Here is a 65141-nt window from a genome sequence, read left to right as displayed (position 1 = left end):
TTTAAAGAAGAATCACAAATTCAGTTTATTGGATTCTTTTTTTTTTCCAGGTTTCAGAGATTTATTAATTGGTGTAATAAATCTAAGAAATCAACATCATTATGTCACCCATTTATAGGAGATATTTCCTGGTAAAGTAGAAAATTGTGCAGATGGCTTTTAAAAACCTTCATTTTAAGCAGCTTTATGGTGAGCTTTTAAAAAAGATTTACAGGTCTAGATCGTCTTTCTTCAGGTCGCCGTAGTGCACATTCACTGTATTGATCATTGGGACCCAGTTTGTTCCAGGGTTCTGGGTTAAGAATCACCCAACTGACCTGTCCCAACTGACATCCAGAGTGAACAGAGCCAGTGCAGCTGCAGAACTTCCTGCTCCAATGGATACAAAGAGGGCCGACAAGCTTGGATGTTTCTTGGCCTGACTGAAGATCTGATACTGCATGTTTGTAACAGAGGCCAAAAGAGCCTTCCAGACATCTTAAGTCACCCAGATCCACTGACCTGAAGCATCCATAGGATTCTTTAACATACTAAATTTTCTTCAATATCTCATTTAAAAGGTGTGTGTGTGTGTGTGTGTGTGTGTGTGTGTGTGTGCGCGCGCGTGCGCGCGCGGCCAGCAGTGGGAGTTGAGCAGCCTGGCCGTTGTCCCTTAGCTTTTACTCCAGATGGGTGCTCTACCACATTGAGCCACAGCTCAATGTCTGGATCTTGGTGGTTAATTGGAGAGAAGAGTCTCAATAGACGTTCCTGCTGCAGCTGGCTTTGAACCATGAACCTCAGATCACAGCTTCCTGAGTAGCTAAGATTATAGGCATGAGCCATGAGCACCTGGTATTTCAAATGTTGTAGTGATTACAATATGCAAAGATAATTCCTGCTACAGTTTGGAAATATCCCCCACGTGCCTAGGTGTGGAAGGCTTGGTCCCAAGGCTGTTGTTCTATTAGGAGGTGGTGGAATTAGGAGGTAGGGCTTAGTTAGAGGAAGTTACGTCTTTGGGTCATGGAATTGGTACAGCAGCCCCTTCCCGTCTCTCTGTTTCCTGGCTGCTAAAAGTGAACATGTTTCCACTATACGATCCCACTATGATTATACTATGTTATCACAGCCTGGAGTTATAGGATCCAGTAACCATGGGCTGAAACCATGAGCTAAAACCCTTCTCCTTTTATTAAGGTGATTATCTCAAGAGTTTTGTCACAGTGATGAAAAACTGACTAATACCCTCTATGCACCACACAAAAATAATAGGATGTCGGGCTGGGAATATGGCCTAGTGGCAAGAGTGCTTGCCTCCCTATACATGAAGCCCTAACACCACATATACAGAAAACGGCCAGAAGTGGCGCTGTGGCTCCAGTGACAGAGTGCTAGCCTTGAGCAAAAAGAAGCCAGGGACAGTGCTCAGGCCCTGAGTCCAAGCCCCTGGACTGGCAAAAAAAAAAAAAAAAAAAAAAAAAAAATAGAATATTGGGTCCAATTACTTCAGCAGCTCTATGCTCAGCTCTTTTCGTACATTAAAAAGCCAGTACCGGGGGCTGGGGATATAGCCTAGTGGCAAGAATGCCTGCCTCGGATACATGAGGCCCTAGGTTCGATTCCCCAGCACCACATATACAGAAAATGGCCAGAAGCGGCTCTGTGGCTCAAGTGGTGGAGTGCTAGCCTTGAGCGGGAAGAAGCCAGGGACAGTGCCCAGGCCCTGAGTCCAAGGCCCAGGACTGGCCAAAAAAAAAAAAAAAGCCAGTACCGGGGTTTGCACTCAAAGCTGTGCAATTGCTCAGCTTGCTGCTTTTGCTTCTAGCTAGACTGGTGCTCTACCACTCGAGCCACATGTGTAATCTTGCTTTTTGCTGGTTATTTTGGAGATGAAGTCTCTCACAGACTTTTTTTGTTTTGCCCAGCCTGGCTTTCAACCTTAGTCCTTCAGATCTCAGCCACCTGAGTAGCTAGGATTGCAAGTGTGACACACCAAGCACCCAGCCTCTATACATAAACAGTTTTCTTAGGACTAGAAAACCTCTACCACAAAAGAAACAAAGCTATCACAAGTAGTAGCACCCAAAAGATACAGAAAACAGTAATGAGATGGCTCAGCCCCAGTGTAGGTTTATTTGAGAGAAAAGCTTGCAGAGGGGCCTGTGACAAAGCCTACAGCCCTTCCAGACGGAAGGGTTTTATAGGGGCAGGTGAGTAGGTCATGAAGGGAGGAGAGACCTAGCTGCCCATGAGCACTGAGAGGCGAGGAGGGGCTGAACAGGTTCAGCGCTGCTATGGGGTATACTAAGGATGTAGTCTGTGGCCCCCTGAGGTGCAGACGTTGTCTGCGGTTGGTTGGGTTATAAGGTGTTACTTGCAGTTGGAGTAGGTGTTAAATTGACTAATACCTAGTGTGGGGTGAGTGAAGAAGGGGGATGCTTGTGTTTTGAATTAATGTTAAGAAAAACTCCTGGGAAAGGGCCTCAACAAGGAGGTGCCATGGCTAAGCAGACCTAGCATGCAGACATTTGCGGTGAACTTCTCAGTGGCCTACAGTTGTTTACTAACCAAACATTCAGACAGGGATGGAAGATTTGGAGCTGTGGGGCCTGAAGGAGAACTTTTCACCCAACCTCAGTGGCAAGGTTGCAGCCTCTTTGATAATTCCAGTGTTACCAGGACCCGCGTGTGAGCCTGCAAATGGTAAACATGCATGCCATTCCTTTTGGTTCATGTTACCAATGATCACGTTGCTTCACCTTTGGATCAGTTCTTTTTCTGCTTACTTTCCCAGTTATCCTCCTCATTGAGCCATGGAAAATGCTCTCAGGTATTTAAGGAAGAGGTGACTGGATTCTGCCCCTCTCACTATCCGACGCTGTAGCCCATTTCCAAAGTGAAGCTTCACGTGATCCCTTGCAATTATGCGCACGACTCATAACAGGGGTTCTTGGGCAGAGGCAGCATGTGCTCCAGCTCTTTGTGAACTGGCCCCCCTGGCCCCGGGCCTTCGCCTGATGTCCCTAGATCTCTGTGATCCAAGAGCTCTACTGGGCATGGTGCTTCTCAGAAGGCCCAGCTTCATTCTTTTTCCCAGCACACTTCTCATCCCCTCTGATCCTCAGTGAGAAGTCAGGAGACATCAGATGTTGGGATGAGTTCACACTAGCAGGTGTATAACGACATCCATGCCAACTCCTGGAGCCATTACTATCAAGATAGGCTTAATGGGAAAATCACTAACCCAATAGAACTGCCACAGAGTTTGAGTCACTGTGCTAAGGTTGAGGATAAAAAATAGTCTACAAGTCCAAGGGGGTGACTTTGGGGGGCACGTGGAAGGTACCTACTAACTCATCTCCACAGACTCTGTCTGGCTAGCTTTTCTCTAGTGCTTCCTGGGTTTTGTAACTTTTTCTGTCTCCTGAGTCTCTGGGACCACAAGCACATGCCATTATGCCTGCTCTCTGAAGTCTCGATGTAGGATATCAAATGTCCTGAATTAAAGAGGTGACACATACCTTTAGGCCTGACACTTGGAGATGATGTCCAAAACCCCTCTGTGTCTCATAGTGGTTATGTATGTTCCATTGTGTTATCTGACTACTAAAAATTTACAGCAAATCATGCTAACAGTGCGTATCCTTTATTTATGATTCAAGCTATGCCTTGTAATTCCAGAGTAGAAGAATATAATACTATTCAGTGATGTTCTTTGGAATTAAATTTCTAGGGAATGTACAAAATATTTCTGGCTCTCTGGGAAAATAAAAAAGGATAATACACATTAGGCTAGTTTCTGCCCTGTACAAAGAGCTGTTAGTAATACCATAGTTTAATACATAAGAGGCATGGAGGACTAGGTGTGTGGCTCAAGTGCTAGAGTACATGTATGAGGTCATGGATTCAAATCCCAGTACTGCCAAGGAAAAGAGGCTTCCATTCTTCACTTTTTCATCCAGCCAACATTTATTGATAGCTACTTCACACCTACTACCGTGGGGTACTGGGTGGAATGACATGATCCTTTATTTTCAGTATGTTTATACACCACTAGGGGGCGTCAAATATATAAATAAGTGGTCAGAATCCCCTTAATGGCTGCGTGGAAAGTGTGTGGGGTGGGGAGGGGAGATGGGCGTGGTTGGAACTATCAGGAAGAACTGGGTCGGTCTGACCCGGGATGGGTGGGAAGAAGTCTTCTCAGGGAAAGTGCCCCTGGGGAAGTGTGTCTGGGACCTCCCACCTCAGAATGGGGAAGACACAGAGGCCAGCACTGACCTGTCAGGTGCGAAGCTAGTTAGTGTGACCCCAGGTAAGACCTCTTACCTGGGTCTTCTGATTCACGTACATGCTCAAGTGCACAGACTACTCACTTGAGGAGACAGACGCACCCTGCAAATTCTCTGTCCATCCCTCAGAAAAACACCTATGCCATGGAAGCCTGAACCATACGGAAACAACTTCTGAGTGTCACAATTTGTTAGAAACGATCTCTTGTCCTTTATTTCCACATTTGTATGAAAAACGGTTGTTATATATTTGGGCAGGTGAAAGAAAGCCACAGCATATATAAGGAAAATTAAAGGATGCTAAAAATATATGGTTTTAGTGTTTAGGAAATCAGTTGTGAATTGCTTCCTTAGCTTAATTATCCAAGCGATCGAAATTCTGGGTTTGAAACTCCTGGAAGTCCTCTGGGATGGTGTCTGCAACAAGAAGGAGCACATGGGAGATGGTTAACAAAGATTCTGTCACCCAGGAATTCTGGCCACTGCACACTATTCCCTGTAGGGGGCACTGCCTGCCTGCCCAAGAGGCCCTGCAAGGCCCAAGGCCATTTTCTGTTTCAGGCGGCTTTGCAAATTGTTGGCTATAAGACCAGCAGTGCTCACGCAGAGACCTAAAGAAAATCAGCAAGCAGAGTGGCTTTTCTGTCTGTGACTACACTTGAGCCACATGAAAAGAAAGGTAAATTAAACTTTCGTTTCTTCCTGAACCCCACACCCTAAATCATGCAGTTAAAGTCAATGCATCTCAATTTCCACATCTGTAAAAGAGGAAAACTGAGGTCTACTACTTATCTGTTACAGAGATGATCAGGTTTTAATGAGCATATGAGTTTGGGCCATTGAGGCAGAAAGTATGTTATAGAAATAAGGTAGTGTTGTTTGATTAATTCTGATAATTATATTGGTTAATAGTAAAAGTAAGCGGTACCATTGCAGCGATACTTGAGGTTGGACCAGATGATGTTCTCTTGAGAGAAGCAGAAGACGCCAAGTCGGCCTCCACGCATGGTGGTGTCTATGGTGACCCCAGAATCAGCCACCAGCTCGGAGCCTTCATAAAATCGCACTCTGCAGACAACACAGGTAGAGGAGGTCTCCATGACATCTAAGCCAGGGGGGAAGACTCATGGCGAGACCAGGGCCAGGGTCCCACTTCCTACTTATACCCTTGCCTTTCTACTCTGATTCCCACTGCCCCGAACTGGGCTCCAGTTAATTCCTCTTCCCTTTGCAACGGAAAGATTCTGAGGGGAGGACGTGCGTGTTCATCATGACTGTGTAACTTGCCTTTCAAATGGCCTAACGTGATGCCAGGCGCCTAGAAAAATGTGATAGGTACTTGCTGCTGAATTGAAAAGAAATAGCTTGTTGTGTCACGAGTGAGGGACTTTGTGACTTGTTTTGGGTGTTATCTTGTGTGGACATCATGCTTAACACAGGAGTCAACACTCCAGAAGTAGCTTTAGACATCTGCAGGGGCTCTTTTGGTTGCCACATTGGTATTGAATGACATAGCCAGGGTCACTAGATGTCCTGCAGTGCTTTGGGGAGAACAGCCCGAGTTTGGCCCACACCCTGTATACTTGTGGAGTTTCCTCTAGGCACAAGGGAAGGCAAACATGTGTGGTAGCAAAGTTACAGCCAAACTCATTTTTATTTGAACACCAAGTATACTCTGCACTGATTTTAACGTAAATGGAATTTTCCAGGATAAATTGGGAATCTACAGAGTCCTCTGTTTGATTTGAAGACGAAGAGTTGTTCGCCATTTTAGAACTTTGTATCACCATTGGCAACACCATTGTGATTCTTAAGTCATTGACACAGCAATCTGCATTTAAGCCATGTGGCTGTGTCTATTTCATTTTGTCTTCTGGTGTGCTTGTGCCCCCAAGTTTACAAGATCATGTTGCATATGGATTTATTCTTTCTCATATATTGTTAGGGCTCAGCTTTTTCTAAAATTATAAGCACAGGTAGATTATTTTTTTGGCAATCTCATTTGGGGGCAGAGGAGGAAGCGGCATTTCAAAATATTTGTCCCTTAAAAAGGGCAATTGGCTGAATTGAGCTGACAGCATGATCAGAATATATTTCTTACTGTGTAGTAGACAGAGTACATTGGACATAATGCCACAAAGAAGCAGAGAATATGAATTATCCCTCAGCCCTTCTGGTTCCACTAAAGCTGCTTTTCTAGCTTGGGCAGGGGAGTACAATTTGCAGCCTCCCTAAATGTGCTCGTGCCAGAGCTGACATGAGGCTACATGTCCATGTGTGAGAAGCGAAAAAAGTTAAGTACACTGTCTAAAATTCAAAGATGGAGCCCTCTGCCATGGTAATTCCTGAGAGCAGTTAAAACTCAGTCCTCTAAAGGAATCAGGCAGATCACACTGGCCTGTGCAATGAACAATTCTTACTGTGTATCGTCTGTGCCAGGCATTGTGCTGGCCCTGAGCATAGCAAGATAAAAAAGACACAGGTGGAGCTGGCCGCTGGGGGCTCACACAGCCACTCAGGAGGCTGAGATCTGAGGATCAAGGTTTAAAGCCAGCCCAGGCAGCAAAGTCCATGAGACTCATATCTCTAATTAACCACTAAAAAAGCCAAAAGTGGAGGTTAGCTCAAGTGGTAGAGTACTAGCCTTGATTTAAAAAAAAAGAACAAACAAACAAAACCCCGAAAGGACTGTGTCTATGTCCTGAATTCAAGGCCCAGGATCAGAAACAAATATCCCACAGGTGCTATTCTCATGGTGTTCATGACTCAGAAAGGATTCGGTGCCCTCGGTGTGAATCATGAAACAGGAAGTGATGACAGGGTCCAGAAGAGCCTTAGGAAGGGGTGGGCGGCATCTCAGCAGAACATGCCCCCTCCAAGCCCAGCTCGTCCTCCTCAGCAGGTGCACTATCAGGCTTCCCCAAAGAGCATGGCCCAAGCTTACCACCGTTCACGCTCACCCATGCCTCACGCTCCTTCCCACTCAAGTACCCCCGCTCCCCAGCTTGGCCCTTCGGTTTAGGTGTCAGCTGAGGCTCATGTCATCTTCCCTGGGAGCCCTGGCTGGAGACTGGAGAAGTTCTGGCAAGTTCTTGAGGACTCTCCGGAGTCAGGACTGCTAGGAGAAATGGCGCTTTGGGCTGCAGAGGGAGCGTGGGCCTTGTTCCGGGAGAGGAGGGGCCTGGCCTACCTGATGTAGCCCACCTGGGGCCTGTGCTGCAGGAACCAGCGGTAGGACACCTTGTCCTTCCAGCCCACGTTCCTGGAGTCCTTCCACAGCAGCCGGACTTGGTCGCTGGTGTCCCCTGTGTGCCACAGGGAGTTCCGGAGGTGCTCCCCGGGGCCTGTCTTAGACTTCACAGCCTGGAGGAGGGCACAGGCCAGATGTTAGAATGGGACACACAGCTCACATCAGCATGAACGCATCGGGTTCCGAGCTTAATTACCATTTGGGAGAACTTAGAACTTAAAGGAAGGTTCAGGGCCCAGAAGAAAGGGAAACGAAGGCCTTCGAACCATCGATACCTTGAGCTGAATGCCAGGCTCTGCAACAGCTCGGAACGGTGTGGCTTGCCAGTATGTCTGTTCTGTCTGCTTCCACATGACCACGTAGAAGCTGGAGCTATCTTGGTAACCAAAGATAAAGCCTGCATAGTCATCATCTGTCTGGGTATTCACATGGAAGGTGCCTTCAAAGTCAACGCCATTAAAAGCAGTGTACCCTGCAGAGGCAGGTAAGATTAGAACACAAGACAAGCCATAATGGCAGCTGGTACAATCCTGCAGGAGCTGTAACGGGGCTGCACATACCCACTGCCAGGCCAGGATCGCTATTCATGGTCTGCACGATCTCCATGCCCTGTGGGAAGAGTTGAAGGGTTAAGAACAGCCCTGAAAAGGGCCAAGTGAAATCGGGGAAGCCCACAAGCTCAGGCACAACAAGCGACCAGTAGAAGGACTTCATTATCTCAGTACTTTCCCGATCTTGCTTTATGCTTCACGTACCAGAAAAAAGTGGTCAAGTTTTGAATGAAGCTCAGAGCTGACAAGAAGTAATGTTGCTAAGATTGTCACTTGAACTAATTCAGTAAGCGTTAACCTGGGGACCATAACATACACACACACACACACACACACACACACACACACACACACACACACACCCCTGATAAACACAATTTGCTCTGTGAGTCTGGAAAGTTTTCTAAACCTCTCTGTGCTGTTCTTCTTATACAGTAAGAGGACTTGCAGGAGGCAGTCTGTTATAGAGGTCAGGGGTGTGGTTCTAGGTTCTAGGTTCTAGACTGCCTGGGTTCCAGTCCTACTTGTTGAAGCCACTTACTGCAGTGCCACCATTAGCAAGCATTAAAGCTTCCTAAGACTTCATTTCATCGTCTTGGATGTGGGCAGAAGACAAGCTCTTCATCTCAGGGCTACTGGGACACATTGAGTACCACCTGGGCAGGGCCTGGATGGTGGTCAGCAGCCTCTAAATGGTGCTTCCTGCTGTCAGATGCGTCTGTTAGAGGCAAAGCAGAGCTGTGGCCAACCCCAAGACACTCACCTGGTTCAGGACCACCCAGTTGGGGTCGATCTGGGCATCCCCTTCGGGATCCAGGACGACAGTCTGGTAGGCCCTGAAGTCTGTCAGGGTGATCTCAGCATTCTCTGGACAGACGTCAATCCGATCGATGATGTGATCTTGGTCGAAGTCACTCTCACAGACGTCTCCTACCCCATCCCCTAAGTGGGTAAGAAATGGGACAGGAGCTCAGTAATGCCCACCTTCCCTTGGTGAAAAGAGGCTATGCAGGAGAGACAAGCCCAAGCCTGCCCAGGGCCAACAGTTTCCACCATTGTTGGGAGAGGAGCCCTGGGGTGGGTCTTTCCCAGCTAAGCTGTGCCCCATCCTGGAGCGGCATGGTGAGGGAGCTGGCCAGCCCTCAGAGGACACTGAGAGTTTCTTTTTGCTTTTCTTTTCTTTCTTCTTTTTTCCAGTCATGGACCTTAAACTCTGGGCCTGGGCACTGTCCCTAAGCTTGTTTTACTCAAGGCAAGCACTCTACCACTTGAGCTACAGCACCATTTCCAGCTTCTTCTGTGATTAATTGCAGATAAGAGTCTCATGGACTTTCCTGGCTGGGCTGGCTTTGAACCATGTTCCTCAGATCTCAGCCTCCTGAGTAGCTGGAGTTTCACATATGAGCCACAAGCATCTGGCCACTTATAACACCAGTTTGAGCAGTTGGCTTCTAATCTGTCCCCAGCAAGTTCTTATTCTATGCAGTTGGGGTCTAAGTGGTGGGTCTTAAGCCTGACCTACCATAAGCAAATGTCTATAGGACTTTGTAGGCCACAAAGCTTATCATTACCTGAATCTTAGATGAGCTTTTAGTGGCATGTAGGCTTAGTCTAATCCACAGTGTATTTTGTTCAAGCTAATATAAATTGGAACTATTTGAATTTGTGTCGGTGTGAATGAGCCCTCTTCAGCTCACTGTGCTCCCCTCCACTCCCTGCCTTCTCGTGTCTGGCTGGGTACATAGTACCTTCCCTGCCTGGCTCTGCAGGTATCTGGGTTTGGGAACCCAGCCTACACCATGTCTACTGAGTCCTCCTGTCTATCTCGCTCCCGGTAAAAATGGGCAAGACTGTGAAGCTGATCTCTAGGCCCTTGGGGGACTGAGCTGTATTATGTGGCTGTAGCCTGTTCTGTGATCTCATGTCTGGCTGCTTAGAAAGATGCAAAGCTGCAAAGCTTTGCTTGAGTTGGAGGTGGCTCTCTCTCCGGAGTCTACAGGCCAAGGGCATGCAAGCTGCAGCTACACGGAGAAGCTGGCTTGAAGCAGCAGATGATGGGAGCTGCGAGCCCTGGAACAGCACTGCGTCCTCAGGGCCCTGGGGGAGGTGTCATCTCATGCCTGGCTGGAGGGAGCCCAGCTCCTGAGCCAACTTACTGTTGCTATCCTCCTGGGATGGGTTGGGGACGAGCCGGCAGTTGTCTGGGCCAGGGGGCACCAGGTCGGGGATGCCATCATTGTCGTCATCATCATCACACTCATCACCAATTCCATCCTTATCCGTGTCCAGCTGGGCACTGTTAATGACGGTGGGGCAGTTGTCTGTGCTGTCCTGGTGGCCATCTCCATCACTGCAGAGGAGAGAACGGATAGGCAGGAGTGTCTTGGTTTTTTACATCAGCCCCAGGAGAGTCATTTGCTTTGATAAGCAGATAAGACATTTGGGCCTCAGAGACAATATTCCCACTTTCTCAACCTCTTAAACAATCATTTCTTACTCAAGAAGATAAGAGACTGCTTCTGTGATTTGTGACAGAGGTTCCTGACCATCCCTGGGGACTGCTAGATGACACCAATTCAGAGGACACGTGGGAATCCCAGCTCAGCCCACTGAAAGGACTTCTCAGGATGCGCCATCTCTGTCCACCTGGTTATTACTCCCCCTCTTCTTTTCATTTGATGGGAGTACTGCTTGAATTCAGGAGTTCAAGCTGGCCCTGACTTCTTTGTAGCTTGATGGGCCACCTAAGGGTGAGTCTTCTTTGTCCCTTAGAGGATTCTTAGAGTCTACTGAGACCTCTCATGGCCACCTGGGACCAGAATGGCTATTCCTTTTGCCCTACTCTACCTGCCTCCTGTCCCGTCCTGGGAACTGCCCCTGCATTCTCTAGGAGAGGAGCCAGGAGTATAGGGGCCACTATATCCCTTTCAAACCCCATTTTCCCTTCTTTGAGCAGAAGGGGCTTAAAGAAACTGAGGCTCACTTGGACAAGTGGTAAACTGTAGTTCAAATGGCAGAACTGTGTTGTACAGCAAGGCTGATTTTTTTTTTTAACAACATAAGATTGAGCTTTTTCCATTAGCAGCCATTCTATACTGCCCTAGATCATTGTATGTGAAACCAAGCAATTCCTGTCCTCCCCAAGGTTCAAGTTTGTGGGAATTGAAATGCGGCACAACAAGTCATTTGTTTTAGGAAAACATCTAGAGTTTGATAGGATAGGCTATTTTAGAAAATTCCATAGATGGTAATCAGGACAGAATGACCAGCAACAGGAAATGTTCTTGATGTAGTTTATTTAGGTAGTTGGCAGGGCACCAGTCCTACCTTCTTCTCTGCAAGGAAAAGAGCCATTCATCTCAGCCCCTGCCCCCCTCCCAACCGCTCCTGTACTGGGATAGCATTTTTCTCCATGTCACCCAAGGGCCAGCACTTCATTGGAAGCTTTACGTCCCTTATCCTGAGCCTTCCCTATAATCTGAAAGATGCATTTAATCATCTCTTCTTTGTAAATGGAAAAAAAAGACTCTTAAGAAACAGAGGAAATGTTTAAGTTAATTTAACTGGTCTGCACTGGCACAAGCAAGGACATGGAGCACAAAGGAGATGGGACATCCCAAGAGCTGTCCTTGAGCAAGGCTGCATAGAGAATTGAGTCTATGACCCAGGTACTGGGAGGGAAGCTAGGCCTCTCCTGCTTTGCTTTGGAATCCTTGCCTTGCTATCCCTGTCCCAACTGCCTGATTCAAAGAATTCCCCAAGAGAGAAAAGGCTATACCTGACCTGTGAGAGAGATGTATATCCAGTGTCTCACCATGGAGCTCATTGGCTAGACTGCTTCTCCTTTAAGAGAACTCAGTAGCTGGACTGTCTAGTGGCCCATTGGACATAACTGCTCCTATACTACATTTGTAGAGGAGTATGATGGCCTTGACCAGAGGCAGAGCTATGGCCCCACCAGCAGCCAAATTCACCCAGAGATCCCAAAGAAGGCATCATCAGAAACTCTTGACAATGAAAGCTCTCTTAAGATGTTTCCACCTGCCTCTCTACAGCTGGGAGATGAGCCTTACCTGTCCTGATTAGTGTCACAGGAGTCCCCAACCAGATCATTATCCACATCCGACTGCAAAGAGAACATAACACGTTAGTTATCCTTGGGCTTGCATGTACAGAATGTCCCAGAGAAGGCAGAGCTGGCCCGTCTTCACTGGATTTTAGGAATTATTTCTCTGGAACTTAGGCAGTACAAAACTGCAAAAGGACAACACCATATTGGTGTAGGCAAAATGCTGAATTTTCAAAAAAGCCTTCTAAAATACCAAGCTTCGTGGAGGGACTGCCTACACACCAGATGAGCTGATTGGAAAGGGTGTCGGGGCAGCGCGGTGGCAGGTGGAGACGAGGTCCTCTGGCACGAGTTGGAAGGAAGCCAAGCACACACTGGGGGACAAGGAAACTTGACTTTGCTTCACTTCTGCATTTTGGAAGTGACTGAAAGTGGGGAGTGAGCGACGAGGGCAAGAACGACTCCTCTCTCTCAGGGTCCCAGAAACAAATGGCACATCCTGCCCCATAATCCAGAAAGGCAGGGGGATAAGAAGAGAAACGGAGTATGTCACTGACGGATACACAGGCTGGGTAGGCGTTTGGGGCTAGAGGGACATGTGATTAGGCTTCCAGTGGTTCCTTACCATGTTCTGTTGGTTTTTCAAAAAGACCTCCAAATACAGGGTGTCATTAAGCCCATGTGACTAGTGCCATTGGTGCTCTACATCTGTGAGCTGAGCTCAGAAGCTTCCACTCAGCCTCTTGTAGCTGCAGCCCGTCATGCTCAGGCCTCAGGTGTATTATTTCCCCACCTGTGATTTATTTATTTATTGTCAAGGTGATGTACAGAGGGGTTGCAGTTACCTAAGTCAGGTAGTGAGTACGTTTCCTTTTTGTGCTTCCTTATAAAAGTAGCAGTTGTGAAGAACTGGCTAACAGGCTCTGCTATGCGTGCCTCCACACTGCTCTTAAAGAAAGGAGTGTGTGCACAAAGGAGTCTAGCCCAGAGTTTCACCTCCGCAGTGTCCTTCTGACCTGGTTTGGGTTGCTGATATCAGGGCAGCTGTCACAGGCATCCCCAACGCCGTCACCATCCTTGTCGCGCTGGTCACGATTGGGGACTTTGGGGCAATTATCGAAGCTATTTTTTATTCCTGCAAGAAAAGAATGTTCCCTTGGGTCAGGGGGATGTCACAGATAGGGATGGAATACAGGGACGTTTAGCTGCTCTACAATCCAGGCCTTGGGGTCAGTTACTTCCACTGGGCCATGATCTCATTGCCACTACCTTTCTCAGCAATTACCTGGAGGTTATTTCAAAGGAAAACTTAAAAGAATGAATGGCACCTTGAAGCAATTAGCACTTCCATTTATCCTAGATGTCAAGGGCTGTGATAGTAACTAAAGATGGGGTCATGATGATTACGTGGGCTGGCCCTACAGAGGCAGGTGCCTGGACTATGACCAAGGCACAAGAGCTCTGGGCAATGGTGTGTTGAAGCCAGACCCACCGACGCCCTCTCATCCCCCTTGTACATTCAATCATGTCATATTGGTAGCTTGGAATGAAGGATGATGAGAGAAGTAACATTGTGGAAACCAACAGATGATACAAATTGGAGCTTGCTTTGGTGTGTCTCACTGAGCTGGTTTGCTGGGTATTGCTGGATTGGGGCCATCAGTTGGGGGTCACAGAAGTTGAGGTCATATTTTAGGTATGTGTGGATATTCTTGGTGTGTGTGTGTGTGTGTGTGTGTGTGTGTGTGTGTGCGTGTGTGTGTTTGGAGTGGTTAGAATTTTTCTCCAGATAGTCTTTTATGATGTGATATAAATGTCAGAAACTCTCAATTTCTGGACTATGCTTTTAATGATAGCTGTCTATATGCTATGGAATCCATTCAGAAACAAATATCCTCCCACACAGGGTAAAAAAAGACAAACAACTACAAGCAATACTTGCAAAACTGCTTGGTGTAAGTGAACTGAACACCTCATGGGAGGAGGGAAAGGGGGAGGAGGATGGGGGGAATGAGGGACGAGGTAACAAACGGTACAAGAAATGGATCCAGGGCTGGGGATATGGCCTAGTGGCAAGAGTGCCTGCCTCGTATACATGAGGCCCTGGGTTCGATTCCCCAGCACCACATATACAGAAAACGGCCAGAAGTGGCGCTGTGGCTCAAGTGGCAGAGTGCTAGCCTTGAGCAAAAAGAAGCCAGGGACAGTGCTCAGACCCTGAGTCCAAGCCCCAGGACTGGCCAAAAAAAAAAAAAAAAAAAAAAAAAAAGAAATGGATCCAATGCCTAACGTATGAAACTGTAACCTCTCTGTACATCAGTTTGATAATAAAAATTAAACAAACAAACAAACAAACAAAAAAACAAATATCCTCCCTCAGGTCCCATGGTGCCTCGGGGCTGACAAGTTCTAGGAGGAGCCCCTCACTCGGACCTCACAGGAAGTCTCAGTCGTGGAGTCTCTGAAGCTGAGCACTTCTGCTTCTACATCTTGGCCCAGAACAGGCAGGGCGTGGCCACACCTCCCTGGAAATGCCTCGCTCACAGAGGAAGCCTACCTTTAAGGGGTCCCCATGGCCCTGCTCAAAGCTCATCTCCCTAGGCTTGGGTCACAAAGGGGATTGGAGCCTGGAAAGGGGAATAGCTAGGGAAGGCAGAGGCTCTGCAAAAGCAGTGCCCTGATGTCACACTGCTGAAAGGGATGTTAACAGAGTTCTGGAAATGGTACAAAGTTCCAGAAACATCGGTGTTATTAAACAGGGCTGTAAGGCATGAGCTGCCCAATACAGGCCAAAATGAACTACTGGGTGGAGGAGCTTGAGCAAGCAATTCTGTCTCTACACTTGATGGAGGACACAGAAAAGGGGACAAATAAATCCTCAGTAAAAGACAGTGAAGCAAACCCACCATCCCCGTCCATGTCGTCGTCACAGGCATCTCCTTTGCCGTCCCCATCGGTGTCTCTCTGGTCGTTATTTAGGACAGTCCTGCAGTTGTCACAGGCATCCCCAAAGATGTCTTTATCGCTGTTCCTTTGGTCCACATTGTGGGTCAGGACACAATTATCCTGAAAAAGGAGGCAGTGGGACACTTATTCAGACTTCTACTGGATTCATTTCCCCACTGTTATGAATGGTCAGAGCTTTGGTGACCATGTCTGTCAGGTGTGTGTGTCTGTATATACATAAATATATATATATAATATATACACATAATATGTATATGTAAGTATATATGTAAGAACACACACACACACACACACACACACACACACTTTTTCTGCCTTAGCTTGCTTTGAACTGCAATCTTCAGATATCAGTCTCTTGAGTAGCTAGGATTACAGGCATGAGCCACAGATACCTGGCTGTCAGTTGTATGGTGTTTTTTTTTTTTTTTATTTGTCTGTTGTGGGGGTTGAACTCAGGGTCTCAGCACTGTCCCTGAGCTCTTTTGCTCAAGGTTAGTGTTCTACCACTTGGAGCCACAGTGCCACGTCCAGTTTTTTGGTGGTTAATTGGAGATAAGAGTCTCATGATCTTTCCTGCCCAGGCTGGCTTTGAACCATGATCCTCAGATCTCAGCCTCCTGAATAGCTAGGAGTATAGGTGTGAGCCACTAGTGCCCAGCTTAGTTGTATATTTTAAAACATTTGTGGTTCTTCTAGGGAAATTAATTACAGTGCTGCAGGAACACAGGCACAGAAGTAACATTTGGGATGATTAGCAGTTCACTTCGTGGGCTTTTCTCCACCATGCCTGCCATGTGGCAGTTTGCAGGTCCCCCCCACAAAGCAGGTACCTGTTCATTTAGAATCCCATCGCCATCAGCGTCCTCATCACAAGCATCTCCAACACCATCTCCATCTGCATCTTCTTGGCCAGAGTTTGGTACATACTTGCAGTTGTCCTACGTGAGGAAACAGTTCAGTAACATCCTGTATATTTTCTTCATGTCAAAAACTATTCCTGCTCCCCAAACAGATGGTGGCTGCCTGGCTTTAATGTCAATGGCTGCTTTGCTTTAAGATCACACCTATTAAAAATATAATGTAAGTGGGATCTGCAGAACCTCTCTCTGATGTCAGATGTAGGTTTGGAGAGGCCACAGCCTTTGTGTACTTTCCCCCTGCTTGTCCTCCTTACCTTTTTGCAGTTCCTGGCAGAGCATGGAAGTTCTTCATCAGGGTAACTGTCAATGTCCACGTCCTTTCCGCAGACGTAGCCATCACCAGCCCAACCAACTCCACACTGTGACAAGAAAGCTCGTTACAGGTCTGGAAATGGAGCCTGGCACTGGGGAAGGAGGTCCACAGGGCCTCTGCTTCAACAATGAGCATCTTCCCAGGAAGGGCCGGGAGCCTGAGTCTCATCGACTGGGATTAAAAAACTATTTAATGGACTGAGTGAGGTGGCTGACACTGCTAGTCCCAGGTATGCAAAAGGCATACATAAGAGAATCACGAGCTCAGCTAGCAGAGGCAAAAACTTGAGAGTCTGTCTGAAAACTAACCTAAAGTATAAAAGGGCGGAGGGACATGTCACTAGTTAGCAGTGCAGTTAAACTAGGTAGGGCACGTAAACCTACAAGGTCCTGAGTTCAAACCAGAGTATCACATCAGAAACAGAAACAAATAGCCAGGCATTAGAAGCTCATGCCTGTAATCCTAACTACTCCAGCTGAGGATTGCAGTCTGGGCAGGAAAGTTCATAAGACTCATCTCCAATTAATCACCCAAAACCTGGAAGTGGGGCTGTAGCTCAAGTAGTGGAGCATTAGCATTGAGCAAAAAAGCTAAGGGACAGTGTCCAGGCTCTGAGTTCAAGCCTCAGGACTGGCATGAAAAATGAACAAAGAAGTACTATTTAATTTCCAATAGTTACTAATTGGAAACACTTAAAGGGAGATGGGTAGGGAAATGGGTTGTCTCACCGGTAGCTAAGGTAATCAAGCAACCCACTACCATGTAGACCATCAGAAATAGTCTACAGAGACCATCTAATGCACACGGTCTTTTTCTCTTTATGTCTTCTTTCAATTGGTACCATACATTTACATGTATATACTGTTGTATACCTTAAAAAAACTACCTTGGAGCTCTTTTCATATTTTTTTTCTGGTCCTGGGGCTTGAACTCTGGGCCTGGGTGCTGTCTCTGAGTTTCTTATGCTCAAGGCTAGCACTCTACCACTTGAGCCACAGCACCACTTCCTCTTTTCATATTAGTTCATGTACATCATTGTTTCTCACTGATAGATGTCAAGTTTTGAACACCTGTCTCCTATTTCTAATGATGCTTTTTATAGATAATTCTGGTACATTTGTCATTCTGCATGTGTGCTAGTTTCACTGTCAAAAATTCCTGGTTCAAAGAGGTATCTGTATTTGTAATAGTTTATTGACCACTCCCCTCCTCTTTTCTTTGTTGTTGTTATTGTTTTGAGACAGAGTCTTGCTGTAGCTCAGGCTAGTCTCAAACCTATAATTCTCCTGGCTCAGCCCCTCAAGTCCTGGGATTATAGGCATGCACACACCGTGACTACTTATGTGTCATCTTGCATTGTACTTGTATATCTGAATTGAACAGTCTTCTGGATCAACTTCCATTAAAGAAAATCTTCCAAAGTACTTAGTCTCCACTTATAGTCTTTTCTTTTAGCAGAAGATAGTCCTCTGCATGAAGTAATAGGTCTCTACTCCCCCTCCCGCCAAGGAGATGTCCAAATCCTAGATTTTGGGAATGGATGGTGGGAACTTTCTTTTGTATAGAAGTCCATTGCAGGCTTAATATGAGGCTATGTCAGGTTGTGGCAGCTTTGTGGCTACCCACAGCAGCTGAGAGCAAGCACACACTAATAGCTGAATAGGCCAAGGATAGCAGTTGTTTTGAACTGGCTTCTTTGTGGGGATTGAACTCAGAGCTTGGGTGCTGTTCTTGAGCTCTTTTGCTCAAGGTTAGTACTCTACCACTTTGAGCTACAGTGCCACTTCTGGTTTTTGAGTGGTTAATTGGAGACAAGAGCCTCATGGGGACTTTTCTGTCTGGGCTGGCTTTGAATCACGATCCTTAGATCTCAGCCTCTTGAGTCACTAGACATGAGCCACTGGTACCCAGCTGAACTGGATGCTTTCCTACTCTTATATTTGTGCGTACAATAATGCTGTCAGGCCACCATTTCCCCTTTTTGCAGAAGAGTCAAGGAAGCTCAGCCTGGGTCTGTGCCTTGACCAGGCCCCCAGAGCTGGGAAACGTGACATCCTTTCTGTCCCTTTGACTTTCTGTCCCTGTCTGACTTAGCCCAGTTCCATGTGACTAGTGTTCACTTTTGGTTCCCCCTCTGATAATCCACACCCACTGTGGCCCACTGAAAGGGCGGCTGACACTTCATGGAGAAAGGAAACCCTTTCAGAAGGGCGTGAGGAGGGTCTGAAAATCAGCCCAGGCTGCGGGGCGGGGGGCTTTCCAGGAAGGAACAGGCAGGACAGGAGAAGAAGGAAGAGGTGGCATGGAAAAAACACAAAAAGGAATCAGAACTGCGAAGGGAAGAAAAGTCAAACTGGGACAGGAGGGAAAAGGAGAGAAGATGGAAAGAATTTGAGAGAGACAGAGCCAAGGGGAAAAGCTACGTGAGTCTGTGAAATTTCCTGGCCTCTAATCACAGTAAGGTGTTTGAAGACCAGCCACTTCCTTGCTGCAGCCTGTCTGTGCTCTCTCTACAGCCAGCATTAGAAAGCAGGGTTCCAAACAGACCCCCCTGTCCCCCGAGAAGCTCCCCCCACTCAATGGTTTCAGCAACACCTTCACAAGGCCTGGAAAGTTCAGCTGTGGGGTCTGGTTCCTGACTCATTTTAATGAGGAAAAAAAATTTCCTCTAGGAACAAATACATTTTTAATGAGCCATTTTCTGGCAGATTAAATTATTTTAGTAGTCACACCGAGTTTATTAATCTTTTACCATCTGTCGTTGTGCCTTATTAGAAATTCAAAAACATATTAAGAGCCCCATCGCCCGCCCTCTTAGGGGAGTCATCAATTTGTTCACAGAAAATGAGGATTTAAGTGCAGCTATACACTTGCTTTTAATGACTGCTGTGTTGTTTTTTTTTAATAAACACACCCAACTAATAGGAATTAGGGAAATTGTGGGATTTCTCCCCTCTGACACAGCACATTCCTTCATTCTGACCTTATTTCAGAACATTTGTACTGCCAGAGAAGACTGATTTTATTATACTTATTTCTTCTATTTATTTTTGACTTTTCTTATTATTCCCATATAAAAAGTAATAGACTTACTGTAGAAAAGTTTCCAGGAAAGAAAGAAGCCTAAGTGTGAGGTATATAAAAAAAGAGGGGGCTGGGTGCTGGCAGCTCACGCCTGTGATCCTAGCTACTCAGGAGGCAGAGAACTGAGGATCGTGATTCAAAGCCAGCCCAGGCAGGAACACTTATTTCCGATAAACTGTTCAGAAAAAGCCAGAGTGGTGCTGTGGCTCAAATGGTAGGGCATTAGTCTTGAACACAGAGAAGCCCAGGGACAGCTCCCAGGCCCTAAGTTCAAGCCCTAGGATGGGTGCCGGGGGGGATGGGGGGTGGACAGGGATAAGCCAGGCATGATGATGCATGCCTGTATTCTCAGCCACTGAGGAAGTGGGGGCAGCAAGGTCATGAGTTTCAGGTCAGCCCAAAGCTAGTGAGTCCCGATCTCAAAAACCAAATACAAGCAGAAGGGTTGGGGGTATAGCTGAACTGGTAGAGTACTAGTGTAGCCAGCATGATGCCCTAGGGTTAATTCCCAACACCCCCTTGCCCCACAACACACAGAAGGGGAAATTCTAGACTCCATCTTGCTTCCCAGAGAGGAGAGGACCCCTATCACTGAAGGGCCACCAGCTGCCCTGCAAGTGAAGAGGAAGTGAGCATCTGAAGCCAGTGCCCCAATCCATCAGAGGACTCCGCTTCCTGGGATTTGGTAATGATGATGCCAAGGAGTCTCTCTCTGCACAGAGGGCCCAGACCGGGCTCTCTGTCAGCTCTTCCTGCTCAGACAGGCTCCAGGGCTAGGAATATATAGGGAGACTGACCACATGCTGTTCTGAGAGGCACACAGAAAATGGTGCTATCACCCTCTTCCAATTACCTGCAGGAAACAGGTTTCTGAGGGTTTACAACAGCCCAGCTGCTACTTCTGCACTGTGACTCACCCCTGGACTGACAATGGATGTCGTAGGGTCAGGACAGGTAGATATGACAGCGGACAGGGCAGGGGGAAACTGGTGGCTCCTTCACGGCCCTGCTGCTGCCTCTATGGACCTTTTCACAGAAGGCGACTGGAAAGTGGGGCTCTACCACCCAAATGCCTAAGGGATGGGGCCTTGCCTCATGGCCAAGAGGGTGGTGGTGGGGGGAAGCAAATCAAGGTCAGATGGGCATCAAACGGCTCCCCATAGAGCCAGGTGCCCTGCTGATGCTACTTTCGGCCCCCACTCTGATAGCAGCATTTTCATTTTGCAGCGCCTTGACCCTGAAGCAAGTTGAAATTGGAGGAGGATGTTGTTTAAAATGGAAGAGGTAAAATGATCAAATAGCTTACCACACATGTGACATCCCCCTGCCGCTCTTCAATGCATCGTGCATTCACACTACAAGGGTTCAGTTCTGGATTTCTGCAGTTTCTTTCTGTTTTGCATCCTCTTGTCTGATCACCAGTGTACCCAGGTTTGCAAGGCCCACAGCGATAAGATCCCTATGAAGGACAAAGAGAAGACTATGAGGCAGAAGCTCACAGTGGCTGGGAGCCTAGAGCTGTTGTTTATTTTCTGAAATACTCAAGGATGTCCTCAGCGATGCTAGGGTTGAGCGAAGCCCAGGCCTATCTCTGCTTACTTGCATGTCTTACAAGGTCATGTGTATGTTGACCAACCCATCATCAGACTGGATTCTGTAGCAAGCCATTAAGACAGTAAAAGACAGAATTGAACACAAGTGTGTGTGTGTACATATATTTTCAAAGTATTTTTATTTTTTTGTGTGTGTGCAGGTACTAGGGCTTTAAATCAGGGCCTGTCTCTCACTTGGCTTTATCATTCAAGGCTGGCGCTCTACCATTTAAGCCACAACTGTGTGTCTAGCTTTTTGCTGGTTAATTTTTGCTGGTTAATCTCATGGGCCTTTCTGCCTGGGCAGGCTTTAAATTGGGATCTTCAGATCTCAGTCTCCTGAGTAACTAGGATTACAGGCGTGAGCCACCAGTGGCCAGCAGGATTTTAATTTAATACAATTACTTTTCAAAAGTTTTAGGAAAAGAAAGAGTATTACTTGGGAATTGTGTAGTCACTGAACACTGATCTGTTAATATAAACTAACAACCTTCTTACATTTTTAAAGTACTAGCATAATATTTGTATTGAATAATAAATAGTTATCTAACACCCCCATATTGTGATCTTCACAGAAAATACAATGCAAACTCAACATCTACAAAATTAGTCTTACATGAAAATTACTTGTGAAATTACCCTTATAGTGAATGTATGTGCAGCACCTACTTTTGTCCTAATTCTCTCCGTGTGTCCCATATCCTATGCATGTATGTTCAACGTGTATTTGGAGTTCTGACCCATGAGCACAAGCTTGCTTCAATACCAGACTTGGTTCTCACTGGAAGAGCTGTAGGAACTACTCACCAACGTGTTAATACATATAGAATTGAGAACGCATGCTCCGTTGCGACACTCATCCACATCAGCACACACCTACGACAAAAGAGTGTAAAGAAGGTTTAGGGAGAGAAACCTGTGGCTTAGACAGAGATGAAAATAAGACCTCTCTGTGAGTGAAGACAGAATTTCAGGTAGGATGTTGACCCGTGGCATTTAAGCTACCTCTGGGCATTTGTAGCAGGCTATGAGTAATCTAACTTACAGAATTTAAAGTAGCTAAGAAAAGAAAACTTGGACAATGCATCTCTAGAGCCTTTTCAGTCAATAAAGGGTTTAGCATTCTTATCCTTTAATGGGATTCTGTGTTACTTCCTTGCAAATTCTTCAATTCGGGAAAATTCTCTGCTTCTCTTCACTTTTATTATTTGTATTCTTTTTGGTCTACCCATTAGACAAATAATGCTTTTTGCCCATTACTGTCCTCATTTGCCCCTTAGTCTCCTGTTTATTTTTTCATGTCTTTATTTCTCGGTGCTTATACTCAAAGCATTCCTTAAGCTCATATCTCCGCATATGCACTCCTAGTTTGCTAGGTCTAATCGGTTTCACTATTTCTTGATCAATAGTTATTTCTCATCTATAAAAGTTTTATTTGCTACTTTTCAAATTTGTTTGGTTTTCTCACAAAGCTCAATTCCTTAATTATGATGATTCATTTCTTCTCTTATCCATTTGTCCATTTAAGCTGAAACATTTCATGATTCTTCATCGTAGTTTCTTCATATGAACTACTATTTATGGACCTATCCTTATAGCCTGGAATTTTTGCATGCACATTCCATTGGCCCTGAATTTCTTTTACTATAACCAGGGCATTTGGGGTTTTACCGCTTCAGGACTGGCTTTTTCATGCTAGTATTTTGGCATGTCTTTCTGCACTGTGTGTGTTAATAATGATTAGAAGCTCATAACTGTATATGGTATTAACTTGGTGCTTGGCTTTGTGGCAGGCAATTTTCATTTATGCCAACTATGTCCTGAGGCTGAAGTCAAACTCTGGTGCATCTTAGAGATAGTAAAGATTTTTTTTTTTCATTTCAATGTAATGAAGAGAGTAATTCTCCAAGGCTTCTGGCTTTAGGCAGGCATGCTAAGGCTTTCTAAAGCTCCAAGACAGCACTTGCTGTATCTGAGGAAGTGTTGCAAAATCCCTGCTCTTACCCGCTCCCAGCTTCAATTCATAGCACTGGCTTTTCTTCTTTGTTTCTAGAAGCTGCACCATTTCCTTTGATTTCTTTTGACCTTTGATAATGCATTAAAAGTTGTTATCACATTTTGACAAAGTGCCTCCCTCTATTTCAGCCTGGTCTACCATATTGCTGGGGATCAAGTCCTGCATATTTCATGCTATCTACTTTTCTTGGTTTAGTCCATCTTGGAGATTTTGTCTTTGGAGGAGAAGAAAAACTTGAGGTCATTACTCTAGTGGTCCTTGTCATTTCTCTGTGTCCAGCTTGACTCCTTTTTCCAGTATGAAAATGGTGCCCTCTATAGCCTTTTGTTAGGTGGTGAGGATATAATGAACTCTTGCCCTTCTTCAAAGCTAATAATTTCTCTAAGGTAGTCAGATATATTTATAGACCAACCCGTTTAAAGGGGTGAAAAACATCAAAAAGCATTTCACAGTCAGTCAGTTAAATAATGACCAGGATATAGTAGAACATTTGGAAATAAATGGATACTGTCACGAAGTACTCTTATGGCAATTTATAGCATATATAAGGAAAAAAGTTTCCTCGGGGGATTCTCTCTCTACTCTTGAAATCTTCTCATCTCTAAAATGGCTTTTGATTGGCAACAATGACTCTATAAAAGGGACCTAATTTTTCAAAGCTTTTATTTGTTTCCCTAGTTCTCAATCTGCAGGACAAAATGTCCAAAGGCATCCAGCAAAAGCAGTCTGAAATCATGCCACATACCTAGTGTTACCCATTTACTATTTTTCTAGCAATACTCTATTATTCCAGCTTTCATAGCTTCTTCTTTTCTGGATGTTATGAGTGTCAATCCTCAGAAATGCATTGAAAACTTGACAATTCACTCATGGTGTACCCAGCATTCCACATGGCACAAGCTGCTCAAGGAGGTGAACGGGTCTGATGAAGAGCTGGGAAATTGTCCTGATAGGAGCAGAACTTCAGCCCACCTGCTTGTTTGATTTGGCGAAGTTGATTCCAACCCCCTGCACCATGGGTCCTGTGAAGCCCACAGGGCAGGCGTCACACCGGAAGCCAGGAGCCAAGTTCACACAGCGTACACCTGGGTAGCAGGGATGGTATTTACACTGGAGGGGAAAAAAAAATTAGTCTTTAGCCATATGGAAAAAACACTCTTGAACTTTCCCCCAACTATTTACAGATGCTTGTTTATTAATGATATTTTTGGTGGAAAAATTATGTAAGAGAATTAAAGTTTCCAAGTTCATCGTTACCCACTGGACTTGAATGACCCACCTAGTAAAGGGGTGTCTTTTTTGTTGTGTGTGCTGGAACTGGGGCTTGATGTCAGGGTCTGGGTGTTATCCTTGAGCTTTTTGTTTGTTTGTTGACTGCTACCACTCTATCACGTGAACCACAGTTCCACTTTCAGCCTTTTGCTGATTAATTGGAGATAAGAATCTCTTGGACTTTCTTGGCTGCACTAGCTTTGAACCATGGTCCTCAGATGTCAGCCTCCTGAGTAGCTAGGATTACAGGCATGAGCCACCAGGCCCTGGCTGAGGGTTTGCCTTTATTTATTTATTTATTTAGGGCTGTATTATAGAACAATAACACATCAAAATCAAAAGGATACTTAATATTAACCAATCTACTTCCTAATGTAGTAAGCTCATCTGTGTTTTAACTTGGTTTATATATCCCTGTGAATGGCCCATGCCCCCAGACTACCTGTCAGCTGGTTGCTAGATGACTACCAAAGCATCATGGAAGACCTTAAGAAAACAGAGGGGCTGGTGCTTCTTCAGTAAGACATGATTCCCTCAGTCTGTGCTTCCTTCGTGCCCTGTCTAGTTCATAGCTATTCCAAGGCCCTCACAGACTGTGAGATAGGTTCTTACACTTAAAAAAAACCAAACCCTCCAACTTCAGCTAATGTAAAAAACATGACCACTTCCTGTTCTTTCAAAAAAGAGAAAAATTCCAGCACGCAGATAAAGAACAGATGCAGTTCTGTGAAATGCATGCAGATAACGCTCTGATTGAAGGATTACTCGAAACTTTTTCTTTTTTAAACAGGGTCTAGGGGCTGGGATATGGCCTAGTGGCAAGAGTGCCTGCCTCATATACATGAGGCCCTAGGTTCGATTCCCCAGCACCACATATACAGAAAACGGCCAGAAGTGGCGCTGTGGCTCAAGCGGCAGAGTGCTAGCCTTGAGCAAAAAGAAGCCAGGGACAGTGCTCAGGCCCTGAGTCCAAGGCCCAGGATTGGCAAAAAAATAAATAAAATAAATAAAAATAAACAGGGTCTAGCTATGTAGGCCAGGCTGGTTCCAAGCTCATGATCCTCCTGACATCCCCAGAGCTGAGATGAATACGAGGGCTGAGCTTAATTACTAATCAGTTTAGTAATGGGCTGAGTGTCACCATGAGCCCGCAGGCCCTTGGATGTGGGTGGGTTTCAGGTTGCTACCTGCCTTCCTCCCTCCCCCTCTTCTTTCAGCCTTCCTCTGGTTGCTGTGGGCCAGGAGGCATGTTTCAGTGGCAGCCTTCTTATCTGCTATGGACATAGTCCAGTTCTGAGGCTCTGCCCAGAGATCACACCACCTGCACTGGCTGTATTTATTCTCATTGACACCATTCTTGACTACTGTTGTGCTACTCACAAGTTCTAGGCTTCCTCAGCAGATCTTGTTGGTGTGAGATTTCCTTTGCTCTTCTGTTTTAAGAAGCCTACAGAAAGCTATTAAGGTTTCCAAACTATAACTTGGCACAGATCCTCCCTGCTCAACCTTCCAGATATAGGAAAGGCACAGTTCTAATGCAGATTAAAAAACAGCACTGCTGAAATCGGGGCTGGGGATATGGCCTAGTGGCAAGAGTGCTTGCCTCATATACATGAGGCCCTGGGTTCAATTCCCCAGCACCACATATACAGAAAATGGCCAGAAGTGTCGCTGTGGCTCAAGTGGCAGAGTGCTAGCCTTGAGCAAGAAGAAGCCAGGGACAGTGCTCAGGCCCTGAGTCCAAGCCTAGGACTGGCAAAAAAAAACAAACAAACACAAAAAACAAAAAAACAAAAACAGCACTGCAGATGTTGCTCCAACCACAGCACTGTAGCAACCAGGGGTAGAAAAGTTGTAAACAGAGAGGAGAGTGGCCAACATGACCACATCTGTGCATCACCCCTCCTGTTACTCATTGGGCCTCCATGTCTCCAAGGATTCATAAAGAGGGACATATTCACGGATTGTAGGCACGAGCCCGGATTATGGTTTGATTCAGGACATGGCAGTTCAAGGAAGCTTCTAGCCTGTCCTCCTGAATGTTACCTCATCAACGTCAGAGCAGACGATGCCGTTTCCTGTGTAGCCCTCGGGGCAGGGCCCACACTGGAAGCCATCTCTGGTGTCAGTACATCGGACACCTCGGAAACATGGGTTGGAGTCACACCGGCGTGGAGGCCGCGTCGGAGGTGCCGGGGGTGCTGGGGGGACCAGTGCGTTTGGGGTGGGGGATTGAAAGCTGAGAGGACCTAGAAGAAGAAAAACCCCAACAATCCATATTCATGGCCAAGGAATACAAAGGATATAAAATGAAATATTGTTTCCCCATGAACTTTTCTCCCCCTCCTCCTAACTGGGCAGAGCTGCCGCCCTTGGCCTCCCCTCAGCCCATCCCCTCCCCAGAAATCTATCCTCACTCAGAACCACTCAGAAAGTTACTGACCACAGGCCTGGCATTCAGCAATGGTGTTTCGTAAAAACGATGTTTCCTTGACCTTTACAAATAGAAAGGGTGAGGGGGAAAAGATTAGACAGGAATACTTAACAGAACTCAGGAATGATAACCCATGGAGAGCTGTCCAAGAAACTCTTCTCTTACAGTGCTCAAGCAGCCCCTCCACCTGGAGCCATGCAAGTGTATCTAGCCCTCATCTGCAGAGCACTTCTGGCCACCTGAGGCAGAACCCAAGCCCAGCCTCTCTCCTTGTCTGTGCAGGCCCGTAGCTCCAACCTCTTATACAGACTCCTGCTCTGCTAAGGCGTGAGCTTTTCTCAGGGTAGATCCTGTTGGTTACCTGCTGTCTTAGAAGATCTTTCACCTCTGCAAGTAGCTGGTTTAGTTGTGTCATTTGACCCAAGAACTGTCGATTAAAGTCTCCTGTAGGAATAGCAAAAGGGAAAGAAGATGTAGCTAGTCCAAACCAAAGGATTCCCCAGGCAAACATAACAAGAGGATTCAAAACCCTAGGGTCTGGCTGCTGGCTAGTTAGTTCAAGTTCATGTAAGTTATAAAGAAGTGTAATGCAAATATCCCTTGCTCTGAATGCTGCAGAAAGGGCTGATTTTAGCAGATGCAGATGATGACCCACCCCTGGCTGAGGGAGCTAGCTCACTCAGGGCTTTTGGCATGTGTCTTTGCTGATAAGAAGATGCAACCTCCCCAAAGCAGCCCACACCTGTGCTTGTGGTGGCCAGTGGTTCACTCTGCTGCAGGAAGCAATCTTGCAGGCTGGCTACCTGGAACAGTGAGCCCCTCACCACCAGCTTCAGCTCTTCCAAGAAGTCCTGGAAAACAAACAGCCAAGCCCATGCTTAGCTTTCTGCTACCATTCAACACCAATGTGCTTGCAGACTCTCACGATTCATTAGAGAGGAGCCCTGGAACTTGGATGCTGGCATCATGCATGGTTTTATAGGTTCACATTTTTCCTAAAGCCTGTTGGCTCTATCCTTTCGACTGAAGCAAATGTGGAACAAGCCAGTTGCCTGAGTAAACACTGTCATTTAATTTGACCTGGGCATTCATCAAAATGGCTGAGAAAAGGAAATGCTGTTTACCTTCACGGTAAATGAGTTATAGACTGTAATTATAATATTGATTTTGTTTTTGAGCAGGATTGTTTTTAGGATGCCTTGGCTCCATGTTTTTGCAAAGCCTCTGATTTCCTTAGGCTATGAGAATGGAAAATCAGTACATTCTATGATCATTAGGCTGTTGGCACTGACTTTTTTTATATTACTAGTTGATATCAATCATTCATTGTTAGTCACAAAGTCAATTTCCTCATCCCCTTATCTTGTAATGGTTTACTTGTATTCATTTTATTATATTTATAGGTGTTTGAAAATGCTAACTGTTAATGTAAAGTCATCATTGTTATTTCAGAAATGAACATACTCAAGATTTTCAGAGGAATTCTACTTTATGGCTTAGCCAAGTAAAGAGTTCTGCAACATGTGATGTAACAGTTACTGGGATAGGTGTTAGCTTAGATGCTTCATTGTGGGGCTACAATGGTTGGTGATCCAGTATTCTGAATGCTTAGAATACGCAGTCTGACACTTACTGATTGAGTGAATGCATATTTGACTACCAAGACCAAATTGCTATGGTTCCTGCTGATAATCCAAGGAGCAAAGGTTTTGAGAAATGCTAGTGAATACAGTCCCCTATTGATCTTGTTAAGGTCCTGACTTCTAGAAACTTCTACAAACTGGTGTAGGGACACTGGATATGGACACTAATTTCCAAAGGTCAGTGACAAAATTTCTGTCAGTATGATTTATTGGAGATATTTTTTGTAATTTATTTATTAATTAAACAAAATTTTTTTGACAAGGTGTTGTGCAAAAAGGGTACAGTTACATAGTAGGGCAGTGTGTACATTTCTTGTGATATCTTACACCCTATTGGAGATATTTGGTTAATAAAGTTAAGTACACTTTGCTATTAATATTTCTATGTATAAATCTATACTAATAATCTCTCTATCTGGGTGTGGTGGTTCATGCCTGTATTCCCTGCACCGAGGAAATTGAGACAAGGATTTTGAGTTTGAGACTGGTCTGTAGTACATAGTAAGACCCTACTTCTAATCAGCCCTCCACCCCCCAAAAAAGAGAGAAAAGAAAGGAAAAAATAAAGTAAATAAAACATCAGCTAAACAAAATGCCAAACCAAATGGCCATCTGCAAACCAAACTAAAGCCAACAAAAACCCTCTTAGATTTTCATTTTCTTGGAATTTTTGCTTCCAGTTGTTCAAACACAAAATTCTAGGATCAGATTCATAGTTTTTATATTAGCATCTAAAAATCTCACTGCAATCTGAGTTGTAATGAAACTCATTGCTTACACACTGCGTCTTTGAACAGTGTGCAGAGCAGCTTGCAACTGAAGTATATGTAATGAAGTAATACTAGAAATGGAAAATAAAGATTGAGAGAAGACTGCAATATTATAGGTCATAACAGATGAGCATGGTTACTGATTTGGGCATTGATTGCCATACCAGATAAAATCCAAGGACCATGACCAGATATAAATTAGTAGAAAGGACAAAGAATACTAAATAAAGCACCTCCTGGCAGAAAAATTCTAAAAGAACTCTCTGTTTGGTGTGGTGAAGCATACCTCTAATCCTACCACTCAAGATGAGTGAGTTCAAGGTCAGTTTGGGCTACACAGTGAGATCCTTAAAAAAATAAAACAAAAATAAGTTCTAGGGATGTAACTCAGTGGTAGAGACTTGGCACATCATGGTCAAGGTCCTAAATTCCATTCCTAGTACTGCAACCGATGTTTGTAGTAATTCCTATAGCAGGTTCAATGGTATACTAATTAATAATAATAATAATAATATCATCATTAACATGGAATGAAACAAAATACAGAGGTGATGGAACTAAGCTTGAAGTCTAAGACTTGTGAAAATATTCTCTTCTAGTTTCATGAAAAACTAATAAATAATATGGAAGAATAGCTACTCCTTTGTAACTGTACAATAAGAAAAGTTAACTCCAAAGGCTTTGCTTACCCAATGGTAAGCAAAACTTCTCAATTTTTGTTGTATATTTGAATCAATCTTTTAGAGAATACTAATGTCTAGACACCAGGCCCACAGATTCTTATGAATTAGTTTTGGTAGTGGTCCTCTTGAAGATAGATGTGTGGCAAGTTCCTGAGTGATTCTAATACACAGTCAACATTGGACTCATTGGCCTGGAAGTTGACACATTTTCCCAGCACATGATTTTATATCTCATTGGCCCTTGCGGTCCCTCTTCCATTTTGGAGAATGCTTTGCAGGTTCCTACCTGTGCCTTTCTTTGGAAAGTCCTCAGTTCAATAGACTCAGGATTCTGAGAGAGACCAGAAAAGGCTCTGGGAAGATTCTGAATGGAATCCACTTGGGTGCAGTCCACATAGAGCTCTACCGAGCCTGCCCCTCGCTGCAAATTGGTCAACCTCAGGAGGATCCTGTGTCGTTTCCCGTCAGCCAGCTGTAGGTTGTTGAAAACCACCAAATAGATCTTCCCATCATCCTTTAAGTAACGGAGGATGGCTGGAAACAAACATAGATCAATGAATGGAGTGATAAACGGAGAGGAGTTATATCTGTGTTGGGTGGCCTTCTGGTCACTGGAGGGAATGAAAGTTGTAATTACAAACATCAATTTATCATCTTCTGTATGCCAGAAAGTATCCTAGGCACATGCGAGACACTAGGACAGGAGCCTCCTTTCCTCCCATGAATGTTTTGTGCTGATGGATAGACATGATTAATGGCAAATCTCAAAATAAGCAGCAAAGCTTCAGCTAGTGAAAAATATAATGATCAAATAGAATCCTCACCAGAAAGTGAGCCCAAATCCAAGTCACTTTCTGGGAGGATAAATCCATCAGCTCACCAAACACTCACTGAACACTACCATGTGCTCCTTACTGGCTTAAAACATTGAGTTCTCCTCATGGCAATGCTATGAAAACACAAATGAAGAAAATGAAGTTTGATTAGTGAAAGAGCTTCCTCAAAGAATGGTGGGACTAGAATCTGAATCCAAGTGTGAGCGATTCTATGATTAATGGGCATGGATACATGTCTGTAAACACATGTCAAATAGAGTACAGTCTTTTATATTGCATTTGAACAGCCCATTCCCAACAAATGGTTAGCAAATAAAGAAGTTAGCAGATTTACTACCTATTCTCTGTCTCTGTCTCTGTCTCTCTGTCTCTCTCTGTCTCTCTCTCTCTCCACCCCCTCCCACACCTCTTGGATGGCAGGGGTCATACTGGGGCTTAAACTCTGGGTCTTGTACTTGGGTCTTGTACCCTTGCTTAATTTTTTTTGCTCACGGCTGTTACTATACTACTTGAACCATGTCTCCAGTTCTGACTTTTTGTTGGCTAATGGGAGATACGGTCTCTCAGATATGTTTGCCTGGACTGGCTTCCATCCCTGCTTTTCAGATCCTAGCCTCCTGAGTAGCTGGAATTATAACTGCAAGTTACCAGCTCCTGGCTTTACTTTTTATCTTTATTATTATTATTATTATTAATGCAGGAAGATGCCAATTTTCATGGGATTGCTAAATGAAAATTCATAAGACTTTTTAAATTCTGGTTTTTAGCTTTTCTTTTTAAACCATTATTATCTTGAACATATGGGGCCTTAAGATAAAATCTAGTCATAGAAGCTGACCCTTTGAAAGTGGAGTTCCTTGGCTGAGATTTGCGAGAGAGATTAAAGTGATTTACTTTCAAGGTCTTAGTAACTCAACCAAACTCCATAGGTCCAGCCACAGGTATCCATTCCATACCCAAATCACTCTGTAGACACAATTGCAGGAACAAGAGAGGCTGACTGTACGTTGTTGCTGGATAGTGGTTGTGGTAAATACATCACTGCAGCCTCAAAGGCCTAAGTCAAAGCTTTCAGCCACCCCAGGGTGGGAAAGCTTTAAATTGTCAGAACAGGTCTGGAAGGGAAATTAGTAATGTGCACCAAAAGTTTAAACATGTACAGATCCTATGACTAAGCAAGGCTACTCTAAAGACTTGGAACTAAAGGAATTAAAAGAAGAAACATTGGGCTGGGAAGGAGGCTTAGTGGTAGAGTGCTTGCCTAGCATGCATTAAGCCCTGGGTTCCATTCCTCAGTTCCACATTCACAGAAACGGCCGAAGTGGTGCTGTAGCTCAAGTGGTAGAGTGCTAGCCTTGAGCAAAAGAAGCTCAGAGACAGTGCCCAAGCCCTGAGTTCAAGTTCCAGCACTGGGAAAAAAAAGAAGAAGAAACATCAAGAGATATGGATGAGTGGTCATTTCAGAAATATTTGTTATGGTAAGCATTTGACAGGGTGTGTGTGTGTGCAAAGAAACAGTTGTTTACTTAGGTTATAGCATGATAGCTAAGTGCCCATATCTCACACCTGCTATCCTAGCTACATAGGAGGCTGAGATCTGAGAATCATGGTTCAAAGCCAGCCTAGAGAGGACAGACCATGAGACTCATATGTTTAATTAACCACCATAAAGCCATAAATGGAGATGTGACTCAAGTGGCAAAGCACCAGTCTTGAGGAAAATAGCTCAGGAACAGTATCCAGGCCCTGAGTTCAAGCCCCAGACAGGCACAGCTCTCCTCCCTCCTCCCCCACTTACACACAAATTATGGTATGATTACAGAATAAACCTCTATGGAGTAGCTGTATAGTAAAAGAACAAGCAGACAGTCTCATTACTTTATGTGAAAAAAGTCATAATCCAGTAATAATCAGAAAAAATGTGTACACTCATGTTTGCAAGCGTACATGTATTATGTGTATATGTACATGTATAAAGAAAATTAGAATATGTCAATATTCATTTAATAGTTGCCATGTGTTTGGGTGATATATACTTTTTCCTCTGTTTTCATTCTCTAATTTTTCTATAAGAGATGCCTGTTACTTATGAAAGCTTATTTGGTGGTTCTAGCAGAGGATCATAGTATTTGTATTCCTCTGTTGGGGAAGGATTTCCTTTATAGAAGAGACTCATGTAGCATCTTGGGGGGACAGACACCCACTGAGCCAGCAGTTGAGTCAACCCTGACAACCAGTGGGGTGACTGATGTCACAGTCAGGTCACCTTCATATCCCAGAAACACCCACTACTTATATACAAACAAATAAACCCATGTCTTGCTGTCCATCCACGACTTATGGCAAGTAGGTAACTTGGATTGGTTTTCCTCAGGTACCAATTCTGTAAAGTGTAAATGTTAACTTGGTGTTGCCTCACGGACTACCTAGCCAAGAATACCTAGTTACCTTGCAGTTTCACCAAAGAAAATAATCTCAACTGAGAAACGTGAAGGATATATTGAAGGGCTTTTTTTTTTTTTTTCCACATTACACTTTCTAGGTTAGTTTTCCTGCCCTTCTTGAACTCTAACCAGATTTCCTTTTCTATCTGACTATGGTGAGAGAAAAGGGGAGTGGGAAGACATCAGTCTATCACTTACGGAGATACTCGGTGGGGTCAGACAAATCTTTGACATCTCTGTGGTCACCACACACTTCTTGCAAGAAAAGAATTGAAAATCCTTGGCAAGGCGGACTAGCTGGAAGGGCTATCTATGCTTATGGCCCAGTACTAAGTTTCCCAAAGTAAACACTTGGGAAGACATAGGTATAAAAAGAAAAAAAAGATAGATAGAGAATATTAACATGAAAAGAAATTAACATTGGACGAGGTAACAAACAGTACAAGAAATGTATCCAATGCCTAATGTATGAAAATGTAACCTCTCTGTAAGTCAGTTTGATAATAAAAATATATATATAAAAAAATAAATTAACATTTCCTTGTAATCTGCAACCCAATATGTTTTTTGTCCTTTTATTTCATGCTAATTGTTGATCATTTACAATGGAAACTCATGGCTGGAAATAGGCGTCACCTATAGTAGCTAAAAGAGTGAGAAATGGAGCACCAATAAGCACTAATCCATTTTTTTTAACTTCAATAACTATGATTTAGAATAGTTTTTTAAAATCCCGGAGTGTTTATAAGCCAATAAAAATGCCACTGGGACTGCCAAACTTGAATTACGTCACAAACATTTATTCAATGTTCTGTGATTGTACTTACCGCCACTAGTTCTGTTCCCTATATTAACAATTTGAAGATACACTTAGGGACTTAAAACAAATACTTTCTTTTGTGGTACTGGGAATTGAACTTGGGGCTTCACACTTGCACTCAACAACTTGAGTTATACCCTTAGTACTTTTGCTTTGAATTGGTTTTCAGGTAAAGTCTCTTGCCTGATCTGGCCAAAGACCTGATCTTCCTACTTCTGCTTATAGACTGGCTATGATTTCAGGCATGTGCCACCTTGCCCTTGCTTTTTAGATAGAGTCTTGTGCTAGCCTCAAACTGTGATCCTTCTATATCAATCATCCTGAGTAGCTGGAATTACAGGTATGCACCATTATGCTTTTCATTTTTTTCTTTACTCAATGGAAACATATTTCCCTAGGCCTGCTGCCAGCCTTAATAGGCCTTTTCAGGGCATATTGGGCTGTGGTTTATTTCCATAACTGAATAGCTGAGTTGAATTTTATAAATAGTGTCTAGTGGGTCTTTTATATAACAGGTACACATTAAATGTATGCACCTGCAAGTGAATAATTAAATGATTGCATTTCAGAGCTTTACATATAGAAAATGAAAAGATTTGAGTGGCAGTTTAGCTTCTTATTCCACGTAGCAAAGCATACCATTGTGTCCACACACCTACTTAAGGGTATTCTGTACTTCTCGCCTTGCTTTTGGTTGCAACACCTGAATGATAAATCCCTCATGCTCTCAGATCTTGTGACAACAGCAGGAGAAAGAACCGGAAAGAATTGTGGAAACTTTCATCTTCACAATGTCTGCTAGCAGAAAAATTATCAAGTGCCTTGACATTTACCATTCTTCAGACTTGATCCAATAATTCTCATTTCTCTTGTGGCTTCCATTTTTCATTTTTCTTTTTTATTGCAAATGCCTTACTTCACTGCCTCTACACTTATTATATCCTACAGTAGCAAGACAACCCCAGAGGGCAGACCAGCACCTGCTCAGGAAACTCGCTGTGTTTATATCAGTTGCACTGAGTCCAGCAACGGCTGCAAGCTGTGGTCCCTGGAACCCTGCTGCCCCCCTTCCACCCCTTCCCAAAGCATTGCTATGGGAAGAGGGGGAGTTCCTTCTCAGGCTTACTTAATCCTGTCATAACCCAACACACACACACACACACACACACACACACACACACACAGAACAGGGAAGGCAACCCAGAGGGGACAGTACTTCAGAGGGAGCACAGTTGTCATCCACCCTCTAGCAAGGAGTGAGAAGCCAGCACCAGACTGTGGGGCACAGTCCTGCCCCACCCCCCCACCCGGGTCATCAATGCCCCATGGAGCACTGAGCTCGGGAAAATGTTCCTGAATACAATTCTGTTTCTTCAGCTACAGCACATTCAGTTCTCATGTGCAATTTTCCCTCACACCAGCTCAACGTGTCTGCTTGGGGATTCAATTGTGCAGGCTTAGTGCAAAAAATAAAATAAAATAAAAAAGTAGTCATGCTGGATGCAAGCAGAAGGCTCATGGCCTTCAGGAGCTCCTTTGTCAGATGCCATCTCTGCCTCTACTTTGTAGTCTTCTGTTAGATTCCTGACTCATCTTACCACTGCAGGTCTCTCTGCCCAGATTTTTGGGACTGACAGGTTAATCTTCGTAGAGAAGCACTTAGATTAAGTTGCTGCTTCCTTACCAAGCAAACACACAGACAAGTGAATGAAATCCCTCAATAACTTCCTACTGATTTCTAAATATTGCCTAAACTCCTTACCTCAGGACTGGCCCCATGTTTCCTGCCACTTGCATGACTTTCCACACTCCAAGGCTATTTCTTCCAAGGTCTCATATATTCCATATCATTGAGATTAAGTAGTGGAGGACAATACACTTCTTTACAGCATGACAAAATAGACCAGGCAGAATATTTGTGCGACTGCTCTGAATTTTATGACCCACCACTAAATATTTAGAAAATACGGACTTAAATATCACCTTCCTGTGGTTGTACCTACACTATCTCTGTAATCTTATCTGAGTATATTGGAAACCGTGTATACTGGTATTAGAAGTAGGCAATTGAAAAGGAATACCAAAATTGAGAGACACAGGGTAAAAAAAGACAAACAACTACAAAAGCAATACTTGCAAAACTGTTTGGTGTAAGTCAACTGAACACCTCAGGGGGGGAAAGGGAAAGGGGGAGGAGGGGGGGTATGAGGGACAAGGTAACAAACAGTACAAGAAATGTATCCAATGCCTAACGTATGAAACTGTAACCTCTCTGTACATCAGTTTGATAATAAAAATTTGAAAAAAAAAGTTGGTTTGCTAATTGAAACCCTTTCCCTCCAAAGGTAGCATCTCTGTATACTTGACTACCTGGGACCTGATTCTATGGCACTGTTCAAAAGCTATATAGTTTCATACCTGAGGCAGAAAGCCCCTCTCTTGCCTGATTAGAGCCAGTCGCAGCGACTGGCAGAGAGTGACAAGCAAATTTAATCAATGAGGTCTTGCAGTCTACTGTCACAGGAAAGAATTTTTATAAGGTACTTTTGGAAAAGTGGACATGGGAGTAAAAAATATTATGACATGTTGACCTACAAAGTAACAAAGGAGAATGACAGTTTTAACAAACTGGAACTAACAGCATTTTGTCAGCTTGTGCACAGGAAGGAGTTCAGTCACCCGGCATGCAGGTAGCAAATTCAGGAAGGCAACACAGGACTGTCGGCTTTGCTTGGTGATGGCTTTGCTCTGGCACTTTATACAAACCACCCCTGGCAAGAGTTCTCCTTCTTTTAAAGTAACCTACATGTTCAAAAATTCTTTCTTTCTATTGTTTCTTTTGTGATGGGAAATTTGTTTTTCTTTGCTTATTTATCTTTATGGTCTACACACTAGGTCATAGTAACATTACTATTTTGTATTCATATAAAAGGTAAATCATCAATGGGGCTGGGAATATGGCCTAGTGGTAAAGTGAAGCCCTGGGTTCGATTCCTCCGTACCACATATATTGTAAAAAGCCAGAAGTGGCGCTATGGCTCAAAAGGTAGAGTGCTAGCCTTGAGCAAAAAGAAGCCAGGGACAGTGCTCAGGCCCTGAATCCACGCCCCAGGACTGGCAACAAAAACAAAACAAATAAACAGAAATAAAAGGTAAATCATCAAATTACCTTTTGATAAAAGGTGATGAATTCAGTTTGTTTCAAACATTTTTGTGTGTGTGCATGTGTGTGCTGCTACTGGGCTTGAATTTAGGGTCTGAGTGCTGTCCCTTAGCTTTTTTATTTGCTCAAAGCTGATGAGCCACAGTTCTACTTCTGGCTTTTGGCTGGTTAATCACACTGACTTTTCTGCACTGGCTGGCTTTGAACCAAGATCCTCATAGCTCAGCCTCTGAGTATTACAGTGATAAACCTGCTGGTGCCTGGCCAGATTTTCTTATGACAGTTTGAACAGATGTAAAGTTTTATAGAGCACACACACACACACACACAAACACACACACAGCAGTAGTGGCAGCAGCATCAAGAAACTAGTAAGAGGGAAGCAATTATATTAAATATCCACAGAGTGCTTTATGTTTAAAAAATTATGAGACTAATCATGATGCCTAACTGTGATTCAAAGCTGTGAGGTGCACTGCCTCTAAAGGTCATGTTACAGAAGAAGTTGCATATCAATTTCTTAAGCCATGGAACCTTTGTAGCCTTCGTAAAATCATAGAATGTTAGCATTATAACTCATCCAGCTTAATATCTCACTTCACAAAGCTCTTCAATAAAAGCGCAGTGTCTCCTTTCCCAACACATTTCTGGTAACAAGGAACTCATTACTCTGCAGAGAAACCCATTTCACTTTTGGAAAGCTCTCGCAATTTTCCTAATATAGAGCCAATATCTGTTTCCTCTCACTTTCAATAATGAGTCCTCATTTTACTCTTCAGAGCTTTAGACAGATTTAGTCTGACCCTCATTTCAAATGACTTTTTTTCAAAGACCTGAAGGCAACTTTCAGCTCTGTCTTGTCTTTTGTCTAGCTTCTTCACTTTCCTGTTTTTTTTTTTTAACTTTTCAGCTGGGTTATGATAATAATAATAATAATAATAATAATAAAAAAAAGCACAAGAAGGTCTAAATGGATTCAATTCTTTTTAGTGTTCTAATGTGACTGTATCTGTGTGAAATGTGTTCAGAAGATGTTATTTTAGATGTAACTTGGACATTTAAGAGTAAAATGAAACTATTAATTTCTTGAACCTGGACACATGGGTATATTAATGAAACTTGAAGAGCTTTTTAAAAAACAGTTGCATCACAGTATCTACTCATTCATTCATTCAATGTTTTTGAGGGTCCACTACATGTCCAACACTCTTTTCAACACTGATTGGTTTCTCTTGCTATTGACCTCTTAGGTTAGATTTCCCATATTCTATGCTTCTGCAATTTACTTCTCCCTCTTGGAGCATGGCTTTACATCTATGCTTGTAAAATCTCATCCAATTTGATTGTGGCTTGTTGTGTCATTTTGTAAATATTGATGACATTCAATATGTTCAGTTTGGTTTTCCAGCTTTGTGCTGACTATAAACATAATAAGTATTGTCTATCTTCATTTAAATCATTGTGTTGAGAGGTTTGATGCTAAAGACAGTCTTGCCAAAAAGCTTCTAGCTACTTAGTGATAAATCACCTCACAACACTCAGCAGTACTATTCACTATCTATAGCTCAGTCTTTTTTATATTATTCAAAGATATAGTCAGTGACTTCATAATGTTATTTTTGTGCAGTAAAGATACATTATGTTCCACAGAATTTCTTAATCAGTTTAGAGATATCATGGAAAAAAAGTTCTTATCATCAGTAACTCCAATTTTGTGTTAAAAATTCCAGATTTCTTAAAATACATGAATAATAATATACTTTTGGGAGTTTGTGCTATAAAGTTCACTAGCCTATAATTTTCAGAATCTACCTTCCCTCTCTTTCTAAAAGGGAAAACATATGTATGTCTCTCTCCACTCTGTTCTCTGTGATTTCTAAACCATAATGATGCTGTTGCATTCTTCATCAAACACCCTAATATGTAATGACATAGACAACTAAACACACTGAAGAGACTGGGTGTTATTCTGTTATGAAGAATTGGGTGTTATTCTGCTATCTCCTCATGTAGCTCAGGTGGTTGTTTCCTGTTAATCATTCTTGACCATTTGAAAAGCATTTCCTGTGATGGGTAAGATAGAAGCAAAAGGGCTGAATATGGCTTATTTCAACATCTGTTAATCCTGTATTATATTCTAGGTAGGGGGGTTATTCCTTCTTTATTTTGAACACACCTTTTTATTATATGAAGTATGAGTCATTAACTTTGACTCAATTCAATTTTAGCTTCTCTGTCCCAAATTTTGTGAACATTTAAAAATTCTTCTTGGGCTGGGGATATGGCCTTAGTGGCAAGAGTGCTTGCCTTGTATACATGAGGCCCTGGGTTCGGTTCCCCAGCACCACATATACAGAAAATGGCCAGAAGTGGTGCTGTGGCTCAAGTGACAGAGTGCTAGCCTTGAGCAAAAAGAAGCCAGGGACAGTGCTCAGGCCCTGAGTCCAAGCCCCAGGACTGGCCAAAAAAAAAAAAATTCTTCTTGTTCTTCCTATCGTTTGTGAAAATTTAAAAATTCTTTCAATCTTCTGCACATGACCACTTTAAAACTCATCTAATTGAAAGGTTAAAAACAAAACAAGTGTTGAGCTTTTTCGAACAGTCTTGGCATATTGAAAAGAGACAATTAAGAGTATGATTGAATTCATTGCCCTTTACCTTCTTTCGTTCAATACAGAGTTCAGAATATTAATTTCGAAGTCTCCCGTCACGCCCAAGCTCTATTTCTCTTTGACTAGTAAGTTTCAGAGCCACTGTTCTAGACCACTGAACATCTTCTATCTGTAGGCTGAGTTGTTTGGCTCTCCTTAGTCCTGATAATAGGTTTCTTTCATTTCCACAGTAGTAGCTTGCTCTTCTTTGACAAAGACCAAAGAAACAATTATTCTCATTGTCTTGATTTTCCTTGAAAGATGAAGCTATTTTCAAGGCAAACCTTTGATTTGGGAAGATAAACTCTAGAGATCTACCCATTCATCTGATCCATCTATCCATCTATCATTCTATAGAATTTAAGAATATGAAGCTTTTGTTGTATCTCAGAGTCTAAAGGAGATGATGTCATAATTCAACTCTTGCAGTTGACCTATGAGACAGCTATTATCATTCTACTTTAAAGATGATAAGTGGGATAAGATAGATTGAGATATGTGGTCATGGTGACCAGTTGGTAATTAACACCCAGAATCCTAACTGGAAAGCTGTCTCCATGGCAGATACTACAAACACATCAACCATATTCAGCCATGTGGTTTCTGTAGAATCCTTATTTTTATTAAGACTTTGCATCTGCTTTGCTGGTAATTTGACCAATATTATTTTTATACTTTTATATTTTCATTCAAAAAATCTTCACTTACTAAACCTTCTAACTTGTTTGAATACTTACTATGTACCAGGATGAGGAAGTGTGCTAGTTTTCCATAGCTATGACAAAAATACGTGGGATTGACTACTGAAAAGGAGGAAAAATTACTTTGACTCACAGTTTGAGAGGCTTCAGTTCATAGCCAGTGGGTTCCATTGCCTTTGGACCTGTGTGAAGCAGTCTCATGGTGGGAATACATGACACATAAAAACTTCTCACATAAAGGTGGCCAGAGAGTAAAGCAGAGAAACAGGAAGGGTCTCGAATCGCAAGACGCCCCTCAAAAGCTTGTCTCCAATGACCTGAGTTCCTCTAATTGAGCCCCAACCACTAAATGTTCCATCAGCTCCCAATAATGTCACCAACACCTGGGACAAAGCCTCTAGCACAGGGGCCTTTGGAGGAACATTCACCATTTAAGCTGTAACAAGAGGGGGTCTATCAACCCTTTCAACTTCTTCCCTAGAAGCTGGTAAGCTGGTATTTATGCTTCCTACTGTTGGGCATTCTGAAGAAGAAACACACTAACAAGCTCTTCATGCATTCCTCCGTTCTCTAGTGTTATGCTTGTCCTGTCAGAGCAAATGGAATCAGTTCAGAAGTGACTTCCTGTGTGTCTCAGCACTGTAGACTCGACACAGACTGAGCAACTTAGGAATAGAAGGGAGATGCAGAAAAAGTGACAGGTTAGGAGCAGAATTTTTCTCACTTCAGAGGACCTGGCACCATTAGGTTCAATAAGCCAATGTGTCTAAAATAGTTTAATCAGAAGCGATTGGCCTATACATGAAGAGAAATTATCACTACAGAGGAGCAGCTCCTTCAATAAATGCAAGGCTAACTGGCTGTTTGCTTGGAGACAGAGATGGGGTATGGCACTGGGTTTGAACTCGCCATGCAGGGGCTCTACCACTTGAGCCACACCACCAGCACTTTTTGTTTCTTTTGATTTTCAATAGGGCCTTATGTTTATCACTGGGCTACCCTTGGCTAGGAGTCTCCTATTTACACTTCTGGCATAGCTAGAATGATAAGCATATGCGACCACACTTAGCATTTTTATTGGTCATGATGAGGTTTTGGAACCTTTTCTTTCTAACCAGACTGGCCTTGAACTGCAGTCTTCCTGATCTCTGCTAGGAGATAGGCATAGGCCTCCATGCCTATTTCCATTCCTTTTTGCTTTAACTGTACAGTCCTATGAAAGCTGAGAGTTCATCCCTTAACCCACAGATTTAGGGGCACAGTCCTGAGTAGAATCTAAGAGACACTGAAGCAGTAGGAAGCATCTCCTTTTAAATCAAGTGGAAGGAACTATAAAACCCAGGCAGAAAGACCAACCTCCCCTTCCTGTTTTATTAAATGCATGAGGCAGCAGAACACATATCTATCACATTCCTCAATAAACAGCAACAGGTGTTGTCCCCAGGGCATGGGTGGAAGGAAGAGCATGAAACATGGTGACCTTTCTTCTTGGGAGTCATTTCTCACTGCTTGCAGCCCCTCTCTTGGGCAGTAAAAGAGATGACAGCAGAGGGATTGGAAAAGTGAGAGCTTGTGCAAGCTGTCAGGAAATAAGCAGCAAAGAGCCCTTTATTCTCTTCTACTGGAGGAGGGTGTTTTCCCTCTCCGGGACAGCTAGGCCCTTGCAGAGCTAGGTGATAGGTCTCCTCAGCCTCTGGAACATGAGGATGATGGGGTCTGAATGCTTGTGTCCTCATCAGAGTCTGAATGAAACCCTAAATGTCCAGTAAGATAGTGACTGGAGGTAGTTGGCCTTGAGAGAGGTAAGTAGGACTAGATTAGGTGGGGCCCTGATGGCAGGATTCATTCCCTTCTAAGAGGAGAGATAAGAAGGCTAGGAAATGTGCTCTCTGGGCTTTTTGTAAAGGATACAAGGAAAGGGTGAACATCTGTAAGCCGGAAAGTGGAAGTGGTGCTCAAGTGGTAGAGCGCTGGCCTTTAACGAGAATGCCAAGGAAGAGCCCCAAACCCTAAGTTCAAGCCTCAGCTCCAGCAGAGAGAGAGAGAGAGAGAGAGAGAGAGAGAGAGAGAGGCCCCTTACCAGCAACTGTATCTGCCAGCACCATGACCTTAAGACTTTAAAGCTCCCAGAACTGTGGGAAGTAGAATCTGTGCAAGTGTATTAGTATTCTATTTGATATATTGTTACAGCAGCCAGGAATGACAAAAACAGTGCCAGAATTATGCTGGTCTTGTCCCTTCCAATGCTGAATGTCAAAAGCTATCTTGGCCTAAAGCAATTCTTTATTCTTTCCTCATGTAACCTCATCTCCTGCCATAGGTAAGTGTACAATAAGAAGAATGTGATCTTGAAAATGAAATAAAAATGTGTAAGAATAAAATTGCATAAAAGAACCATTTTCAGGAAAATGGACACCAAGTCTTGGGATAGGAGAAGGGGAGTTTTAAGAAAATACTCCTTGCAAATGTACTTACCTTTATTTAAGCGTCCCATTACAGTAAATTCGAAATATTTGCTATTGTCCGATGAGGAATAGAGTCCAAAGATGGTGGCTGAGCTTTTAGTCTGCAGCTTGAAGGTGGAGATCACATAGAGCTCACTCAGGGTGGGGTCTGTCAGGACTGGTCTCAGAGCAGCAGGGTTCAGCCTCTGGCTGGAGGACAGCAGAAGGTCAAAGACTAGGGAGAGGGAAGAAGAGAGAGATGAACTTTGGGAGAGAGAAACTTTGAGGCAAGCATGTTTCTTAGGGGCTATTTGACAATAGCTACAAAATAATGGAAACTTACCTTGTATCGTGTGTGTGTGTGTGTGTGTGTGTGTGTGTACATGCTTGTGCATATACATGGTGCCAGTACTGGAGCTAGATCTCGGGGCCTGGACTCTATACCTTAGTTTTGCTACTTAAGGCTAGCATTCTACTACTTGAGCCATAGCTCTACTTCAGCTTTTTAGTGGTAATTAGGGATAATAGTTTCATGGACTTTCATGCTGGGGTTGTCTTTGACCTATAATCCTCAGATCTCAGTTTCCTGAGTAGCTCAGATTACAGGTGTGAGACACCAGTACTTGGCACTTTCTATCATGTTTTCATATTTCGGTCTCACAAGTTCTTCCTTGTCACTTGGTAGTGGCTGCACATTTGAAGCAGGAGAAATACAGCATAATATTCATTACTAGTTAGAGTCCTCAAAGGAAGACTAAATTTGCAAACAAAATTGGATGTGGCTACACTAGTGGCTTTGAAAATGCCCACTAGGAAAAACACTAAGGCTTGAAGTACAATGGGGACAGGTGAAAGCATCCAGTTTATTGTTTTTCTCATGTCCTTAAGCAGTGAATTTCAGTCCTGGGTTCCCTTAGGTACCTGGCAGACCAGAACAAATTGCATTTTCCTGGTCAGTGATAAATGACAGTTAATAATGCTGAAGGCACGGATGTGGTGGTAGGTACAGTGTCACTAATATGATTGGCTGCTTTTGTGAGATCTAAGTGTACCCTTTGTGCCTTTACAATTCTCTGATATTTCTCTGTTGAAAAAAAAAAGTCCTATTATAGAAACCAAACCAAACCATGAGGTTTCTCTTTCTTGACTACAAACTGATGTATAAAAACAAAAATCTGCATTTGTATTTGTATAAGTTGTCTTTGATCAAGAAAAGTACTTTGATCAAGAAAAATACTTTTCTAAAAGAAAAGTATTTTAAGATTTAGGAAAGCTATCTGAAACTTTGTCTGGAGCCACTTAAAAGGCAAAGTCTGAATCTGGGTAATACTCATTAGAAGTTACTTAGAATTTGTTAGCTTGTGAAAATATTGTTTGAACAATTCCACAGCCTACAGGAACTTCAGTGCCTGTCTCTTAGGTATAATAATCTGACTACTAAAAGGATTATACTGATCATTTATAAAGAGCTCTTACAAGCATGCTTAAGCATACTAGTGGAAAAATGAGCAAGGAAGGTGAAAAAGCAGTGTGCAGAAAAATTATAAATCACAAATAAGCATATAAATAACAGTTCACATTTACCCAATTATGAAGAAAGTTAAGTAATAGGACAGTGTTTTCACTACAAATCAGAAAAGTCACATGGATAGTAGTAGCCAGTAACTGTTGAGGGAGATAGGCCCTCTTATTCAGTTTTAAGTACAAATACCCTGAACACAGCTTAAATAAGAGTATCAAAGGCCCTAAAACAAAATGCCCTTTGACCTAGCAATTCAACTTAAAGAAATGTATACTATGGATGTATAAGATAGCAAATGACTTAGGGACAAGGATATTTGCCATCAATGGAAATTCTAGAATTTTGTTTAGGGAGGAATTAGGTAAAACTCTAAATGCAAGAGAAATAAATCTTAAAGCTCTCTTAAAGCATTTTGCCATGAAAACATAAACTCTCATTGGTTGGAGAATGTCAACCAAGACATCCTATGACACTTTAATCACTCAATAAATTACCAACTACAATATCAAAATACTGAAAATGACTTGTGTTCTCTGTTACAAACCTGGTTAAGTTAATTTCAGTTAGTACAAAAAAGAAAGAAAATATCACTTAAAAATACAGCTGTTTACCTACAGATGGGAAAAGATGTTTGTAATAAATCAAAAAAAGAGATTATGAAAGTTTGTGACACAGGAAAAGATTTGAAAGAAAAGACAATATAACAGCACATTCAACTTAGTGGAAGCTATCTATTATTTTTCTTATCCAATTTCTATTTTCTACAATGAGTAGATATTGCTTTTTTTATAAGAAAGAATGAATAAAATTCTAAAAACAAACAGGGAAAAATTCAGCTACTCAAAAATGTCTGCTTTCAATTTGGCTCCAATTGATCTATACCATGTCTTTCACATATACCAGAGGCCCTCACACAAAAATGAATATGTTGGAAAAAGTAAATCTATTGTATATGTTTCTTTTAATTCTCCATGTCCCCAAATAATGAGGACAGTTGCCTACTTTATTTCAAAAAAAGATTATTTTTATTTCAGGCAATTGGAAACTGCATGTCTACCAATGAAGGCATCCTCAGAAAAGTGGTGTGTTTGGGGTAGGTAACTGCATCCAAATGAAAGTTGGTACTCTTCATCTTTGCTTCGACTTTGTTCAGGTCCATAATTTAACTCACACTGAAAGTCGCTGTATTTCAATCTGTATTGTTTGATCCATTTGCGCTCTCTCTCTCTCTCTCTCTCTCTCTCTCTCTCTCTCTCTCTCTCTCTCTCTCTCTCTCTGCAGAGTGGGGATTAGTTAGTAATGACTTTAGGATGTTTCAAAAAGAAAATAATGCACTATCATTTTCTATTAATGTTATTGCCTTTTTAGTCCAACCAGAATCCAGGCCCAACCCTCTAGTGTTAGACGTGAAATTACTGCTACCAATGACCCCAACTATTATGTAAATTGAATACACTAATTTAGGACTTGTAATTCCCACTCGAAAAGGAGATAAGCAAATTATCCAGTTGAGCTGATAGTTATCTAACTCAATAAGAGAGTCTATTAGAAACTTGACTTAATCAGATCATCTATTGCAATTATATTAACCAGATAGTTAGACTCTAGCCTGAGCTTACATCTCCATAAAACTGCCAGGTCTAAGAAGCAGAATTCATCCCTAAGCTACACCACAAAGTGGTATATTCAAACATCAAGAGTTTATTATAACACAAAACATTGGATCCAAATTCAAATGTGCCAAATAATCTCGGCAACAAGAATATTTTTTGAATTGTATTACAGAATTTGTTCTCTGGCTTCCTAGATGCACAGGGCACAGGACCTATTACAGACTTTGGCATTTCCAACCGGATCTGAAATTAGTTGCACAGGAACCCCTGAAACCAAAACTCTGGTTTTCTAGTGTGGAGTCAAGATGAGTTCCTTGGTAAAACAAAAAGCTTAAGTGGGTGAGCTGTGTGCTGGGGACTTCTGGGCGTTGGAAAGGTTCTCACAGGAAGTCTTCCAGGAGAATAACCATTGTTACTTCACCTGCGCGTCTCTTCACGTTTTCTTTCCTTCATCAATCCTCCATCAACCCAAGCACCAAGTTCAAAGTGGAAGATGACCGGAAGGCCTTTCTTCTCTAAATCATTTGTTCCTTTTTGCATTTTACAAGAAGTTCTGTTTCCCCTGAAGAGCTCTCTCTGCCCGAGGGCATCTCCTCTTACTAAGGGGAGGCATTTCTAGCTATCTATAGTTATTGGATTTTTTTTTTTTAACTTTTCCATAGACCCAAGACCACGTTCTCAGCCCTTTCTGTTTGTCTCAGGAATCAAGGTAGCCAGGCAAATAGGACGGGTGCGTCTGTGGATCCACCCCGAAAGGCGCTGACAGAGGGAAGGAGGAAGGATGAGCCTTTCTTGGGGTGATCTCCACTTCTGCCCTCGGGAGGGAGGCAGGGCTGGTGGGGGGGGGGGGGGGGACGGAAAGCACTGCAGGGGCAGAAGCCGCTCGGCAGGCCACTGGCCATGTCACCCGGGACCTGGGACCCGGGAGCTGGGGATGCACTTCCCAGCGCTGCCTGGGCTGGGAACCAATGTGGCACCCCTCGAACCAACGTCTACACGCTCAGCACAACTTCCAAGCAATCACAGCGTGCCCCAGAGGGACGGAGCCGCGCTGGGGAGCCTCTGGGAGCTGGGGGGGGGGGGCGGTGCGTGACCCCAAGAGCCCCGCAGGTCGCCCACTTACCCTGCGGGCTGGGCTGGGCGCCGGCCCCCAGCCACGGCTGCAGGACCAGGTGCAGGAGCAGCCAGGCGGCTCCCCGCGGGGCCAGCATGCTCCCGACGGCTCGGCGGGCCTCCGCGCGGGGCTGGCGGGGTGCCGTCCAAGTCGGGGGGCCCCGTGGGCTGCGCAGGGGTCCGGTGCACGGCGCGGAGAGGACGCGGAGTGCGGGAGCCGTCGGGGAAGCGGAGGGCGCTCGCGTCCTGGCCACGCGCGCGGAGCTGGGGCGCTGGCGGCTGAGCTGCGCGGCCGCCACCGGCGCTTTATGGTCCGGCCGCCCCCGGGGCGGGGGAGGACCCAGGCCGGGGCGGCCCCCTTGGCGGGGATCCCCCCCCCCCGGGGGCTGGGAAGGCTGCAGGAGGAGCCAGCCGGAGGAACCGGGGGGCCAGAAGGGGTGGGAAGGGATGGAGACCTGGGGTGGGCCAGGAGGGAGGGCGGTGGAAAGGTGGGAGGCAGGGAGGGGGTGCTAAGGACCCTGGAGAGGCGCAAGGGGGTGGAGGGACGGGGGGGGGGGGGAAGGAACAGGCAGAGCCTCAAAAAGGAGGAAGACCGCGACCTCCAATGCTGGCTTTGTCACCGGGAGCCCTGCTGCACTTCCATTGCCTAAAAACAACTGCATTTGGAGGGGCGTCTGGAGTTCCTTGCTGAACGGATCCCCCAGTTCTGCCTCAGACGTGAAACAGTAGATCTTTATTTTTTTCATCAACATGTGAGACACGAATCATGTCCATATGGAAGTTTGGTATTCTTAATGGAAATAAAACACATCCTAAGGAATTAATCCAGATGACATCCACTCTCTCTCCCTCTCTCTGTATATATGTATAGACACGCACACATATGCACATATATATGTACCTATGTTGGTGCTGCTGTGTTCTGTGGAGAATTTTTTTAGTCCACTTTCCAAATTCCCTATCTACCTGTCTCTTTTCCACAGTCTCTAAAGATTCTGAAGTAGGATGGGAAAGATATAGAAGGGACATTATATAATTCGTTTTCTCATAGGGATTAACTAGGGATTGGGGGGCGGGGTGGTATCTGAAGAGCTAAATTTTCCCTATGTAACAATCTTCACTAATGTAGAGGATTCAGCAGACCATTTCTAACTTTTATGTCTAGAAGAATTCATTCGAAAGTTGAAGAAACTATAGAAGAACCCCTCATCAACTAGAGTTAGAGTTTACAGCTACTCTTCGAGATATGTGCCATCCTTAGAGTTCTCTTCTATTTAAGATCTTGCAGACCTATCCACACTTTCTTCAATGTTAATGTTGAAAGTCACTGGATGAAATAAGACACCATATATCCACTGATGAGAGCTCTGGAGAGACGCAAAGGATGCATAGATATGCTTCTATCAGACAAAACTTGGGAATTTTCAGATCCTCAAACCTTGTCTCCAGGACTGAGTTCGAACAAGCAGAACTGCTTTGCTTTTATCTGTCTTATACCATGCACTACAGAAAGGATTTTCTTCGAAGAAGTGGCTATGGACAGGTTTGAAAGCTACTAGGTAGTGAGCTTATGAAAATCTTCTCAAGAAGGGAGCTTTAAAAAACCACAAATTTGATGCTTACAGGATACCGAGGAAACCAAACATGAAAAGGGACAATTAAAACTGGGCTGGGTGGCACTAGCCTGAGAAAGGATTAAGAGTTCCAATCAGCTTGAGGTGATAATGAGACCCTGTTTCAAAAAAGCCACATAAACAACAAACATACACACACACAAACCAAAAAAGGAACAACTAGCATACCATATATGCTTATCCTGACACCTAAAGTAGTTGCCTGTGTGAGTCCTTGAGTAGTATGTCATTTTCTCTTTCCTCTCACATCTAGTATTCCTCACTCCTCTGTATGCTGGTCTGTAGTCTGGATAAAATGGGAGACTAGACAGAAACTAGAATAGTTCCCTTCTTTCTGGCCTGAATAAATGTATCTTGTTTGAGACTGTTGTAGGTAAGAGCTAACATGGTCTATCTACTTTCTGCCCTGTGGCCATTCATCCCTCTTGCCACTTGCCAGTTTCATGGTTCTCAGTTTGGCATCTCAATTCTATCACTATGTAACTGTTTCCCCATACTAAGTTCCTCACACTTAAAATACCTGGTATGAGTTCAATTTTCCTAATATGTCAAAGTAAAACTAAACTAAGTTATTTGAAGGTGGGTATCACACTTTAGTCATCTTTTAGGAATCCCTGATTTTTAGTAGGTTCCCAGAACAATAGCTTGCATATACAAAGACACAATAAATTTTGGTTGAACTAGGTTGCTACTAAGTGCAATGGAAGAAAGGAATCAAATACATCGCCACTAGCCTAACAGAACCAATAACTATTTCTAGAAATTCTGCATTTTTTATGAAGCCATACATAGGGGAGTCTCAGTAAGTTTTCTCTTCATGTCTTCTGAACCAAAGGAAATTTTATTACAATAAAATTCATTAAATTAGCTGTCAAATTTAAGGAAAAGTAGGGAAAGAGTTAACCAGTTTCATTTTTGTGCCACTTTGCTAAAATCTATGTGGTTGCCCTTGGACTGAATTGTATTTCCTTAATAGTGTGTTAAACGATCAGGTTTTGTGCTCCTGAGAATCATCTCATTTGCTTTTGTAGCACCAATTCCAAGTACAGTGTTTGAGCACGTAATAGTGAATAGATCATTGACTCGACTTCTCTTTCCAAGTACTTTGAACTTGGACAAGGGATATTATGTTAGTCATTTGTGTATAAATACAGTAGGCTGGAAAAAATGACTTGCTTGCTCACCAGATTGGTGCACAAAGTGCTTCAAATCAGATGTTTAACAAGTGCTTGTGTGATTAGGCTTGCTTGCCATTACACCTCTATCTTTGCCAGGATAGCATGCCTACATTCATATAATGAAGGGTCATTAACATGGAGTGGAGTATCATCACTTTAGGAAAAGCCAGCCAAAATCGGTTGATGACTGACTCATACAGACAAATAAGCTCCAGCAAGATCAGCAGAGCTGTCTAGCTGACTCCACACATAGGAGCAATGGGCACTTTTATCAGTGGGGAGGGGGACATTGTATGTTCTACAACACTATAATGACAATGAGTAACTAGTATACTATTTCCTCTTCCCCTCCCTCCTTTTCCCTCCTCTTCTCTTCTCTCTTCTTTATTCCCCCTTTCTTTTTTTTAAAATGTTGGTTCTGACCCTATTGCAATGTTGGTGGGACTATAAACTGGTTCAACCAACTCTGGAAGGAGGTTTGGAAGTTTCTCAAAAAACCAAACATAGAATTTCCCTATGACCCAACCATACCCTCTTGGGAATTTATTCAGATCATTAAAAGTTAGGGTATGATAAAGATACTTCTATATCTATGTTCACTGCTACACTATTCCCAACAGCCAAGTTAGGAAAACATTCCAAATGCCCTACAACAGATAAGTGGATAAAAAATGTGGTACATATACACACTGGAATTTTACTCATCCATTAAAAAGAATAAGATTATGTCATTTGCAGAGAAATGGATGGACCTAGGAGAAATCATGCTTAGTGAGATGTAAACCAAGATCAGAAAGACAAATAGCACATGTTTTCTCTCATGTGTGGAAGCTACATCTAAAATATAACTGGACATAATAACCTATACAGGTCTCTAGACACTCACAGACAAATGGACCAAAAGAAGATACTCGTAAGGAGAGAACCCAAAGGTGTAACTCCCCTGAACATGTAAAATACTATTTTTGTTGTTTTTTTAATTGAACTTTTTTTATTTATATTCAAAGTGTGGTACAGAGGGGTTGCAGATTCATATGTAAGGCAGTGAGTACTTTTCTTGTTCAACATGAGTTCCAGGAAACAGAAACATGGGTTATTAATGTTGTTTTTAGTAGAGGTTTTGTTTGTGTGTATTTTCATTTTTCTGCATCTTGATGGGGGGAAGGGGAGGACACAGAAAGGGAAGGAAGAAGGGGGAATAAATTCAATTATGGCATTTAGTTATATACTAGGTGGAAAATGAACTATGAAATTTGTGGGCAGGGATGGGAGGGAAAAACTGGGGGAAAGCAAAGGAAGGGGGGACATTGTACAAAAGGGAAATGTATATATTACCTAATTGTGAAATGATAACCCCTTTGTACAACATTTTAATAATAACAATAAAATTATATTTAAAATGTTGGTCCTGGTGTTTGAACTCATGGCCTCACACTTACCAGGTAAGCACTCCCCTGCTTGAGTCATAGCACCACACCTTTTGTCTCTGATTGTTTTTGAGATAGGGTCTCCCTTCTTGCCAGTCAGCCTGGATTGTAAGCCTCTTATTTATACTTCTTTTGGTAGATGGGATGAGGGTACATGCCACCATACCCAGATATAGGTTGAAATGCAGTCTCACAAACTTTTGCCTGGGCTGGCTTCTATCTACCATCCTCTAGATTTCTGTTCCCCGCATAGCTAGAATTACAGATAGGAAGCCTGATGTTTTGTTCTCTATTCTAATATGCATTGTGTTGTGATATGCAATAGGATGCCTCCCCCCTTTTTTTTGGTGCTAGTCCTGGGGCTGGAAATCTAGGCCTAGGCACTGCCCCTGAGCTTTTGTGCTCATGGCTAGTGCTGTATCACTTGAGCCATGGCTCCATTTCTGGCTGCTTTGGAGGTGAGTTGAACATAAGAGTCTTGCAGACTTTCCCATCCAAGCTAGCTTCAAATTGCTATCCTCAGATCTTGGCCTCCTGATCAGCTAGGATTGCAGGTGTGAGCCACCAATGTCCAACTGAGAATGCCATTTTTGGGGTCCATCATGAGGCTTGAACTCTGGGGCCTGTCCCTGTCCCTGAGTTCTTCAGCTCAAGGCTAGCGCTCGTGCCACTCCTGGTTTTCTGGTGGTTAATTGAAGATAAAGAGTCTCAGAGACTTTCCTTCCCCGGGGTTGGCTCTGAGCTGTGATCCTGAGATCACAGCAACTCAGCCTCCTGAGTTGCTAGGATAACAGGTGTGAGCTACCAGCTCCTGGCAAGAATGCCATTTTTGATGTCTGACTACTGACAATCTCAAGCACTACCACTCCCCTTTCTCTCAGCCCCAACTGACGAGAAAGCCTGGATGTCCAAGCTGGCTGGCTGTTTCATCTCTGCACCCTCTGGCCCATGCACAGGAATCCTTGCTACCCAAGCCATTCTCTTTTCCTGCTGAGTAGCAGGCAAGTCTACTCTGCTTTTTCCAGAGTGCCTTATGATGTGAACAATAGACTTTTTAACCACTTTCAATGTCTGTGTGGCATCCACATTATCCTTGACATCCAAACACAGTTTTAAGGATGGGAATGTGGTCCATGCTACCCCTATGGTGTGGGTAAAGCATTCTTCTAATATTCCTCTTGAGGAATGGGAGATATTACTCACCATCTACTGCTGTTTGGCACAAACGAGTAGCTTTTTAATACATATTTGTTCATTGAGACATGTATAACATTATCATTAGTTCTGCCAAGTTGCTACTTGAATTCCCAGAAGGACCATACATGAGATAGTTACTAGCGTTTAAAGATGGGCAAGGTAATACAGTTTCCATTCTGCTTTGTGGGATGACATTTACACCACAGCAATGGGAAAGTGGACTCTGCACTGCTGTTTAGTTTACTGTTAATTACAAAGGAATGGAATCTATTAAGTGACAGCAAAATAGCTTTTCTAGAAGCCACTTAGCACAAATAAGAGCCCAGTAAATGAAGCAGGGGGCTTTTGATTAGTGTGCAATTTAAACATAGATTTTTTTTTTTTAGGTTTTACAAGATATTTTGTTTTAGCAATTAGACACTGAAAATTAGTGAGGTACAAAAAAGAGTTGTAAAATCACTTCTTTCAATCTCATTGAGGGTCTCCGTAGACTCTATAAAAAGCCTCTCATTAAGCTTCTTTAATATACTTTACTAAATAATGTGTAAACCTCCTTAGGAAAAAAAATACCCATAAATGAACTCTGAGGATATGGTTTTTTTTTTAGCTTGTCTACCAAACTTGGAGTCCAGAGAGAGTTTTGACAAGTATCATCTCTTAAATTAGTCCATTCCTTCATTAAGCATCCCATTAATCTATCCATACGTTATGCCCCACAATATTTAATGATAATGATGATTACTGTGCCAGGAAACCGAAATTTAGTGCCAGATGGCTAAATACACTCACCATGAAAATAAGGCACAGGGTACAATGAAATAGTAGGACATAGAACACACTTACAAATACACTAAAATCACATCAATGTGGAAGAAAGGAGTTCAGAATTTGGGATAATTTGATTGGGTCTGAGTTGAGGCTCATCTGGGGTGGAGAAGGGAGAAGACAAAGTTTGTAAGCATTTGAATAGTATTCCTTGAATACCTGGAGATACATATAATCTAAGACACGAAAGATTTTTAATAATTAACTACCATCAGCAAAATTGATGCTGCTAATTACAAACAACCCCCAGCTAGTTCATAAAGAAGCTGGATTAAATATCTATTATTCCTTCTAATTCTACATAAAAAATTATGTGACTTTTACTCTATGTTGACAAAAGCATTATACTAGGAAGGATATTTGCCTATCAAGTATGATATTTTAGAATCTATTCTCATGGATATAACCAACTCTCCAGCTAATCACTCAGCAAGCATTAGGAATGTTCTCAACTGGAAGAAAGACAGCCTCTTCAACAAATGGTGCTGGCAGCCCCACTTTTGGGTATCTATCCAAAAGACCACAAACAAAATCACAGTAATGCCACCAGCACAACAATTTTCATCGCAGCACAATTTGTCATAGCGAGAATCTGGAACCAACCCAGATGCCCCTCAGTAGACGAATGGATCAGGAAAATGTGGTACATATACACAATGGAATTTTATGCCTCTATCAGAAAGAATGACATTGTCCTATTTGTAAGGAAATGGAAAGACTTGGAAAAAATTATACTAAGTGAAGTGAGCCAGACCCAAAGAAACATGGACTCTATGGTCTCCCTTATTGGGAATAATTAGTACAGGTTTAGGCAAGTCATAGCAGAGCACCACAAGGCCCAATAGCTATACCTTTATGAACACATATGATGATGCTAAGTGAAATGAACTCCATGTTATGGAGACAATTGTTATATCACAGTTGTAACTACTTTCAACGTCCCATGTGTATCTGTAGCTTCTATTATTGATGATGTTCTTGTATCACCTTCCTGTGGTTGTACCTACACTATCTCTGTAATCTTATCTGAGTATATTGGAAACCGTGTATACTGGTATTGGAACTAGGAAATTGAAAGGGAATACCAAAATTGAGAGACACAGGGTAAAAAAAGACAAACAACTACAAAAGCAATACTTGCAAAACTGTTTGGTGTAAGTGAACTGAACACCTCATGGGGGGAAAGGGAAAGGGGGAGGGGGAGTATGAAGGACAAGGTAACAAACAGTACAAGTAATGTATCCAATGCCTAACATATGAAACTGTAACCTCTCTGTACATCAGTTTGATAATAAAAATTTGAAAAAAAAAATGGTGCTGGCAAAACTGGTTCAACACATGCAACAAACTAAAACAGATCCTTATATATCACCCTGCACCAAAATCAATTCCAAATGGATCAAAGACCTCGAAATTAAAACAGATACCCTGAAAACACTAAAGGAAGGAGTAGGAGAAACACTTGGGTTCCTTGGCACAGGACGGAACTTCCTTAACAAAGACCCAGAAATGCGACAAAACAAAGAAAGGATGGACAAATGGGACTGCATCAAACTGCAGAGCTTCTGCAGAGCAAAGGACATAGCTCGCAAGATAAACAGAAAGCCCACAGATTGGGAAAAGATTTTTACTGGCCATACAATGGACAAAGGCCTCATATCTAAAATATATGCAAAACTAAAAAAATTACATTCTTCCAAAACAAAACTGCAAAGAACCAATAGCCCCCTCAAAAAGTGGGCTAAAGACTTACAAAGAGACTTCTCTGATGAGGAAATGATAATGGCCAAGAGACATATGAAAAAGTGCTCTACATCACTGGCCATAAAAGAAATGCAAATCAAAACAACATTGAGATTCCATCTCACCCAAGTAAGAATGTCCTATATCAAGAAAACTAACAATAACAACTGTCAGAGGGGATGTGGCCAAAAGGGAACCCTACTCCATTGTTGGTGGAAATGTAAACTGGCTCAGCCACTCTGGCAAGTGGTATGGAGATTCCTCAGAAGGCTAAACATAGAACTCCCCTATGACCCAGCAGCCCCCCTTGTGGGCATCTATCCAAAAGACCACCAGCACAACAATGTTCATCGCAGCACAATTTGTCATAGCTAGAATTTGGAACTAATCCAGATGCCCCTCAGTAGATGAATGGATCAGGAAAATGTGGTACATATACACAATGGAATTTTCTGCCTCTATCAGAAAGAATGACATTGCCCCATTTGTAAGGAAATGGAAGGACTTGGAAAAAATTATACTAAGTGAAGTGAGCCAGACCCAAAGAAACATGGACTCTATGGTCTCCCTCATAGGGAATAATTAGCACAGGTTTAGGCAAGTCACAGCAGAGGATCACAAGAGCCCAATAGCTACACCCTTATGAACACATAAGATGATGCTAAGTGAAATGAACTCCATGTTATGGAAACGACTGTTATATCACTGTTGTAATTACTTTCAACATACCATGTGAAACCGTAGCCTCTATTGTTGATGATCCTCTTGTATCCCCTTTCTGTGGTTGTACCTGCACTATCTCTGTATCTTATCTGAGTACATTGGAAACAGTGTATACAGGTATTAGAACTAGGAAACTGAAAGGGAATACCAAAATTGAGAGACACAAGGTAAAAAACATGAAAGATTACAAAAGCAATACTTGCAAAACTGTTTAGTATAAATCTATTGAACAACTCATGGGGGGAAAGGGAAAGGGGGAGGGAGAGGGGGGAATGAGGGAGGAGGTAACAAACTATCCAATGCCTAACATATGAAACTGTAACATCTCTGTATATCAGTTTGACAATTAAAAAAAAAGTAAAAAAAACCCAAAAAACTCATGGGGGGAAATGGAAAGGGGGAGGGGGGAGGGGGGAATGATGGAGGAGGTAACAAAGCCTAATGTATGAAACTGTAACCTCTCTGTACATCAGTTTGACAATAAAAATTTTTAAAAAAGAAAAAAAAGAAGAATGTTCTCAACGATGTCTACACAACAGAATTATGAGCACAATGTCTACTCCAACTCAAGCTCTCCTCAGGCAAATGGGTGATACATGTTGTAATAGAGATGTGTCAGAAGAAATAAAGACATACTGGGGAGAGAGCAACTTAGTGATAGAAAATGTTAGAAAAGCTTCTAGAAGAGCTAGTTTTCTCTTCCAGGGTGAAGGACGTGGAGGCACTGTTTTGGTGACAAAGTCAGGAGAGAGCCTTGCAAGCAGAGGGAATGCATTGTTAGATCGAAGACCATGAGAGAAATGTCAACACTATACCTGGTTTCTGAGTTACATGCGAGGCACTGACATGCAAAGGGCAGATGAAGGCTTGGCTTCACTATGTTGAATTTAAGGCACCTTCAGGATGTTCAGATGCAGCTGTCCCCTCGCACTTACATGGGTTTGTGGTGCAAGAGGGAGCTTTATAGATATGGGCACCACATACATTCATAAGAAATAACTAAAGCTGTTAAGCATAGATGAGACCAACAGGGGTTGAAGTAGAACAGTGAGGAGAACCAGCATGGAAGGACGGCAAGAAGTGGAAGAAAAGCTGAGATGTGTGGTGTTAGGGAGACAGCATGAATGATCACAAATTCATGGAATGGGGAGGCAAGATGCAGACTAAATCAAAAAGAGGGCTGAGGGTGTAGTCCAGCAGTAGACCACATGCATGCACCAAACAAGTAAACGGAAAAAAAAAACCACACCCTCTTCTTGGCTTTATTAATACTGAAGTCACGGGTGACTGGGGCAGTTTGATGGAATAGTGTCAAAAGACCATTTGGGGATTGAGGATACAGACGCTACAGAGGAGAAAGCAAGAGTAACAGGCACTGAGCTCTGGAGAAACTGGCCTGTGGTGCTGACTTCAGGGGACATATTCAAACCTGTTTTTTTTTTCACATGGAAGAGAGCTTCCAAGGTGGAAATTATGGACAAGTGATTTTTCTTAATTAAGGGCCACAAAAAATGAAAATAGTACGAATCATTTGGTGGACTATGAAATTTGATATTTTATTCTTCTTCTTCTTTTTTTTTTTTTTTTGCCAGTCCTGGGCCTTGGACTCAGGGCCTGAGCACTGTCCCTGGCTTCTTTTTGCTCAAGGCTAGCACTCTGCCACTTGAGCCACAGCGCCACTTCTGGCCATTTTCTGTATATGTGGTGCTGGGGAATCGAACCCAGGGCTTCATGTATACGAGGCAAGCGCTCTTGCCACTAGGCCATATCCCCAGCCCATCTTTTTTTCTCTTTTAAGACAGGTCTCACTGTGAAGTCCAGGATGGCCTCGAACTTACTAGGTTGCCCAAGTTGACCCTGAATTCATGATCCTTGCACCTCTGCTTCCCTCCAGCTGGAATTACTGGCATGAGTCTGTTAGTTTATGTTTTCTCATAATGATCTTTCATTTTTGTGGTGCCTATCACCACTCCAATGACATACACTTCACAAGAGCTAAAGGCCATCTATATAATAAATTGTGACAATTCCCATTCTGAGGATTACCATATTCTATAGCCGAGTTCAGAGTTCCTGGAGTGTTTCAAGGCATTTGACAGTTACTGAACTTTCCTCATGGTTGTAAGATGACTGCTGCAACAGCTTTAAAATCTTCTCTCCTCTCTCCTCTCCTCTTCTCTTCTCTTCTCTCCCCTCTCCTGTCTTCTCTTCTTGTCTTCTCCCCTCTTCTCCCCTCCCTTCTCTTTTCTCTCATCTCTTCCTCTCCCTTCCCCTCCTCCTCTTTTCCTTCTTGCCTCTTCTCTTCTCCTTCTTTCCCTCTGCTCCTTTCCCTCCCTTCTCTTTTCTCCTCTCTCCCTCTCTTCTCTCCTCTCTTTTCTCTCCTCTCCTCTCCTCTATCTCTTTTGCTCTTCCAGTGAGGAAAACCTTTCCCAAAAGATTACAAAGTTTTGTTGTCCAGAAGTAAATTCAGGTCGTGTCTATAGCAAGGGCTAGAAAGGGGCACTCTAGTGTTTTGGGCCTGTGGTGGGAGGTGGGTTCTACTGGGAAGAGAGAAGGTAATGGATGTTGGTACTGCTGTGCTCATCCAGAGGCTCGGTGGGCCCACTGCAGTCACTGGGCATCGCCAGGAGGAGCTCTGCCCAATGGCCCTGTTCTTCTGTGAGGTTTATATTGCAAACATGCGAAGTCAGGAGAAGCAATGTGCTGAGGAATAGGAATGGAATGACAGTGTGGAGGAAGCCAATGAAAGGCAGAAAGAAAGAAAACAGCTTCCATTTCTATCATTTAACTAAGATACATTTCTAAACTAGGAATCAGCGAAGTGGTTGACAGGCCCAATCTGGCCTCTGTGTTGTTTTTTTTCTAGTATCATCATGTTAAGAACAGTTTTTAAAGTGTTTGATGTTAGGGAAACAAAAACAGGAGTAAGATTTCTGACATATGAGAATTATGTAAAGTTCAAATATCAAGGGGGTGTAAATAAAGTATTATTGGAACACAGTCATGCTTACTTATTGCTGGTTGTTCTTGTGGTACTGTGGCAAATTGAGTTGTTGTCATGAAAGTCTTTAAGATATGCCAAAGCCTAATGTAGTTTCTGGTAATTTACTGGCCATAATTTCCCCAACAAACCCAATCTATTAGTGTTAGACTCCATTATCAAGCAGAAGAATAAGGCAGGAAGGAGAAGCCAATACCTGTGGAATCCCCTTGCTTCTGTTCCTGACATCCCTACCTTTTATGTAGAACTAGAAGACCTCTCCCCTTAGCTTGCCTTTTCCTTCAAAACATTCTGAATACTATCTTGACTTGTGCATATGTCTTTTTATTCATTTCACAAATGAAACACCAGCCACGTGCTAGTGGCTCACTCATGTAATCCCAGCTACAACAGGAGGCTGAGATCTGGGGATCATAGTTCAAAGCCAGCCCGGGCAGAAAAGTCCACAAGACTTCTTCTCCAATAAACCACTCTGAAAAACCAGGTTCATTTGTAGCAACAGGATCAGGAAGAAGAAGAGAGAAAGATGCATGCAGGAGGCCTGGGAAGGGAAGGTGAAGGGCGGCACAGGGTCTGTCAGGACAAGCTGAATGTGTTCAGGGGTGTTGAGGATCCATTCCCTTAAAGTACCAGTCATGAGGAGTTGTCTTCGAGCTGCCTAGCAGCTCATTTCCTGGTGCCCTGTGTCTGGAGTGAAGTGTTCCAGACACAGCTGTAAGTATTCCATTGACAGCTCCCTGGAGGCACGTGTAGGCAAGGCTTTGCGGGCCAGTGCTCCTGTTACCTTGGTCAGCACAAATCTTTCAACATTGTCTCTGTATCTGATAGGCAAGCAGCTTGAAGAAGAGGCCTGCAAATATGCCCTGCCGTGCATTCTCAGGGTGTTTCCTGTGAGATTCTGCATTTGTTTTTTGTTGTGGTTGTTTATGTTTTTTTTTATTGGCAGTATACACTGATTTGTGCCTATGTCCTTGCGTGAGTATTTATGCATATCTATGCACACATGTATAAACACACCAAAACAAACCATTTTTCCCTTTTGTGTAGAAGCATATAAGCTTTTATCTGCTAATAATACACATCATAATACTAACCAAAATATCTCGTTCAAAGATGGTATTCTCCTTTTTTTTTCGAGTTACTAGAAATTGAACATAGTGCTTCACACTTGATGGACAAATATTCTACTACTTGAGTCATATCCCTAGCCTTTCTGTTTTTATTTAGTTTTTGAGATGTAATCTCCCTATGAATCTGCCTCCTAAGTAGCTGAGAGTCAGGCATGTCCTGCTATGCCCAGTTAGCAGGTTTGTCTTATGTTTGGTTTCATTTAATTGTCACAATAAGAAGGTGAACTGAACAGGGTAGCTAAAATTTCCATTGTACAGACTAAAAAATCTCAAAGTCAAATAGGTTGACTAAAGGGAGAGGGAAAGTAGGAGAAAATCAAGGGAGGGGATAACACTGTTCAAAAAGAAGTATACCCATTACCTTACTTATGTAACTGTAAAACCTCTACCATAAAATAAAATTTTTTTAATGCATTTCTTATAGTGAATACCCAATTCAATTTTCTAGTGTGTGCCCTTTCTTTCTCTATTCTTTTAAAACACTATTGCCAGAGAAAATAGAAACATTTTAACAAAGTTCATAAAAGCATAAAAAAGAGATGTAGTTTACTTAGCCACAGGGCTATTCCCATTGTGCCACCCCCAATTCTACACCATGGCTGTGAAGCACTCTTCATGATACCCGGGAGGCAGCATGAGGACCCAATCCCGAGTTCAAAACCAGGCCCAGACATGCTTTAGCTACATGGCCTTGTGAAGTAGCTTCAGCTTTCCTTGTAGGTAGGATTGTCTCCATCTTCTTTCTGGGAAGGAGGGATGATGGGATGATCTCTACTTTGTGAGTTGGGTGAGAACCAGTTCCAGGATGGTGCTGGCACATTCTGTCTCCCAGTGAAGAGGGGTGATAAAGCTCTTCTGCCATCATAGACCTGAAGCCAACACCCTGAACAGTTCTGAGAAGGAACAGTAAAAGCAGCAGGGCTAGTGCTTTAGTTAGTGCCTCAGGCCTGGATCCTGGATCCATCACTGTGACATTGGTAGGCTTTTTAATGGCTCACTTCTCGGGGTTCCTTAGTGGGGAGTGTCATTCATATATTAGTAGTTCCTGTTATAAGGGGATGGATATGCTGTTAGATGAGAGACTGCATTTAATGCTTGACATATAGATGTTTTATGATTATTGTTTTTTGTGGGGGACAGGACTCATTTTTTTCATCTGCAATTGAGTCTACTGATCTATTTATTATATTACTATATTGTATAATACATATTATACAACATATAATCTAATATATAATATATTATCGGACAAAGGCCTCATATCTAAAATATATGCAGAACTCAAAAAATTAAATTCCTCCCAAAGAGATCCTCAAAGAACCAACAGCTCCCTCAACAAATAGGCTAAAGACCTAAAAAGAGACTTCTCTGAAGAGGAAAGGAGAATGGCGAAAAGACGCATGAAGAAGTGCTCTACATCACTGGCCATAAAAGAAATGCAAATCAAAATAATATTGAGATTCCACCTCACCCAGTAAGAATGTCCATTATTAGGAAAACTAACAATAATAAATTCTGGAGAGATATGGCCCAAAAGGAACCCTACTACATTGTTGGTGGGAATGTCAACTTGTTCAACCACTCTGGAAAGCAGTGTGGAGATTCCTCAGAAGGCTAAACATAGAGCTCCCCTACAGCCCAGCAGCCCCGCTTTTGGGCATCCACCCAAAAGATTACAAGCAAGAACACACTAAAGCCACTAGCACAACTATGTTCATCTCAGCACAATTCATCATTGCTAAAATATGGAACCAACCCAGATGCCCCTCAGTAGATGAATGGATCAAACAAATGTGGCACATATGCACAATGGGATTCTATGCCTCTATCAGAAAGAATGACATTGTCCTATTCGTAAGGAAATGGAAAGACTTGAAAGAAATCATTCTAAGTGAAGTGAGCCAGACCCAAAGAAACATGGACTTTATGGTTTCCTTCACAGGGAATAATTAGTACATGTTTAGGTTAGTCATAGCAGAAGATCACCATAGCCCGATAGCTATGCCCATATGAACATATAAGATGATGCTAAGCAAAATGAACTCCAAGGTATGGAAACAAGTGGTGTATCATTGTAATTATTTTCAACATGCCATGTGAAACTGTACCCCTTTTTTTTCTCATTTTTCCCTTCCTGTGGTTTTACCCCTGCCATCACTGTATCTGATCTTAGTATCCTGGATACTGTAAATATGTGTATTGGAACTACAAAAGGGAAAGGGAATACCAAAATTGAGAGACAAAGGATAAAAAGACAAACCAATGCAAAAGCAATACTTACAAAACCATTTGGTGTAAACCAACTGTACAACTCATGGGGGGAGAGGGAAATGGAGAGGGGGAGGCTGGGGAAAAATGAGGGAGGAAGTAACAAGTTGGATAAGAAATATACTTGCCTTACATATGAAACTATCACCTCTGTACTTCACTTTGACAATAAAGAAGAAAAAAATATTATATTAATGTATTTAATATAATATATGCAACATAATATATAATGACATATAATACAATATATGCATATATTACATAATATAATGTATTATATAAATTATTATAAAGTATTATCTTATAAATTATTATATTATATAAAATTATATTACAAAAATAAATGGTATATGTTATACAGTATATAATATAGTATAGTATATAAATTGTTACATTATAAATTATTATATAATATGTAATAATACATAATATAAAATATATAAAACACTATAAATATACAGTATATTATATATTACCATATTATGTACTATATATCTATGTTATTATATATTATTCATCTAAATGTGAGGAAATGGGAAAACCATGCGTTGCTTTGGCCATCTTTGACCTAGTAAAATATTGTCTCTTAAGGAAGGGGAACCCAGCCTTCTTTTCAAAAGGCAAGAAGAACAGCAGGATTTAGTAAGTTTTGCTGTTGTTGTTTTTTTGTTTGTTTCCTATCGTGCCATTTATGGGGCTTGAACTTAGGTCTTGGACACTTCAGCTTTTTTCATAAAGGGTAGCTCTCTACCTCTTGAGTCATAGTTCCATTTCTAGCTTTGTGGTGTTAAAGTGGAGATAAGACTCTCATGAACTTTTTCCTGCCTAGGCTGGCTTTGATCTGAAATTCTCAGCTCTCAGTCTCCTGAATAGCTAGTACTGTAGGGGCAAGTGAGCCACCAGTGCACAGCAGGACTCAGCACATTCTCACTATATAAATTATAAATAGAATTACTACTCTTGGCTGCCTGTATTGTATCAAAAATTGAGCTTCAAAATCAGGAAGCTGCATTTATATATGATATTATTATTTATGGCATACATTATACATTATACATATATTATATGCAGTACAGATATACTATATGAGTACATACTATATATACTATACCTAACACATATTGTATAGCATATACTACATATATAATATTATATATACATACATAGATGTAGATATCTATGTTAGTTTTAGTCCTGAGTGCCTATGTATGGCTAGATATGATGGCCAACATAGAGATGAGAAAAAAAATAGGGCTTGGGGAGTTGATTCAGGCCAAGGAAGGTCCTATGATTAAAAAAAAGTCTTACATCTACTACTTGTATTTGACACTCAGAGCAATGACGCTATGATAATCAGAAACTGTGGGATATTAAGAAATGTTGTTTCTGAGAAGATTTATTTACTGTAGAATAGATGCTGTTTACTTCCTTTCCTTTCATATATATGTATATATATGTATGTATGTATGTATATATATATATATATATGTTTTGAAGTGCCAGGAATAAAAAGCTAAAGCCTTGTGAATGTTAGGTAAGTGTTTTGCCATCAACCTATATCCCAGCCCTCTTTTCCTTTAATAATATTTATTCGTCACCGAAGAGGTTGCTGGCAACAGCTGTTTGAGAAGGGTTTACCCTAGATTGTAAGGGGAGGCTTGAGTTAAAAGAATCATTATATTCTTGCCTAGTAGGCTGATCCTAAGCCTTTATTTCAAAGGAATAAACATTAAAATTACAGCAGTACTTTCAACAGAATTAATGAAAGTGTGAAGACAGTAGAATATTACTTCAACTGTGCTGTGAAAAAGATCAATCTAGAATTCTCTAATTAGTGAAACGATCTCAAGAATGACAATATGTTAAGGCAAACAAAACAACATGACTCTCACAAAAGAAAGTTTGAAATGATATACTTGTCAAGCATGGTGGTACATACCTGTAATCTCAGCTACCTGAAAGACATAGGTAGGAAGACCATGATTTAAGGTCAGTTCTGGACAAAAACCAGACCCTCTCTGGAAAACTAAGTGAAAAAAGAACTAGAGGCTCAGCTCAAGTGATAAAGGCTTGCCTAACAAGCACAAAGTCCTGAGTATAAACACTAGCACTGCCATAATAACAAAAAAACAACAAGAGCAATCACAGTGATGATGATGGTAATAGTAATAGTAATAATAATAATAATAATAATAGATGTTCTTCAGGCCCAAAAAAATTGAACCCACATAGAAAGACTGAAATACAAGAAGAAATTGTATCAAGTAAGAGCAGTAAAAAATAAAGAAAAAAACAGAAAAAGAAATACTGAGCAAAGATATTTAGATTTAAACATTGGCCATCTAATAATGATTTTGAATTTGTAAAAACAAAAGCAAAACAGGACTAAAGTAGTCAAATAAAATAACAATAAACTGGAGAGGGAGGCAATTTATATAGTCTTATCCTCTTGTATTTCGTAGGCGCAAGTAAGATTTTTATTAAATATTTAGATTAATCTCAAAAGAATAAATGGAAGATGCATTGTTCACAAACTAGAAGAAATTGACCAAGCATCCCTTCAAAATGTAAACTTTTGTTGTATTATGTTTCTAGATTGTGAGATAGTATCATCCATACCACAGATTTTTTTTTTCATATTAAGCCATAAATGAAAAGTTTCCTTGAAATTCAAGACAAACCTTCAGTTATTTGGAGAGATTTTCCTTTTGAGGACTAGGTGATTTTGTTCCTATTATATTTTCATGTTTACTTTTGCCAGCTGGAAGTCCAGAATAAACACTGACCTCCACTTTAATTATTAGGTAGGCAGTTGTACCTTATATTCTTTTCTAACGATTCTCTCTCCTAATAATATTTATTTTTCCTG

The 65141-nt window shown here is 42.5% G+C and overlaps 1 protein-coding gene across 1 annotated transcript; it reads right to left on the bottom strand.

Moving 5' to 3' along the window:
- Nucleotides 1–4462: 4462 nt before the first annotated feature.
- On the bottom strand, nucleotides 4463–43133 carry Thbs4 (thrombospondin 4). Its single transcript, XM_048331138.1, has 21 exons — nucleotides 42930–43133; nucleotides 30126–30373; nucleotides 27486–27594; nucleotides 27105–27187; nucleotides 26753–26804; nucleotides 26356–26558; nucleotides 24010–24147; nucleotides 21828–21896; nucleotides 20735–20887; nucleotides 16286–16390; nucleotides 15942–16049; nucleotides 15051–15210; nucleotides 13161–13279; nucleotides 12149–12201; nucleotides 10232–10425; nucleotides 8839–9017; nucleotides 8085–8133; nucleotides 7800–7996; nucleotides 7465–7637; nucleotides 5203–5342; nucleotides 4463–4691 (listed from the first exon to the last, which is right to left on the bottom strand). The coding sequence occupies exons 1-21, from the start codon at nucleotides 42946–42948 to the stop codon at nucleotides 4630–4632; spliced, it is 2613 nt and encodes an 870-aa protein (XP_048187095.1). The 5' UTR covers nucleotides 42949–43133; the 3' UTR covers nucleotides 4463–4629.
- Between the last annotated feature and the right edge of the window lie 22008 nt (nucleotides 43134–65141).

The sequence above is a fragment of the Perognathus longimembris genome, chromosome 22, assembly GCF_023159225.1.
Source record: "Perognathus longimembris pacificus isolate PPM17 chromosome 22, ASM2315922v1, whole genome shotgun sequence".
NCBI lineage: Eukaryota > Metazoa > Chordata > Mammalia > Rodentia > Heteromyidae > Perognathus > Perognathus longimembris.
Note: the sequence above shows the minus strand (reverse complement) of the source record. Positions and strands in the feature narration are given on the sequence as shown.

Bases quoted from the DNA above. Each gene is read 5' to 3' on its own strand.
- Thbs4 (XM_048331138.1), bottom strand. The intron at 15,211-15,941 runs GTACCTGCTTTG...CTCCTTTTTCAG, and splicing joins ATGGGATTCTAAATGAACAG to GATAATTGTGTCCTGACCCA. The intron at 13,280-15,050 runs GTGGGTTTGCTT...CTTTTCTTGCAG, and splicing joins CGACGACATGGACGGGGATG to GAATAAAAAATAGCTTCGAT.